This window comes from Triturus cristatus, chromosome 11, assembly GCF_964204655.1.
Source record: "Triturus cristatus chromosome 11, aTriCri1.1, whole genome shotgun sequence".
NCBI lineage: Eukaryota > Metazoa > Chordata > Amphibia > Caudata > Salamandridae > Triturus > Triturus cristatus.
Window position 1 is genome coordinate 474,458,430 of NC_140594.1, and position 72,089 is coordinate 474,530,518.

At 46.8% G+C, this 72,089-nt stretch overlaps 1 long non-coding RNA gene across 1 annotated transcript; it reads left to right on the top strand.

Annotated features, from left to right (window-relative positions):
- Window positions 1-11,699: 11,699 nt before the first annotated feature.
- LOC146784444 (uncharacterized) lies at window positions 11,700-32,041 on the top strand. Its single transcript, XR_014970791.1, has 5 exons — window positions 11,700-11,771; window positions 12,166-12,276; window positions 12,389-12,457; window positions 31,072-31,122; window positions 31,221-32,041. It is a non-coding gene; the product is annotated as an uncharacterized LOC146784444 (long non-coding RNA).
- The last annotated feature ends 40,048 nt before the right edge of the window (window positions 32,042-72,089 follow it).

Sequence of the window (72,089 nt, forward strand, 5' to 3'; positions counted from 1 at the left end):
AATTAATTACATTAAAAAAAAGCAGTGGCTCTCCATTTCAAGCCACAGATCATATTGTGTTATATAGGCAGTCTCACAGAAGGGCTACTTGAGTCCTCCTCAACCCCGTAACCCCATTATCAATACCTAATGGGAACCACGGTACCAGTAGTGTAACCAGGAACGGGGTCAAGACTGCTTTGCATATGGTTGGGTCCAACTGAGGTGGCAAGGTGTGCAAAATAACGAAGAACTGGACTGGGATGTGGCCGTAACTCATTACAAGAGGCTTAGATTAATTCAACAAACAACACAGGGTCTTGGCTCTGATCAGTTAGGCTGAGCCCATACAAGCAAACCAAACAACAATGCCAATACTGATGCACAATTAAAGTAAATACTTGAACTCTTCAATTTATTTCAGAATTCTTTTTTCTTTATTTCTTTGATTTAGTAAGTCTTTTTTACAAATCAGGGCAAACTTTTATCTAAATGCAAACAAATCTCAATCAACTTTCAATCTACAGACACCATATTCACACTTCATCATCTACTTCACATATTCGATAGTCTCCATTCATAAACCATACTACATACCAGCCATTCACAACAATCCCTTCCTGGTTGAACGGACCTATTTGATATTTTGTGCACCAGAGGGAACAACCAAACAACGGCAAAAAATCTACACCAGTCTTTACAGTGCACTATGGAACAAAATTTACATAAAATTCTCAAAGTGACAAAATATTTACAGTGCACAAAAAGCGAAACTATTACGAAATGTTTGTTTGGCACAGAAAACGCAAGGTCGACGCGTTTCGGACCCAATACTTCCAAGGGTTCTCTTTAGGACCACAATAGCTGAAATACAAACAGAGAAACCATCTCTTACTTTCTAGTCCAAAAACCAAAATGTACTTGATATTCACACCATAACAACCCAGCGTATGTCTGCTTACCTTAACTTATCATAGAGGAGCCTATTGCTCATGTCTTTAAGGGCAAGTAGTCTGTAAAGAATATGAAAAAAGAATGAAAATATAAACAAATTGTCCAATCGGACATGTAAAATATTACTGTCACCAGTCATATCCGGAAATACACTTACAATGATTGAGGTGTCCAAGTCTTTGCCTGTCCTCTAGGAGCTCTATGTCTTTACCGGCAGGGCCTAGAGAGAGATGGAACAATGCGTCTAAAGTCAACTAGACTTGTTGGTCCTGTGAGAGCGTGAACTCTCTGTTCTGACAAGATCGTACCTTTTAATATTCAGGCGGAGAAACGGTAACTGCTTTGGTCGTGGATAGCGGTTGTCTCCAGTGTGGATGTTTTTCCATTGGAGATAAGGCAACGCATAAATTCTCAGGCAACAGCGGTTGCTAATTCAATGGCTGGCACTCCACCTTGATGATATATTCCTGTTAGGGAAAAGTAATAATCAAATAAACTGATGGTAGCTTCGATATTCAAACTCTCATTCAAAACGGCAATGGTACCAGATGCGATTACACATAGCTTGTGATGTTTACCTTAAACTATCACAATACTTGTTTGAAGGCATTCTGACTACATAAGCATGTCAATTCAGGCTGTTCTCGCCGTATCTGTTTTGAGAAATAGAAAACAACATTAAGTCCTCGAGGGCGCTGGACGCTCGTGTTGCCACATGAAAAACAATAGTTTGCGGCCGATGGAATAAGCGCTAAATGCTGTCTCCTTCCACCCTTAAAAATCATCATTCATAATCAGTCCGTGGTTACGTTTCCGACATACCTCACAACTATTTTTCTGGTACCATTGCCGTTTTGAATGAGTGTTTGAATTTCGAAGCTACCATCGGTTTATTTGATTATTACTTTTCCCTAACAGGAATATATCATCAAGGTGTAGTGCCAGCCATTGAATTAGCAACCGCTGTTGCCTGTTTCCACTATTCTAAAGGTATGCTTGAGCAAAATAGGGAGGACATTTCTTTTAATAAAAGCTTTGCAAGAGAATTTATGCGTTGCCTTATCTCGAATAGAAAAACATCCACACTGGAGACAACCGCTACCCACGAACAAAGCAGTTACCGTTGCTCCGCCTGAATATTAAAAGGTACGATTTTGTCAGAACAGAGAAGGAGCCCCAAGGGACTTGTGGGAGTGCCGGGCGGATATACAGACGTGGAGGCTGAATATATTGTCTGGCGGTAGATACTTTATTGTCAGTTGTCACAGTTTTAGGCTTTATGGCAGGGATGGGTTGCTCTTCCTCTGGGTCGGTCTTCTCTCTCCCGGTTTGGAAGCATGCAGATGCCTGATCAGCTCCTTCCTCTTCAGGGCCGTGGTACAGGGGTTGTTCTGGATCGTCCGTTGTGCTAGCTTCACCTGGAGGCTCGCCAAGAGGCAGAAAAATGGAGGCCGTCAGTAATACTGTGACAAAGGAAATAACCCGTCACCTACACCCGGTAGTGTCTAGGATCTTTAGCAGTTTGTGAACTTGGGACCATAGATAAGATAAACAAGGGTGGGGGAAGAAGGCAAGAACAGTGGAAAGGTAGTGGCTCTCAGGGTTTTATGTGGGGTTAAAAAAAATACAATGCACGTAATGGCGGTCAGGGGTCGCTCGGCGTTTCCCTGCAAAAGCTCTGTGGTACCCGTGCTCAATCCCCCTTTTCCCCCTGTGATGAGTTTGCCTTGCTGGGAAGGTTCCCCCGCCCCTTCTCTCCCGGATAAAGTAGGGACGTTAGGCCTGCTTGTGGGGAGTCTTATTCTGCTTTATTTGTTAATCGTCAGAGCCCAATAAAGTTTTGGGTAAGCAAAAAAAACAGTGTAGGAACTAAAGAAAAGAAAACACTAAAGTCCTCTTCTTTGGAGGTCTGGTCGTCTCTATCGTTGCTCCTTGGTCCTGGAGTGTTTGGCCGTGGTGAAATGGCTCCGGGAGAAAGCCAGGATGAGGCAAATGGAAGAAAAGAAAGAAAACAAAGACAAAGGGACTTTAGCCACTTGTCTGTTTGTACACTGCAAGGGGGTTAGGGATGTGCACACTACCACCAATGTCCCTAGCTGTGCAGTGCCTAGGGTGAGGGAAGTTTACTGTGCTCCATCTGTTGTGGCCCTCTGTCCCGCCCACACTTCTGAAACGAAAAGGAGGGAGTAAAGGCCACTTGCCTGCCTCCACGACCCTCCAGGGCTGTGGTATGGCGAGAACCCGCCTCCTTCTCCTCTGCTGGAGGGCCGGTCTCGCTCGCTTTTTAGAGGAGGTCTTCCTCTGTTCTCGTGGGTCTTCCCGCTTGGTCGCTTCCTTCCAGCGCGTCCCGCGGTGTGTCCTCCTTCGTGGATGGCGCGTCCGTCATTGTCTCCTCTCGCCCTGTGCTCCACGTCTTCTTCCTGAAGAATCCCCTCTCCGGAGATAGCCGGCCCTTTTCTTCTTCCTCTCACGTGATTCCGGCATCAGACGATCCGACTGCTAGACTGCCACCGCTACTTCCTGCTGCAGGGGACTCTGCGGCCATGTTGGGTTTCTCGGCGTTCTTTTCAGTGTGCTGGGACGGGTTCTCGGAGACCTTATCACACTGTTTCCCCCTAGGAATGGACGTATGGGCCATTCGGACATGGGGTACCTTGAGAGAAAATCCACATTTTCCTGTAGTTTTCCCGGTAAGTCGAGGGTGTTGAAGGAGAAGGGCTGTAGGGCGAGAAACCATCGAAGAACCTTGGGGTTAGTATCTTTATTAAGGGAAAGCCAGGAAAGAGGAGCATGGTCGGTAAGCAAAATGAAGTGACGGCCTAGAAGGTAGTACTGGAGGGACTCCACCGCCCACTTTATGGCCAAGCATTCCTTTTCGATGGAAGCGTACCCTACCTCCCTGGGGAACAGTTTACGGCTTAGGAATAGGACATGATGGAAGTCTCCCAGGTCCTCGGGTTGGGAAAGGACAGCCCCTAGACCCTTACCGGAGGCATCAGTTTGTAAAACGAAGGTGGAATGAAAATTGGGACAGGCCAGCACAGGATAATGGCAGAGGGCATCTTTCAGTAAGAGGAAGCTCTGTTCGTGTGTCTCAGTCCATTGAAATTTGCGATTTGCTTGGGCCTTGGTAAGGAGGTCTGTGAGGGGGCTCGCTAATTCAGAGAAGCCTTGGATGAATCGTTGGTAGTACCTGACAAGGCCAAGAAAGGATCGTACTTACTTCCGAGAACTGGGTCGAGGTACTTGGGTGATGGCTTCTATTTTACCGATTTGGGGCCTTATTTGTCCTGCTCTAATGTCATACCCCAGGTATTCAATATGATTGGCCCCAAAGGTTGTCTTTTTGGGGTTGAGGGTGAGACCTGTGTTTTGTAATGTTTTTAGGATATTTTTAAGGTATACTAGGTGAGTATCCCAGTCTGGGCTATGGACCACGATGTCGTCCAGATAGGCCATGGCATAGGTTTGATGGGAAGAGAGTATGGTGTCCATGAGCCTTTGGAATGTGGCTGGGGCCCCATGGAGGCCAAAGTGAAGCACTTTGAAGTGGAACAAACCGAAGGGTGTGGAGAAAGCGGTCTTGTCTTTGGCAGTAGGTCTTAGTGGTATTTGCCAGTACCCCTTTGTGAGGTCTATGGTGGACATTACCTTGGCGTTTCCTAGCTTTTCAATGAGCTCATCTATCCGTGGCATAGGATAGGCATCTTACTTCGATACCGCGTTAAGTTTTCGGAAGTCGATACAGAAACGTATGCTTCCATCGGGTTTAGGGACTAAAACTATCGGGGATGACCAGGCGCTATGTGAGGGTTCGATTATATCTGCCTCTAACATCGCTTTTATCTCTTGTTCTACAGCCTCTCTTCGGGCTGCAGGGATATGGTATGGTCGTTGTTTGATCAGTTGTGAGGAGGTATCGATGTCATGATCGACCAAGGTCGTCCTTCCCGGAATACCGGACAGAACAGATGGATAGGATAAACAAAGGGCTCTTAATTGGTTCTTTTGTTTTTCTGTGGTTTGGGACCCCCAGTTAGGCTGAGGTGGGTCGGAGGTTTTCTGGGGCATTGGGGTTACATCTAAAGGTTTATTCATAGTCACATGGTAAACGCTAGTGCTCGTAGAAGGGGAAGTTGGGACCAGTCCTTCCCATGCTTTCAGGAGGCTGATATGGTAGATCTGGCTTGTTTTGTTTCTGTGTGGGACGGCCACTTGGTAGGTTACTTGGGTGACTTTACGCAGAACCGAAAAGGGGCCCTGCCAGGTGGCTAACATCTTTTTTTCGGCAGTGGGTAGGAGTTCCAGAACCTGGTCCCCGGCTACAAATTCCCTCAGTTTGGTGTTTCTGTCATACCATCGTGTCTGTTGGCTTTGAGACTTCTCCATGATTGCGTGTACTTCTTCCCATAGGGAAGATAGAGTGTCCCTAAGGGACGCGCTGTACTGTAATAGGGGTTTCGCGCCATCCTCTTCTTCGGTCCATTGTTCCACAGCCATATCCAGGAGCGTACGGGGTCTCCTTCCAAACAGCAACTCAAATGGTGAGAATCCCGTAGACTTCTGTTCATGGGTGCGGATGGCAAAAAGGACCAACGGCAATTGTCCCTCCCAGCTCGATCAATGCTCTTTCTTAACATCGTTTTGATGGTCCTGTTATATCTTTCCACTAGACCATCTGTTTGTGGGTGGTATACCGCCGTTCTGATTTGTTTCATTTTCAATATCTCACACACTTGTTTCATCAACCGGGATACGAAAGGTTTTCCTTGATCTGTTAGCAGTTTGTGTGGGAACCCAACGCGTGAAAATAAGGTAATCATTGCATGGGCTACTGCCTTTGTGGTGGTAGATGTCAGGGGACACTCCTCCGGATACCGGGTGGCGTAGTCCACAAAGACAAGTAAGTACCGGTGGCCTCTGGCAGAAGGAATCAGCGGACCTACCAAGTTCATCCCAACCCTCCTAAAGGGAATGTCAATGATCGGAACGGGTGGGAGCGGAGCCCGGGTGTCACGAGACGCCCCTTCAGGGAGAAGACGACAGACCAATATCCCCTTACCGTTCTCCTGTTTTTTGTTCACAGTCCCCGAGAACAACGCAGTACTGGGAAGCCAGCGGCCCCTTTAATTCCGGTCATCTCTCCGATGACGTGATCTCCCATGTGACCTCGTCACCTGATCGCACCAGGGTGACGTACGAGGAAGAGACGCTTTTTGAGACCGGTACGGGACCTAGGGAAGAGGCTGCTGCTACGCCGGAGGTCCAGACTGAAGAGGACGTCACAGACCTCGACAGCTATAGGAGGAGCTCAGTTGCCGCATAACGAAGAGCGTCCAAGATCGAAGCGCCTGACCAGGAGAGACGCAACAGAGCCTGGAGGCACCATCACAGAGAAGAAGCGTCCGCAAAGCAAGGGAACCAGGGACAGCCATGAGAGAAGGAACCGGACCTTTTCTGGTACCGCGACAACGCCAGCCATGCCCCAGGAGGTGCGTGGCTCCCTGAGGTACGTGCCAGGGTTCGTGGGTGGTTTACTACCAAAAAGCCCATTAGTACCTCGCCAGCCGGCCCATCAAGGGTGGAGGGAGGGCTCCGTTAACTCCAGGATCCCTTACCCTGTTCCACACTCCACATGGTGGCGGTCCGGGTGATTCTTCCTCACTCCCTTTCCCCAGGGTACTGCGGAAACAAAACGAGGTCCCGTTCTAAACATCGTTTTTTTTCTTTCTTTTTTTTCTTCTTTCGTGCTTGGGAGGAAACGGCCTTCACCTGACAGAAGTCAATGTCAATGTCAATGTCAAATGCTTTTTGTAGAGCGCGCATATCACCTGACGGTCTCAGGGCGCTTTGCAACCAAAGACAAAAGGAAAGTACAGTAACTATAATGCTCAGGCCTGAATATAATGGGCAAAGAGCCAAGTCTTAAGTTTTCTACGGAAAAGTAAGTGGTTAGTTATAGACGTTAATTCCAGAGGAAGTTTATTCCACAGTAGAGGGGCAAGATAAGAGAAAGATCGGTCACCGTTACGTACCGTCCGGATACGAGGCTGAGCGAGAAAAAATCTAGAGCTAGACCGCAGAGAGCGTCCCGGAACATACCATTGAAGTTTTTTAGCAAGATACAATGGACCTGCTCCGTGCATTACCTTGTGGGTGAGACTAAGAATTTTAAAACGCCCTCTTTGGCGAACAGAGAGCCAATGCAGGATTTTAAGAGTAGGGGCCGAGGGAGACCGAGGGGGAAAATTAAGAACCAGTCTGGCGGCCGTGTTCTGAAGAATCTGAAGCTTACAAAGCAAGTCTTAATTGAGCCCAGTAAACAGGGCATTGCCATAGTCCAGACGGCTTATTATAAGACCCTGAACCAAAGGTTTCCTAGTTTCCAAAGGTAGCCACTTAAAGATCTTCCGTAGCATACGCATAATCCCAAAACAGGTCCCAAGCACCAGATTTATATGGGTCTTCAGGGACAAAGAATTGTCAATCGTAATGCCCAGATTACGCACTGCTTGCTTAGGCTGGGGACAGATGCCCAACTCTTCCGGCCACCAGTCACTGGACCAAAGCTGTTCTGCTTTTCCGAATAGGATAACCTCCGTCTTACTGCCATTTAGTTGAAGCTTATTCAGGTTCATCCAATCATTGATCCGGATCATAAAGCTTTTAAAACGGACTTGCACATCAGCTTGATCCGACTTACAGGTGACAAGCAGCTGAGTGTCATCGGCGTAAGAAATTGTTTCAAATCCGTAAGTCCTAATAATGTCAGCTAAAGGTGTTAAGTAGACATTAAATAACATAGGGCTAAGAATGGAACCCTGAGGAACCCCGACTGTAACTGGGTATGTGTTGGAAGCAATACCGTTGAGAGATACCGTAGTAAAACGGTCTGCCAGGTAGTTCTCAAACCAATTGAGGGCCTTCCCTCTGATACCCACCTCCCACAGACGAAGTTTAAGAATGCTGTGGGAGATGGTATCGAAAGCTGCAGACAGGTCCAAAAGGACCAGAATTGCAGATTCTTGATGGTCCAATGCTAGCCTGATATTATCCACTACTTCGATAACTGCAGTCTCAGTACTATGAGACGCACGAAAGCCAGATTGTGAGGGATCAAGTAGCCTATTCGTCTCAAGAAAGACAGCCAAACGTTTATTCACTAAAAATTCCAAAACCTTCCCAAAGTAAGGGAGCAGAGAAATGGGACGATAATTAACAGGCAGACTGGGGTCAGCTCGAGGTTTTTTAAGTATAGGCTTAACCAGTGCATGTTTCCATTTACGAGGGAGAGTGGCTTGATTCAGAGATAAATTAAAAACTGTTATAAGAGCATCCACAAATAGAGGTAAAATTTTGGCACAGGTACGAGGGGGAAAAGGATCGGCAGGGGAGCCAGATTTAATCCTTCCTAGACTTTCAGAGACTTCACAACTTGTTATGGGTTCAAATTCAGTAAGGAAGAGAGGACTGTTGGGTTCCATAAGCGAGAGCGATTCACTGGTATTGATAGTAAGGCAACTATGGGTGGTTTCTGCAGACGGAAATGAAGCATAGATAGCTTTAATCTTATTATCAAAAAATAGTGAAATAGAATCAACCCACTCCTGAGTAGGCACACAAAAAGATTGTTCAACCGTAGGAACTGTGAATTCCTTCAATATTTTGAATAATTATTTGCTCGAGTGTGGCGCATTGTTGGTGCGCTGTGTGAGGTAAGCCTTTTTTGCGGATTTAAAATTGTTAATATAAATTGAGTGGAGCTGTTTGTACTTCCTACGGTGTTCATCAGATTTGGATTTCCACCACTGACGTTCGGCTGCCCGACTTTGTTGTTTATAACTTTTTAATGAGGCCGAGAACCAAGGAGAGGCTTTGTTTTTTATTTGTACCTTAGTGGGTGGAAGGACTATATCCAAAGCTTTTAATATAGAGGACTCCAAACTCCAAATTGCAAGCAGCGGATTCTACCGCATCAGCCTTCTTGCCACGTAATAAAGGCTCAAAATGGGACAAAAAGTTTGCGCCAAGGCCGAATCCAAATACTACCTTTAGGGCTCATTTTGCTAGAGGTCTTTATGGGCATGCTAAATTTAAGAGTAGAATGATCAGTCCATAGGACAGGACAAGGAGATTCGATATTAATATTCAGAGAGTTAGTAAATACAAAGTCTAAAGTGTGGCCCGCTAAATGAGTAGGTCCAATCACCTGCTGTATGAGTCCCAAAGTGAGCATTGCATCGAATAGGAGGGCAGAATCTGAATCTGACAATAATTCTGCGTGATAGTTAAAATCACCAAGTAAAATAAATTCAGGCTGTACAATTTTTTTTGGAATCAAGACCTATACAGTATTTGGAACATACAATAATGCTCCTTGAACTTATTGAACTGGTTCTTAAGAATAATATTTTCATATTTTCATACATAATGACAACTGGTATCGTCAAATCAGAGGCGTGGCGATGGGGGCGAAATTTTCGCCCTCCTTTGCCAATCTTTATATGGGATATTTCGAGCTTACCCACCTCTGGAAAAAGGGTCCTAGTCGATTAATGGAAAATGTATTGTTTCTAGGCAGATACATTGACGATATACTAATGTTCTGGGCTGGAACCAAAGAGCTGCTCGAAGAATTTTTTCTCTATCTTAATGACAATCCTTTTAACCCCTTCGCTGCCGCGGACATTCCGCTGCAGCGCTGGGGGGGGCAGGGGGGCAGCGCGGTGGGCCTGTGCTCATGACGGAGCCGCTCCGTCATGAGCCACAGTTGAGCTGTGCTCATGACGGAACGGTTCCGTCATGACTCCGCCCATTTGCGTTATCGCCCCGCACAGGCGGGGAAACAGCGCCGCGCAGGCGGAGCGGCCGCCAACAGGATTGTCATGACGGAACCGTTCCGTCATGAGCACACGGCAACCGTGGCTCATGACGGAACGGTTCCGTCATGAGCGGGGAAGGGGTTAACCTAACCTTCACCAAAACAGAAAGCATTTCACTTATAAACTTTCTAGATATCACAATTATAGTTGAAAAGGACAACCTACAATCAAAACCTTTTAGAAAAGATACGGCATGCAATGCAGTGCTTCATGCCACAAGTGCACATCCTCCCTCACAAATCAAAGCTATTCCTTTGGGGGAAATGATAAGAATAAAAAGAAATTGCAGTGACATGAAAATACTTGATGAGGAACTGAACGCAGTGGAAAGGAGATTTATAGCCAGAGGTTATAATAACGCAATGATTAAAAAGGCACGTAATACTGTGGATAGAATCAATAGAATACACTTACTCACAGGACATGCCAAGAACAAAAAACAGACATGCAAGACAAAAATAATTAGATTCATTACACCATATTCAACTGCCAGCGCTGATCTATTTAAAATACTCAAAAAACATTGGCATCTATTAATAGATGACCACAAAGTATTGGAGGCAGTAGGACACAAACCAAATATTACCTTTGCTAGAGGTAATACACTCAGACAATCATTGTGCCCTAGCTTTATTCCAACAACTCCAGTTAGGACCTGGTTACCGGCTAAACCTAAAGGTTTTTTCTAAATGCGGGACTTGTAACATATGTCCCTTTGCATGAAATAAAACCCAGACTTTTAAATACAATTCAGCAAGAACCTATACAGTTAATAACTTTATTAACTGCAATACCAAATTTGTAATTTATTGCATCATATGTATATGTGGGAAAATTTACATAGGCAGCACCATTAGACCTCTCAAAGAGCGGATACAGGAGCACATAAGGGCAATCAGGAACAATAATGCCCAATATCCGCTAGCCTCCCACTTTAACACCATGCATAACCACACAGATCTGATTAAAATAACCTTCCATGGTATTGAAGTAATTCTTCCAAATCAAAGAGGGGGCAATAGAGTCGCCAAATTACGACAAAATGAATGTAAATGGATTGTTTCCCTTAGAGCAGTGGAACATGGGATCAATATCGACAAAGAGATGTTTGAATACATATAAGGCAATAATGTACTGATTACCAGAAATTTCTGTCTCAGATCTAATGACTTGATACCTGTGCTTGTATATCTTCTGTTCAATCATGTTACACATGTCAAATGCTTATCAGAAATATTTGCTTTAGATCCAAAGACTTACAACCAATGTTTATATAGGCTTTGTACAATCATGTTACATGTGTCAGATGTTAAACATTTGTTCTTACCAACTTTTATAATCAATTTCGCCACAACAATGTGGGCTATTTGATCTTCTTTCCGTTGCATGACCTACGGCTATCTGTCCATTTTCTCTCTTTTTTCTCTCTTTTTTAGCGCGTATGTACAACAATTATCAAAGATGTGGGTAACCCGCCATAGCATTTTTATAGTACATGAGAGAAACTTGCATTGGCAAGCTGGGCTTCTATCTGGATCGCGGAGACAAGATCCATTTATTTTTGAGTTTCCGTTTGAAGGTTAAGTTTTATACGATACATACACGTACACTTGAATGCGCATTTATACGAATCTTTTCTAGTTTGACTTGCGCTTGATGGTAATTACATTTGTTAATATATAATTTAACAGATGTGCTGTAAACTAATTTCACTCATACTACACATTAGACAACTTGTGTTTTCTACCGTTAGTGATACTATTCGATTTAACTAGGATACTTTTTTACCACTTTAACATGGCCGCCACTCGCTATCCGCGAGCCCTGACCTTGGACCTAGAGTCCATTTTCTACGGTTATTACTTGACTGGGTGAGTACTTAGTACACACTGGCGGGAAACTTTCAGCGTGAATACGCCACCGACAGACCGAGGTGCTTAGATAGATGACTAATAGGTGAGCATACAGTCCAGCCAATACCGCATAAAGTTTTTTTGCTGTGTTTCTAATACTTTAGATCATAAAACTATGAATACGTGAACTATTTTGATGTCATCGTTTTTTTGATCGCATCATAATTTGCGCTTATTTGACCATCCGAATACATGGGCTTAGACTTGGAATTCGCCATTCCTCTTATTGATGCCATGGGAACATGCATATTGGAATCAGAATTTAATGTGTTCCTTTTTGTACGCAAATCTAGATCGTATTTTCATTAACATACCTGCCTATGAGATACTTCTCTAGAGACTGGGCACGTTTAATTTTTAGTTGTACATACATGTCTGTTGTTTCTATCGGGCAACCAACTAAAGCATATATACTTTTTTCTGTCATACTCCATTAGTGAGGACGGATACTGGTGCCTATTAGTTTTCGGACATTACTAAAGGAGCGATATTACTCGAATTCTCTGACGTCGAATCAGTTGACCATTCGATGGAAATTTTCATATTAGGTAAGATTCTTTATACCCTAACATTTCTCGAGTATAGGGGTCGTGAATATACGATCATTCTGGCAATCCCAATATACGTATATACATAAACATATACACTGTTCATTTACAGATTTTACCTAATACATTGGACTTTATCAAGAACTACCTATGGCACAATCGATATTTTGAACTACTCTAGGTGAGACAACGGTCCTCTCACTATTATACTTACCTTACACAACTTGGGTTCCTACGGATGCGCCAACGTGTTTCTCTAATACTACTTACAGATTTCTCTTTTACTTTCTAAACGGGTGTTATACCTGGTCACTTTCTTGGCTTAAGATTTCGATTCCCTACGCCACTTGATACAGGTGTTTCCTTTGGTGGCGGTATTGTTTTGGAGCTCTTCCTTTAATCTCATTCTCGCAATGATTTCGAGCACATTTAGTTTTCCCTTTCTTCCTTTCTGACTGACAGTTTTGTGTAGACTATCATGTAATAATGTATACTCATACATGGAGTCTTTTTAATTTGATTTTTCATGTTCTCCTTTCTTTGTATGTATGCAGCCTTGAGAAAGCCCTTGGGGCGAAACGCGCGTCGGCTGCGTCCAGATCAGTGGACATTTATTTGGTTGACAATTAATAAATGCAATACAACAATCTTATCAAGACCGGACAGTGATGCATATCTTTGTTTGAACTCTACAATTGATGGACAATACCCAAGAAAATGGTTATTTCAGGGTACAATTAGACTTTGAGGGTGTGCTACGTGGCCTTCTCTTTACGTAAAATAAAATAGTCTGCTGCTAAAACATAAGGTGCGATAGCTTCTAGCAGCAGATTAGCAAAATCCGCCTTAGGACCAGGGGGTCTATAAATCAGGGCCCCATTCCAGGATTCCGGACCAGGCGTGTCAATAGAAAAAAATTAAAATTTCTAGCTTGATAGAGGATGGGGAATCTAATACGCGAATCTTTAAGGGGCCGCTGTTGCAACCGCAATGCCGCCGCCTCTTCCAGTTTTCCTATTGAGTCGAGTCAAATGATATTGGGAGGGAAACGCAGTGGCTACACTCACTGACGAGGAGTCCTGGAGCCAGGTCTCAGTAATAAAACATATCCCCGGCTTCTCTTCATCTAAAAGACTCCAGAGTTCAGTTGCATCTTTAGGTAAAGATCTTGCATTCAGATATAGGGCAGACACAGAGTTTGTGCGAGAGTTGATATCATTGGGCAGAGATTTACCAACTTTATGAGCACGGGTGCTTAAATCTCCTCTATTAATGAGGCCAGGTTCAGGGTTCTTGAGGCGCACAGATGAATGTAAGCACTTATTGAAGGAAGAAGTTTTATCAGGATTTAAAAGATGGAGTTCCCTGCTAGAGTAGCGCAACATAATGTCGGGCCGAAGTCCACCGCTTACTTCAGAGAGTCAGGCCGTCAGGCGGCAATCAGGCGCGGACGGTCGCAGACGGGCTTGCCTTTGGTGCGCCTTTGGCGCGCCGCTGCGCGCGTCCGCGCCCCGATCTGCGTTATGAAGGCGGGGTGGGCTTGGCAAGCGCAACTGAAACGCTAACCAGATTTAGAAACCGGAAGTCGCTCTATGACCCTGAGCATCCGGAAAAGGCTGATTGTCCCTCCGCAACAACCAGCACAAGCCGTGGCGGAACGGAGACCAGCCAAAGAGGAGAGTGTTGGGAGCAACAGATAAAAGCAACAGCAACAGGTATGAAAAATAAAATAATTCCAATGAGCACAGTCTAAAAACACAGTAAGGCAAAATTACAAAACGTTCATACAATACAATATTCTGTATTCAGGGCAAAGTTAAAAACTTTTAAAAATCGAAATGCGAGGGGAGAGCAGGCTGTAATAGACCAGGAAAGATGTCTGAGGCTGCGCGCGTCCGCGCCCCGATCCGCGTTATGAAGGCGGGGTGGGCGTGGCAAGCGCAACTGAAACGCTAACCAGATTTAGAGACCGAAAGTCGCTCTATGACCCTGAGCGTCCGGAAAAGGCTGATTGTCCCTCCGCAACAACCGGCACAAGCCGTGGCGGAACGGGGACCAGCCAAAGAGGAGAGTGTTGAGAGCAACAGATAAAAGCAACAGCAACAGGTATGAAAAATAAAATAATTCCAATGAGCAGTCTAAAAACACAGTAAGGCAAAATTACACAACGTTCATACAATACAATATTCTGTATTCAGGGCAAAGTTAAAAACTTTTAAAAAGCGAAATGCGAGGGGAGAGCATGCTGTAACAGACCAGGAAGGATGTCTGAGGCTGCGCGCGTCTGTGCCTCGATCCGCGTTATGAAGGCGGGGTGGGCGTGGCAAGCGCAACTGAAACGCTAACCAGATTTAGAGACCGGAAGTCGCTCTATGACCCTGAGCGTCCGGAAAAGGCTGATTGTCCCTCCACAACAACCGGCACAAGCCGTGGCGGAGCAGGGACCAGCCAAAGAGGAGAGTGTTGGGAGCAACAGATAAAAGCAACAGCAACAGGTATGAAAAATAAAATAATTCCAATGAGCACAGTCTAAAAACACAGTAAGGCAAAATTACACAACGTTCATACAATACAATATTCTGTATTCAGGGAAAAGTTAAAAACTTTTAAAAAGCAAAATGCGAGGGGAGAGCAGGCTGTAATAGACCAGGAAGGATGTCTGAGGCTGCGCGCGTCCGCGCCCCGATCCGCGTTATGAAGGCGGGGTGGGCGTGGCAAGCGCAACTGAAACGCTAACCAGATTTAGAGACCGGAAGTCGCTCTATGACCCTGATCGTCCGGAAAAGGCTGATTGTCCCTCCGCAACAACCGGCACAAGCCGTGGCGGAACGGGGACCAGCCAAAGAGGAGAGTGTTGGGAGCAACAGATAAAAGCAACAGCAACAGGTATGAAAAATAAAATAATTCCAATGAGCACAGTCTAAAAACACAGTAAGGCAAAATTACACAACGTTCATACAATACAATATTCTGTATTCAGGGCAAAGTTAAAAACTTTTAAAAAGCGAAATGCGAGGGGAGAGCAGGCTGTAACAGACCAGGAAGGATGTCTGAGGCCAGGAAGATTCACATGTGCAACTTCCCCCTGGGCCCCTGACGTTAAGGAGCTAAAGACATATCGAACTAATGCGCTTTGTGTACCCTTGGGATCCAATAAAAATTATTGTGAACTTGCCTCTCCCTCTCTGGCCTCCTCGTGTTTAGTCCACACGTGGTGTCAGAAGTGGGATTTGGGGTCCATTAGACGCTGCATAATGGAGAACCTTGTCTCCCTGTGTGAGCACTAGGGCTGCGAGCTACCTGAGACCAGTACCTGTCATTGCTGCTTTTAAACGTGACTGCACTCGTTTTTATCATCATTTTTAAATCGTGTTGAAAATCTTTCTGGGGGCATTTTTATTGTATTAGATTAACTGGGAATTAGTCAGAGGCACTCTAACACCCCTCTCCACGCTATCCTACCTTTCCTTCGCTAGCCAGCCGCTTTCATTGATTGCAGGCGGCGGCGGGCGCCATCTTGGGTGAGGGCTGGGGCTGCGCTCTAGTCGCGCTGGCCTCCCGCCCTCCCAGACTACTTAGCTGGCCGTTTTCAGTCGTTCGCTGCCTTTTTGAGCTCTCCCTGTGTGAGCACTAGGGCTGCGAGCTACCTGAGACCAGTACCTGTCAATACTGCTTTTAAACGTGACTGCACTCGTTTTTATCATCATTTTTAAATCGTGCTGAAAATCTTTCTGGGGGCATTTTTATTGTATTAGATTAACTGGGAATTAGTCAGAGGCACTCTAACACCCCTCTCCACGCTATCCTACCTTTCCTTCGCTAGCCAGCCGCTTTCATTGATTGCAGGCGGCGGCGGGCGCCATCTTGGGTGAGGGCTGGGGCTGCGCTCTAGTCGCGCTGGCCTCCCGCCCTCCCAGACTACTTAGCTGTCCGTTTTCAGTCGTTCGCTGCCTTTTTGAGCTCTCCCTGTGTGAGCACTAGGGCTGCGAGCTACCTGAGACCAGTACCTGTCATTGCTGCTTTTAAACGTGACTGCACTCGTTTTTGTCAACATTTTTAAATCGTGCTGAAAATCTTTCTGGGGGCATTTTTATTGTATTAGATTAACTGGGAATTAGTCAGAGGCACTCTAACACCCCTCTCCACGCTATCCTACCTTTCCTTCGCTAGCCAGCCGCTTTCATTGATTGCAGGCGGCGGCGGGCGCCATCTTGGGTGAGGGCTGGAGCTGCGCTCTAGTCGCGCTGGCCTCCCGCCCTCCCAGACTACTTAGCTGGCCGTTTTCAGTCGTTCGCTGCCTTTTTGAGCTCTCCCTGTGTGAGCACTAGGGCTGCGAGCTACCTGAGACCAGTACCTGTCATTGCTGCTTTTAAACGTGACTGCACTCGTTTTTATCATCATTTTTAAATCGTGCTGAAAATCTTTCTGGGGGCATTTTTATTGTATTAGATTAACTGGGAATTAGTCAGAGGCACTCTAACACCCCTCTCCACGCTATCCTACCTTTCCTTCGCTAGCCAGCCGCTTTCATTGATTGCAGGCGGCGGCGGGCGCCATCTTGGGTGAGGGCTGGGGCTGCGCTCTAGTCGCGCTGGCCTCCCACCCTCCTCACAGCCTATAAATGGGCACTAATAACAGACGGCGCAGCGGGCTGGCGCAGCGGGCGCGTGCCGAAGCCGCGCCAAAGCTAAGCCCGTCTGCGCCCGTCCACGGCCGGACACGGCCCAGGGCCATAACCCCTGGTCCCCGACTGCTGTACTCATCTCTGTACTTAAGAGAGCTGAATCCTGGTAAAACTCATAAGGATTGTACCCCGGTCCCTCTCACTGTTGGGAGGGACACTAGCCACCCCCCATGTCCAGGCTGTGGCTACCAACTTCCTCATTCCCACCCTCTAGCCCATCTAGATCCTAATTATATCTCGTCACACGTTCCAGACAATGCTCCTTCGCATGGCTGTCGAGCCGCGCTTATCAACACGCGCTCACTTCCTTGCCACAGTTTTCACATCAAGGAGTTTATCATCGCTCACAACCTAGATGTACTGTTCGCTACTGAGACATGATGCCGGCTCTGGTCCGGATTTTTGCGACGCTATCCCAGATGGATATAGCGTTGCTAGACATGATAGGCCCATAGGAAGAGGCGGTGGCCTTGCAATTATCTACAAGGACAAATACCGGACCACACTCGATCCTATAAACTCTGCTAATTGTGAGTCAGCTGCCTTTGCGATCAGCATTAACCCCAAACAAGCCCTAAAGGGTATAATATTATACCGACCCCCTGGCCCTCATAGCGCCTTCCTCTCCACTCTCTCTGACCTAAATGACAATGTTGTCGGCTCAGAAAATTACACGATACTTGGAGACTTTAATTTTCATTTGGAAGAGAAGGATAATCTTGATACAATTCAACTAACGACTGACCTCGCTAATTTAGGACTTCACCAATTAGTCAAGGGCATTACACATCAAGCTGGACATACCCTTGATGGTCTGTTCACCAATGATCCTGACATCTCTGTGTTGGACATTATTCCCATCACGTGGTCAGACCACAGGGCTATTATATTTCAGCAAAATATACGGGCCCTACATTCTTCTCTTCCGAGACCCCGAACTAGGGTGGGGACACGTGCTTGGAAAAACGCTGACATTCCTCAGATGCTAGACTCCCTTGCCTCCTCCCATCCTCAGGGAGGAAATTCTTCAGCATTATCAGCTATAGACTTCCAAGATTGGATCCGAAGTGCCGCCGATCTAGTGGCCCCAGAAAAACTCACAAGACCTAACAGAGCATCTCCTTCGGCTGCCTGGTATAATGAAGATTTAAGACTCCATCGCCAACACTGTAGGAATCTAGAAAGGCGATGGAGAAAAGCTTACTGCCCTACAGCCAGACAAATTTATAAAGATGCCCTTATGATTTACAAAAAGGCAATTGTGGCCCGAAAAACAGTCTTTTTTTCGGCACAAATTGAGACCGCTGCCAACTCTGCCAGAGAGCTGTTCTCCGTTGTTACGACCCTGTCCACCCCCCCTCTGGCCCTGGGGTAGAGCCCTCACAGACCTTTTGTAATAATTTATCCACCTTCTTCACCACAAAGGTGGCAGATATATATGCTTCATTTGAAGGGGATACCAAAACTGAACACAGAGGCGGTAGTGTGAATGAGGTACCTTCTCATCATAATTATGACTCTTTCTTATGTTTTTCACCTGCCTCACTTGATGACGTTATCACCCTCATCTCATCCACTAAATCGGGTTCTCCTTTGGACCCTTGCCCTCCTTCTGTGATGCAAAAACTCACAGAGGTGATTTCAAGCCCCCTTATGGAGATCTGCAACACTGCATTTCAGACAGGCCAATTTCCTAGTATATGGAAGAAGGCTGTTATAAAACCCCTTCTGAAAAAACCCTCCCTAGACCCCACAGCCGTCGCCAGCTATAGACCCATTGCGTGTCTACCCTTTGCCGCCAAAGTATGCGAATCCATGATGAATAGACAGCTTTCACAGTTCGTCGAGACCCACCAACTTCTCGATGAAACGCAGTTTGGCTTTAGGAAAGGGCATGGGACAGAGACCGCCCTGATTAAGGCCTCTGACGAGATCAGGGCAATCATGGATCAGGGGGGGGCGGCTGTCCTCATTCTTTTGGATTTGTCAGCGGCCTTTGACACGGTCGACCATGCCACCTTAGTCGACCGTGTCACAGCTCTGGGCATAAGCGGTCTGGCCAAGGATTTCATTTCATTTTTCCTGGCAGACCGTACCCAGACTGTAAGGCTGGGAGATTTCTATTCACCCACCTCTGCACTCCCTTGTGGAGTTCCACAAGGTTCCTCGCTAAGTCCCATGCTATTTAACATTTATGTAGCGGACTTAGCGAGGGTAATAAAGGCACATGGAGTACGGCTAACATCCTATGCAGATGACACCCAGCTGGTCCTGGGCATCCATAAGGACGGCTGCACTGTGGCAGCCAACTTCCAGAGAGCTATGCTTGAGGTCAGTACCTGGATGGCCTCTAATTGTCTTAGGCTCAACTCGGACAAGACCGAGGTTATGACCTTTGGAAAACTCTCTCCAGAATGGTCTTCTAACTGGTGGCCGGAAAAGCTCGGCTATCCACCTGTCCCAGTGGAAAAAGCCAGAAACTTGGGAGTCATTTTTGACAGCAAGTTGGTATTTGACCTTCATACAAACAAGGTTGTGTCGTCTTCATTCTTTATTCTGAAAAAGATTAAGAAGCTGCTCCCTTATCTCCCTCCCTCAGCTGGGAAGACTCTGGTCTCTACCTTAGTCTTCTCCAAAATGGATTATGGAAACGCTCTCTTTCTCCATACCCATAAGCGTATCATAACAAAGCTGCAATCCATCCAGAATGCGGCAGCCAGGATTCTCCTGAGCATCCCTCGCCGCAACTCCACCACTCTTGGCATTCGTCAACTCCACTGGCTGAGAGTAGAGAGCCGCATACAATTCAAGGCCCTCTGCATTGCATATAAGGCAGTACACGGCATAGGGCCCAGGTTCCTGACGGAAGCCTTTCAGCCATACACTCCTAGACGGCAATTAAGATCGGCCAATACCAACCTCCTCACTGTTCCACGCACAAGAACGGCAACCTGGGGAGATAGACGTTTCTTGGTGGCCACCCCAAAACTCTGGAATCTTTTGCCACATTCCATCAAAACTGCCCCGAATCTGATGAGCTTCCGCAGGCTCTTAAAAACGTGGTTATTTAACCAGTGAGAGGATGACTGACCCCAGTAGCTCCACAGCGCCGAGACACCCCAGGGTATTTGTTGCGCTATAAAAATTACGTAAATAAATAAATAAATAAATAAACAGCTCATTGCGGGACAGGAGAAACTCGAGTGGGCTTTGGAGAGACATATGTCTTCGGCCCAGGCAGATAGAGAACTATTTAGTATTACCATAAATCAGCAGTTAGAGAGCCTCTATAAAATGTTGGAAAGACAGGACGCTGATGAAAAAGGACTACCTATGAGACAGGGGACTCCCGCTGCTTTCCCTACTGTTCCCCTACAGAAATACCGTGAGGGTGAGGATCCTGACTCATTTCTCCTCAATTTCAAACGGGCAGCCCGTGCCTCGGGTTGGCCAGAAGCCAAATGGCCCTTTTTTTTTAGCCCCATTGTTGACTGGAGAGGCCCAAGAGGCCTATCAGGCGGCCAATCCTATGGGTACTTCCTCATATACCGAGATAAAGGGGATTATTCTAGATCACCTAGGTCTAGATGCAGAGGCATATAGGACACGTTTTAGAAAAGAAAGAGGAAAACCTGGGGACACTCCAAAAACCTTGTTTCATAAATTAAAGTCCACTGCAGATAAATGGCTAAGACCTCAACACCATACCAAAGAGGAAATCATGGCCATGGTTTATCTTGAACAATTTTTGGAAGCCTTGCCTTATGCCACACAAAGGTGGTTAAAACAACATACCAGTCTTACCCTTGAACAAGCTATAGAAATGGCAACCACGTATTCCCGAGCACAACCACGGAGCACAGTCTGGGAGGGGGAAAACAAACCCCGTCCAGGGGCAAGAAAACAGGACAAAAAGATGCCCAGAATTCTACCGGAAATTGCTAAACCCCGACCCTCTAAACTCGAGGGCATGTCTGGGAAGGGACCGCAGTGTTTCTAATGCAGTGCATGGGGTCATATCGCTCGTTTTTGCTCATCAAAGAAGACTACGGAGGAACCAATGGACATAAACTATTTGCCCCGACATGTCCTATATACAGAGGAGTTCGGCATGGGGTATTATGTAAGTTTGGTCCTGGATGGGTCTGTGTGAAAGCACTCCTTGACTCGGGTTGCAGACAGTCAGTCATTCAGAGTACTCTCATCAGGCCAAAAGACATGATCCCCCACCGAATGATACCTATCAAATGTGTGCACGGGGATGTAAAGGCGTATCCGGCTGCACAGGTGAAAGTACGACTGCCCGATGGAAGGGACCTACATGCAGTCGTAGGGGTTCTACGCAATCTCCCCGAGAAACTTATCTTAGGCACCGATCATCCTGAATTCATGGACTTACTCCATAACAAAATCAAAAATACCCCTAATGGGCCAGCTGTACTTATTAGTCAAGCCCCCTGGCAGGACGACAGGAGCTTTCGGTATGCGCAAAAAAATGACTCCACTCTCCAAACCGTGTGGCAACAGGCCTCACAGACCATTATCTCCTATCCTCCATTTGTCATTGAGAATGATCTGTTGTACAGAGTGGGTGCCCAGAATGCCACAAAACAACTGCTTGTCCCCAAAATCTTTAGAGAACAGGTCATGTTTTTTGCACATAGTCACCTAGTTGCCGGTCACGTCGGAGCCCAAAAGACTAGCCAGGCAATCCTTGAACACTTCTATTGGCCAGGGATATATGCACACGTGTCCAAGTATTGTCATGAATGCGAAGTGTGTCAAAAAAGAAATCCCTACCGCCCACCCGCAGTCCCTTTACAGCCTTTGCCTATCATAGGGAAACCATTTTTCCGTGTCGGAATGGACCTCATCGGCCCCTTACCTAAATCACGAAAGGGTAATCAGTACGTACTTGTTGTTATCGACTATGCCACCCGTTATCCCGAGGCTTTTCCCCTAAGAACCCCCAACACAACGTCCATCTGTGAGAAACTGATGGCGTTATTCTCCCGTGTCGGTTTCCCCCACGAGATCCTCACGGACCAAGGCACCCCGTTAGTTTCAAAGCTCATGGCCCAAGTGTGTAAAAGTTTAGATATCTCACAAATCAGGACCTCTGTATATCACCCGCAAACGGACGACGTGTGCGAACGTTACAATGGTACCATCAAGCTCACATTAAAAAAAATGATGACGGCTGAAGGCCCTGACTGGGACGCCCTGTTACCCTTGGTGTTATTTGTTATCCGTTGCCAGAAACAAAGCAGTCTTGGTTGTTCTCCGTTCGAGCTCCTTTACGGTAGGCAACCGCGTACTCTCCTGGAGATGACCAAGGAAGCCTGGGAGAAAGAAACACCTGAGGAGACCCAGGCCCTCCTTAATTATTCAAAAGGATTGAGGTCACGGTTGTCTAAGTTGAGGGAGTTCGCTCACACCAACCTTGAAAAAGCACAACAGCGACAACAAACGTTTTACGACAAAGGGAAAAAATGGCGGCATCTCCAGACACACGACTGGGTCTTGATTCTTCTGCCGTCATCTCTTCCTAAACACCGAGCTGAGTGGAAAGGGCCTTATGAAATCATAAAGAAGATCGGGTTAACTACCTACCGTCTACGCCTGTCCAAAAACAAGACCCAGATTTTTCATATAAACCTGCTAAAAAAATGGATAGGTGACCCCCCTAAAACCAACACACATTGCTGACCACAAAACCTATAACGCTCCTGACCACTCTCCAATCACTTGACATAAACAGCGATCTCCAAAAAGAGCAACTCAAGAAGTTACAGACTCTGTTGACTTCATTCTCTTCCATCTTCTCAGATGCACCCGGTCAGACCCATTTGGTTGAACATACCATACCCTCCGTACCTGGGAAAAGTATAAGACAACGCCCTTACCATATCCCTCCTGCGCGTAGAGCAACCATAGAAACCGAGATACAGAACATGCTTACTGCCGGCATTATAAGACCCTCCAAGAGCAATTGGTCCTCCCCAGTGGTTCTTGTACCCAAGCCCGATGGATCGGTGCGCTTTTGCATAGATTTCAGAGCAGTCAACTCCATCACACAATTTGACTCTTACCCCCTGCCCAGAGTAGATGAATTAATAGAGCGGTTAGGAGAGGCCAAATATATAACAACCTTAGATTTAACCAAGGGGTATTGGCAGGTGCCTCTCTCTCCAAAGAACCATCACAAAACCGCATTCTATCAATCAATCAATCAAAGACATTTATAGAGCGCACTACTTACCCGTAGGGTCTCAAGGCGCTGGGGGGAGGGGGGTGCCGCTACTGCTCGAACAGCCAGGTCTTCAGCTTCTTCCTGAAGGAGAGGTGGTCTTGGGTCAGGCGCAGGTTGGTTGGGAGGGAGTTCCAGGTCTTGGCGGCCAGGTAGGAGAAGGACCTTCCTCCTGTAGTCGCTCTTCGTATGCGGGGGACGGCGGCGAGGGCGTGGTTGGCTGATCGGAGGTGGCGTTTGGGAGCGTAGAAGTTGATTCGGTTGTTGAGGTAGCTCGGGCCTTGGTCGTGTAGGGCTTTGTGTGCGTGGGTGAGGAGGCGGAAGGTGATTCTTTTGTTGACGGGGAGCCAGTGTAGGTCTCTCAGATGTCCGGAGATGTGGCTGGTTCGTGGGATGTCGAGGATGAGTCTGGCTGAGGCGTTCTGGATCCGCTGGAGTCTCTTCTGGAGCTTGGCGGTGGTACCGGCGAGAGGGCGTTGCCGTAGTCCAGTCGACTAGTGACGAGGGCCTGGGTGACGGTCTTCCTGGTCTCGGTGGGGATCCACCAGAAGATCTTCCGTAGCATGCGTGGGATGTTGAAGCACGCCGAGGAGACGTTGTTGACTTGCCTGGTCATGGAGAGGGAGGAGTCTAGGATGAAGCCTAGGTTGCGTGCGTGGTCTGTCGGTTTGGGTGCGGTGCCCAGGGCGGGAGGCCACCAGGAGTCGTCCCAGGCAGAGGGTGAAGAGCCCAGGATGAGGACCTCCGTCTTGTCTGAGTTCAGTTTCAGGCGGCTGGTCGTCATCCACTCTGCTACCTCTTTCATCCCTTCGTGCAGGTTGGCTCTGGCGGCGGCGGGGTCTTTGGTCAGGGAGAGGATCAGCTGGGTGTCGTCGGCGTAGGAGATTATGCTGAGGTTGCGTTGGCGTGCGATGGCCGCGAGGGGGCTCATGTAGACGTTGAAGAGGGTGGGGCTCAGCGAGGATCCTTGCGGGACGCCGCAGATGACTTCGGAGGCCTCTGACTTGTACGGTGGTAGGCGGACTCTCTGTGTTCTTCCGTCGAGGAAGGAGATGATCCATTCCAGAGCCTTCTCCTGGATTCCGACGTTGCTGAGGCGCTGTACTAGGGTGCGGTGGCAGACCGTGTCGAATGCCGCGGAGAGGTCTAGGAGGATGAGGGCCGCTGTTTCTCCGTTGTCCATCAGGGCTCGGATGTCATCGGTGGCGGCGATGAGGGCGGTCTCGGTGCTGTGGTTGGATCGGAAGCTCCACTCCCTCTGGTCTGTACGAGTTCACAGTCCTTCCCTTTGGGCTGCATGGGGCTCCGGCTACATTTCAGCGGTTAATGGACATAGTGTTAAGACAACATCAGAGCTACTTGTCTGCTTACCTAGACGATATCATCATCTATAGTCCAGACTGGGAACAACATCTTCTACAATGCCAGGCAGTATTCAGCGCCCTACTGGACGCAGGATTACATATCAATTCTAAGAAGTTGAGAGTAGCCTATCATAAAGTGCGCTACCTTGGTTATCTTCTGGGAAACGGGGTGATCGAACCCCAACAGGAGAAAATCAAGGCAATCACTAACACCCCATTTCCTACAACCAAAAACGGGGTCAGGGCATTCCTAGGCTTACTGGGATATTACCGAAGATTTATTCCCCACTACTCCCAGATAGCAACCCCCCTGAGAGATCTCCTTCAGAAAGCAGTGAAAGAGAAAGACCTCCTCACACCATCTCCACAGGCTCTCCAGGCTTTCCGGGATCTGAAAACGACCATAATATCTAGTCCTGTATTGATCTCCCCCGACTTCTCGCGTCCTTTCATTCTCCAGACGGATGTATCTGATACGGGGTTGGGAGCTGTCTTGTCCCAAGTGACAATTGATGGTAGTGAGCCTTTAGTGTTGCCTTTATTAGTCGTAAACTCTCCCCACGTGAACAAAACTATGCTATTATTGAGAAGGAGTGTCTGGCGGTGAAATGGGTGGTAGAAAAGATGCGCTACTACCTAGAGGGAGCCCCGTTCCTCCTTTATACAGACCATGCTCCGCTCCAATGGTTGGCTCGTAACAAGGGTAATAACCCCAGAATCCTTCGTTGGTTCCTCTCCCTCCAGCCCTTCTCCTTTGTGGTTAAGCGCCGGAAGGGTAGTTCTCATGCTAATGCTGCCTTCTTGTCCCGGGTCTCTCAGTTCCCCGAACGTGAACTGTCTAGGGGAGGGGTGTGTCACGAGACGCCCCTTCAGGGAGAATACGACGGACAAATATCCCCTTACCTTTCTCCTGTTTTTTGTTCACAGTCCCTGAGAACATCGCAGTACTTAATTCCGGTCATCTCTCCGATGACGTGATCTCCCATGTGACCTCGTCACCTGATCGCACCAGGGTGACGTATGAGGAAGAGCCGCTTTTTGAGACCGGTACAGGACCTAGGGAAGAGGCTGCTGCTACGCCGGAGGTCCAAACTGAATAGGACGTCACAGACCTCAACAGCTATCGGAGGAGCTCAGTTGCCGCACAACGAAGAGCGTCCAAGATCGAAGCGCCCGACCAGGAGAGACTGGTGGCACCATCACGAAGAAGAAGCGGCCGCAAAGCGAGGGAACCAGGGACAGCCACGAGAGAAGGAACCGGACCTTTTCCGGTACCGCGACAACGCCAGCCACGCCCCAGGAGGTGCGTGGCTCCCTGAGGTACGTGCCAGGGTTCGTGGGTGGTTTACTACCAAAAAGCCCATTAGTACCTCGCCAGCCAGCCCATCAAGGGTGGAGGGAGGGCTCCGTTAACTCCAATATCCCTTACCCTGTTCCACACTCCACATGGTGGCGGCCCGGGTGATTCTTCCTCACTCCCTTTCCCCAGTGCACTGCTGAAATAAAACGAGGTCCCGTTCTAAACATCGTTTTTTTTCTTTCTTTTTTTCTTCTTTCGTGCTTGGGAGGAAATGGCCTTCACCTGACAGAAGAACAGGAAGATTCACACGTGCAACTTCCCCCTGGGCCCCTGACGTTAAGGAGCTAAAGACATATTGAACTATTGCGCTTTGTGTACCCTTGGGATCCAATAAAAATTATTGTGAACTTTCCTCTCCCTCTCTGGCCTCCTTGTGTTTAGTCCCCACCAGGGTAGGACGGGATTGTTAATTAACTGACACCTCACACAGGTGGCACAGAATCTAGCTACCTCCTGGTATACCCCTGGCCAATAGAACTTCTCCAGTAAATATTTGAGAGTGTTCTCCTTTCCATAATGGCCTTCCCCGGTTCCGCTATGAGCTAGAGACAACATTTGTTCACGGAATGTTTTGGGGACCACCAATTGCTCTTTCCCATGATCCTTATCTTGTGTGCCTCTGTATAAAAGCCCCTTTCTGATAAAAAAGTAGGGACCTACCTTTCCGGGTTGTTCGTCTTGGGCTTGTCCCCAGGCATGTTGCAAGGTGGTGTCATCCCTCTGGGCCTGACGGAAGTTTTGAGGAGGGTCTTGAGGAGTCTCTGAGGAGGAGGTAAGGATAGGCATAGGCAGGACATTTTTAGATAAACTGTATAACAGCCTCTCCTTCTTTTTTTCACTACGGGTTTGTTCTCTTTTCTTGGTGGTTGGGGCCTGTATGTCGTTTTTGGAAAAGGGGGCGGTCTCTAGCCATTCTACGAAGGGGGTAGGGGAACTCAATGAATGTAGATATTCATGAAACCGAGGCAAATCAGTTCCCAACAGGGCTAGTTCAGGTAGGTCGGGGACCACTCCTACCTTCCTCAACTGGGCCTCCCCATTGATTTCCAGAACGACTTCTGCCAAGGGATATAGTCGTTTCTCCCCATGAACACAAGTGACCTGAACGAACTCCCCTGTCCTTATTTGTGCTTCGGGTATAAGCTCCTTAGAGACAACTGTGTGATGACAACCGGTGTCAAGAAAAGCTGTTATCGCTTTTCAGTTTATGTGGATCTGCATCCTGTATGGGAGGGGGCTACGATTTGTGACCAATACCCGCCCGCGTATATATACCCTACCTCCATAGGTTCGGGCCCGGGGTTACGTGTTGGACAATGACGAGCTATATGCCCCCACTCTGCACAGTGGAAGCATTGAGGTCCCTGTGTTAGTGTTGTACTGGGGGGGGGGGTTTAACTGGGTTATCGGGAACAGGGGTCCCTTTTGGTCTATCTGGTGAGTGGGGTGCTTATTCAGGGGTTTCGGGGAAGAAACAGAGGGTCGATGGGTGTTTAAAGTCCGGGGAGCGATGGTAAGCGCAGGCCAGGTCTACTGCTAAAGTCACGGTTAGGTTGGGATGCTGTTTGATCCATGCCAGAGTATTGTAGGGGAGAGCATCAAGATATTGCTTTAAATATACCTTTTCTGTTATCTCGTCTGGGGTTGCAATTGAGGGTTGCAGCCAGCGATTCCCAAGGTACCTGATACTGAAGTATAAAGCACGGGGGTTGTCCCCTACACTCCACTTCTCCTTCCTGAAGCGGTTACGATAGTATTCTGGATCGCAACCCAGTCGTTCTAATATGGCTTTTTTGATATCATGGTAGCTGGTTGTTCCGTCTGGGTTGGCGGCCTGATAGGCTGCTTGTAATTCCCCGGAGAGCAGGGGGCCTATATATTGACCCCATCTCTCCTGGGGCCAGGAAGCCGTGGTTGCAACACGCTCGAAAATAACAAAAAAATGATCCGGGTCGTCCCCGGTCTGCTATTTCTGTAAAACCGACCCTGGAACATTGGGGTGTATCCTAGAGCTAGCAATAGCATCCATAAGCCTCAGTATAGCGGTATCCTGAACCTGTTAATTAGTGGACAACAGGGTAGCCTGGTCCTTAAGAGCCACCTGAAAGTCCTCCCGGTCCTTTCTTGCCTGTGTGGATTGTTGTTCCATAACTAATTGTAAATGGCGTTGACCCTCCGTCAGCTGTGTAATGATGGCCTCCATAGTCACGGTTTGGGTCATTGTTTCAGGACCTTATCCCCCTTCTGACACCACTGTGATGAGTTTGCCTTGCTGGAAAGTTTCCCCCGCCCCTTCTCTCCCAGATAAAGTAGGGACGTTAGGCCTGCTTGTGGGGCGTCTTGTTCTGCTTTATTTGTTAATCGTAAGAACCCAATAAAGTTTTGGGTAAGTGTTGTGGTCCCTCGGAGGCCTCTCAGGATCGGTTCGTTGCTCAATTGGGATCCACCTATTGACAACCCCAATCTCCGAGTTGCTATAAAAGCACGGACATTAGAGGGGGTCAATCGGGGGAAGGAAAGGAAGGGAGCAGCGGGAGGGAGACCTGTGGAGAAAAACAATAATTAAGACACCATGAGCCTGGCACCAATACAGCGTATCTCATGCCCTCCTTGTGGCACTATGTGGGGATCTACCTGTAAAGAAAAAGAACTCGTCTTTTGTGGCAGCTATAACAAGAAGGGTGATTGTGTCATCATCAGACCTTCTAAGGGCTACCTGGCGTTGTCTGCATTTCGTACCACATACAAGAAATACTCAGCAGAGGAACTGTGAACAAAGAAACATATACAGATAAGCAGCGCTCTTTACATCCCCCTAGGGAAACACTCCTTTACAAGGCATACCTTACCCACCATAAAACGTGTGACTGTGGGCCTCACAAGGGAAGAAGGAATTACGCTCTCTTCTCAGCACCTCTCATATCTCCCCTGCTAAGACGAAACAATACACACAGAAAACACTTATGTTGGTGGAATACGGACATCAATGGTTATTCATCTCTAATCATTTTACTCATCAATACCTATTCAAGGTAACCGTGGAGTGTAAGTTAGATATACCACCTGGTAGGGTATACCAGTCTCTGCACACAATGTCATAAACAAGAGAGCTACGAGTTCCCTCGCTTTTGTAGCCAAGAGATGTAGAGGTTTCTTAGGTTGCGACGCTGCGATAGCATCCGCTAATGCTAATGTATTTAAGTATCGAATTTGACTCTCGGCAGTGTCACCGACACCCGTTTTGTAATGTTTCCGTGGGTTCTGTACAGCGGTATTTTGCCAATAATGCTGTATCAACAAATAACAAGAAATGACTCTAGGCAGTGTCACCGACCCCCTTACCCCCACCCGGGCGGTCTGGAGCCGTATCACGCAGTTCCTTCGGCGTCTGCTATCAAGTCCGGAATAATCTGCCCTGTTCCTGCTACCGGCTCCGGCTTATGTAGCCGGCCGGACCCGCGCTGCGTCACTTCCTGTGCGCACGCATCGCGAAGGATGCTGGGAAGGGTAGTTCGGGTTCTTTGGCCTTCCAATACTCCCGCATCTCGCGGAGACGGACAATGGTCCTCTCCCAAAAGGCTTTGTGTGTCGTGAGTTTCACGGAATGTGCAGCGGGCGGGCGTTGGCACATGACAGTCAGCAAAAAAAACAGTGTAGGAACTAAAGAAAAGAAAACACTAAAGTCCTCTTCTTTGGAGGTCTGGTCACCTCTATTGTTTCTCCTTGGTCCTGGAGTGTTTGGCCGTGGTGAAATGGCTCCGGGAGAAAGCCGGGATGAGGCAAATGGAAGAAAAGAAAGAAAACAAAGACAAAGGGACTTTAGTCACTTGTCTGTTTGTACACTGCAAGGGGGTTAGGGATGTGCCCACCACCACCAATGTCCCTAGCAGTGCAGTGCCTAGGGTGAGGGAAGTTTACTGTTCTCCGTCTGTTGTGGCCCTCCGTCCCACCCACCACTTCTTAAATGAAAAGGAGGGAGTAAAGGCCACTTGCCTGCCTCCACGACCCTCCAGGGCCGTGGTATGGGGAGAACCCGCCTCCTTCTCCTCTGCTGGAGGGCCGGTCTTGCTCGCTTTTAAGAGGAGGTCTTCCTCTGTTCTTGTGGTTCTTCCTGCTTGGTCGCCTCCTTCCAGCACGTCCCCAGGGGTGTCCTCCTTCGTGGATGGCGCGTCCCTCGTTGTCTCCTCTCGCCCCGTGCTCCGCGTCTCCTCCCTGAAGAATCCCCTCTCCGGAGATAGCCGGCCCTTTTCTTCTTCCTGTCCCGTGATTCCGGCATCAGACGATCCGACTGCTAGACCGTCACCGCTACTTCCTGCTGCGGGGGACTCGGCGGCCATGTTGGGTTTCTCAGCGTTCTTTTCAGTGTGCTGGAACGGGTTCTCGGAGACCTTATCACACCCCCCTCCGCCAACCTCCCTCGTTGCTACCAACCCGCTTTCCCCAGAACCAGCGTCACTCACCGGCTCCGCCGCAACTCTCCTGAGTTGCGGCCGTTCTTTAGCCTCCTCTGGTGGACGCCACCACTCTTCCGTCCAGTGGTTGTCTGTCTCCTCCTCCTCTTCTCCACACCGGTCTCCGTCCTCTCACCCGGCGTTCCACTCCGCGTCCTCTCGCCTGGCATTCCGCTCTGCGTCCTGCTTCACTTTCGGACTCGTCTCCTCGTACTGCTTTTCCCTTCCGCCGGTCGACGACCACTCCTCCTGGGTTTGCCTCTCTTTCACTGTTGGAGACGTAGTGTTTCCGGGGTCAACTCCTCCCCTCTCCGCCTTCTCGTCGTGCTGTGGGGAAACAGGAAAGGTGGATGTGTCTTTTCCCCGGGTCGAATCTTGCTTGCATCTGCCCTTACTGTTCAGTTTCCTATGTGTGAGGGATTCTGGTCGTTGTAGTTCTGTGTGTGTTAGAACCCCGGAGTTCACCCTCTCACAGGACCAAAAAGTCTAGTTGACTTTAGACGCATTGTTCCATCTCTCTCTAGGCCCTGCCGGTAAAGACATAGAGCTCCTAGAGGACAGTCAAAGACTTGGACACCTCAATTATTGTAAGTGTATTTCCGGATGTGACTGGTGACAGTAATATTTTACATGTCCCGATTGGACAATTTGTTTATATTTTCATTCTTTTTTCATATTCTTTACAGACTACTTGGCCTTAAAGACATGAGCAGCAGGCTCTTCTATGATAAGTTAAGGTAAGCAGACATACGCTGGGTTGTTATGGTGTGAATATCAAGTACATTTTGGTTTTTGGACTAGAAAGTAAGAGATGGTCTCTCTATTTGTATTTCAGCTCTTGTGGTCCTGAAGAGAACCCTTGAAAGTATTGGGTTCGAAACGCGTCGACCTTGCGTTTTCTGTGCCAAACAAACATTTAGTAATAGTTTTGCTTTTTGTGCACTGTAAATGTTTTGTCACTTTGAGAATTTTATGTAAATTGTGATCCATAGTGCACTGTAAAGACTGGTGTAGAATGTTTTCCGTTGTTTGGTTGTTCCCTCTGGTGTACAAAATATCAAATAGGTCCGTTCAACCAGTAAGGGATTGTTGTGTATGGCTGGTATGTAGTATGGCTTATGAATGGAGACTATCGAATATGTGAAGTAGATGATGAAGTGTGAATATGGTGTCTGTAGATTGAAAGTTGATTGAGATTTGTTTGCATTTAGATAAAAGTTTGCCCTGAATTGTAAAAAAGTCTTACTAAATCAAAGAAAAAAAGAATTCTGAAATAAATTGAAGAGTTCAAGTATTTACTTGAGGCTGTCATAGATTCATTTCTGTGGGCTGTTATAAATAACAACTAATTGTTCATCAGTATTGGCATTGTTGTTTGGTTTGCTTGAGATTAATTCAAGCATTCCATCCAGCACTTTTTTTATACTTCAATGGTGCAAACAATGATAAAGCATGAACACCGCATGAAAGCCAACTGCTGAAAAGCTCAGTCTTGCACTTCTTGCTTTTTTTCTAGAGCAGTGGTTCTTATCCCATGGTCCGACGACCCCTGGGGGCCACGAGTCCTATTCAGGGGGTCAAAATTGAATAACATGAAATATAAAAAACTGTAATTAATAAAGTATATACAAATAAAGAAGCAAAATTGCATATTTGAAAACCTTTTCTCTGTTTGACTGTGAATGAGATCAAATCTTTCAATATTTGAGCATTTGTTTGGTGGGTACTTGTTTCTATATTATTCTGTATTGTTTTGAGGTTCAAATCATAGAAAATGTATAGGCCTGGGATCATCAGCTTCCAATAATGACTCAGTGGGGTCCCCGGATTCCAGTAATTGTCTATGGGGGTACACTGAATCAAAAGGTTAAGAACCGCTCATTTAAAGAACTGTGGAAATGCAGTCTAACAAACAGCTAAAGCTGTCTGTAGCCATACCAAAAAACTATAAATGGCAGGCTGTGGAGGAGTATAAAAAATCTAATTTTAAAAGCGGGTGAAAGGAGAATAATTAGGTAGGGGAGGCTGGTGCTCAAGGGCATGAGGTGAGTTTTCCTTCCATCATTGAGATGGGGAAGAAGGAAATTCAAGTATCTTAACATTAAGGGCTACAAGTCGCTTGTTATTAATCAGCCTCGATTGTAGTGTTTTTTTGGGGGTGGTGAGGGACTGGTTCTAGGACTGGAGTGTGCGGTAACCATTGTCAGAAAGTGCCTCCACTTTCAGCCCGGTTCTGATGTGACTTCAACTGTATTGCACAGAGTCCATGCCAACCAGGTGCCCTGTGCCAGTGCTCTTTCCCTAAAACAAACTCCCAATTGGTACTTCTGCACCCTGTAAGTCCCTAGTAACTGGTACCCTGGGTACCCATGGCCTGAGAGCTGAAGAGGGTCCCTTGTGGCCACCCTCACTGGAACCATGCCACTGCCCATGCCCCTGTGAGGGAGAAAACTACAAAGTGAACATGGCACCCTGTCTGGGTATCAAAGGTGGTACATGCACACCAATATTCAGAAAGTAAGGATTAAGTTCACTAAATTAAAACGTTCTTCGTGCAGTTTGGGTATCGCTCTCTGGTCCACGAGCGTCCTAATGTATCATAAAAGCGTCCCCCTAGGGGAGATGTCCCCTCAGTGCGCAGCTTGTTCTCCAGATGAGTGGAGTGATCCCATTCAAAACGCTATAAACCATATGTGATCAGGCGATTGAATTTATTCTTTTTTCTTTATAAATTATTTTTTCAATAGTGGACAAGTGAATTTCATATTAGTTCCACAAAAACAAAGACTTGGCATGAAAGTTGGGGTCCCAATTGGTCAGTCCCAATGCATTTCAGGTTCTATGGGCCCTTCGTCAGGGGATTATTCAAAATCTTGTGGTTAATCACCACCGTTTCCTAAAGAATCCATAGTCGGAAAAACCCTGTCTGGGTGCCAAGCCAGCTAGCACTGCCTGGCAGCATAGGTAAGTCACCCCTCTAGCAGGCCTCACAGGCCTAAGGCAGGGTGCACTATGCTACAGGTGAGGGCAATCGCGGACAGATATGTTCCTACAATATTGGGCACCATTTCCTAACATTGTAAGTGCCAGTGAAGCCATAGAGAGTATATGGGTACTCCAGTACAACTCGAGTTCCATAGCATCATGATGGCCTTACTGAATACAGGAGTGTTTGTATCAAAATACTCCTTTCAATAAAGCTACACTGATGCCACTGTGGGATTTATTGTACCATGTACCCAGACAGCACCTCAGAGGTGCCCCCTGAATCCCTATCAACCCTGGTGTGGTCTCAGACTGGCTGTAGGCAGCCAACCACCACCAGACATGTTTCTAGACCCCTGGGTAGCGAGCCTCTGCTCTCTGGGACCAGAAGCAATGCACATCCTAATACCCAAAGCTTGACTCCTGCTACCGATTTACTTACCTGCAAGCAGTGTGTCTACATTGGAAAGCATTGGGTCGAACTCAAATTGTGACCTCTGCACCCGGCCTCTCCCGTGCCTCTGGTGGTGCACTTTTGTTACTTACCTGACCCCTGGCTCTTGCTGACCGTGATATTGTTTTTCCCATAGGATAACATTGGACAGTGTAAAAATGTGTCAGTTTTTGAAAGTGAAAACTATTTTTGATTAAAAACGTACTTACCTTATTCCAAAGACCTGCATCTTAAACTAAAAATACAAACATAGTATAATTTTATCAAATTAGGTCGATCTCCTTCAGTTGTGTGTCCATTATTAATGATGTGTGTGCAATAAATGTCATAATCTCCTCTGTGTTAGGCCTAAGGCTGCTCGCCCACACTACTACTAACAGAGCACTTTGGGTTTTACATTGAGCCCTGTACACTTTTGGGGAACCCCTGGACTCTGTGCATGGTATTACCACCTAGTGATAATATCATATACAGAGCCAGATTCCTACAACCATCTAAGTGTGGGCTCCGCCTCTTCCACTCTCATTCACTGCTGGTTTGCTTTTCAGTGCTAAGGGGCAAGCTGGAGAAGGCATCTGGTATTCTGATTTCAGTCTCAGATACTTCAGAAATGTTGAACAAGCACCTTGTCTTGCTTAGGAGGAGCTGTGGGAAGACCTCTTCATCCTCAGTCAGCTCAGCAGACTCACTAGTGAGTGCTATTATAACTATTTGCTACAATGCCCTAGCAATAGATAAATAATTCCTTTGAACACATTAATCAGTGCAGTCAATTATAACGAGCAGAACAATTTCATATGATGTGGCTGGTTTCTTTTTCATTCCAGTTGCTCCCGCCAACACGTGTTTCGTCGCTGTGGGTATGTGACCCGCGACTTCCTCAGGGCTGCGTCACTGTAGTAGAGTAAGTATCGCCTTCCTGCCGGTTATACTTCCGTCCCGGCCAAATGGCGGCCTGAGATAATAGTTATATCTTGTATATCACGTGGTTCATCGAGTAGTTTAATCTGACACACGTGTCTCTTCGGTGGCGTGTCAGTCGTAGTGTTGTTTAAGGCGCTCTGTTTAGCAACTCGTAAAACGGCGCTGATGTGCGTCCTGCTAATTCGGATCTGAACTCTCCCGGCTAAGCTAATGTCTTCATCCTGCACCATTTGTTCAATAATGGTGAACCACCTGTCACTGCAGCAAACAATCAAACCACCCCTTGGTTAACATTTTATGATTGCTGCAGCTGCCTAAATAGTATGAAAAATATGCACATCTCTCTCGGTTAGTCTGTTTTCACTTTCCAGCTCTCAGATTAATGACTGAAAAATAGTGTGAAACTGTTTTACAACCAAATTTGTGAAACCGAAAGGGCAGCTGACACTGTTTATAAATTCTTTATGGAAATCTGAGCACAGTTGGAACTAACACAGAATAACGTATAGCTATGCCTGTTGTGTTTATTGCCAATAGAGTGGCCGACTAGGAGATTTAATACCGACCACATCTGGTGTACGAGTGTTAGTTTCTTTTATTAACTATAAATCCCATATCTAGCTTTTATTTAACCCCTCCCACATGTCACAGTCAAGCCACGCAGAGGATACGTCCAGAGGTGGATCACTTCTGAGTAGCCTAATAATACCTTGGTCCTACTCAATATTCCACTAAAAAATGCAAAACAAAAAACAAAGAGAACTCCACGGAGTAGCCCCACTACATGCATTCCTCTCAAACGCACCCAGCAATTAGTATTTCACATATTCTTGGTGCATAGTCAAAGGATGGGGATGCACCCTCATGTGGTGCTGGTGGCGCTCTTCATCTCTCACCGCCTTGGAGAGGCCAGAATCATCACCTGTCCGGCCAGCTGTCGGTGGCCCTGGTTCAGATGGGACTTCCTCAGGGTTAGACATTACAACAGGTCCAGGGGTCAGTTCTCCTACTGGAACCCAGGGTACCACATCATCAGCCCAGGCAGGGCCCCACTCTGAGGATGACTCCAGACTCAGTCTCATCCGTTTTTCGAACTGGGAGATGTGTCATGTTATTTCATCAGACCCACGGCATGCACTGATCATTTTGCCTTGGATCCGGGTGCCCCTCTGGGGGCAGTCTGAATTTGCTCGCAGGTTTATGATCTTTGACAAACACCAAGACCTCAATCTGCAGTCAACTCATCACATCATTATGCTGCTTTCTCTGATTAGTTAATACCACCCCATCCATGTTACGTAGAGATCACGAGGAGTGGTGAGGGACTGTGTCTTGCACAGAGTGACCCACACGTAACTGGCTGGTAGTAGTGTAGGTTGTCTGCAAGTACTACCTATCAAAAGAGTACATCGCCTGTTCCAGATGCTGATGTTGGGCATGGGCGCTGCGAACCACCTTATTAAGTGTCCGCAATAAACTACTCCACCTTACCATTGGGCTGTGACCACCTGGGAGTGATGCTCACGTGCTTGACCCCCCGCCCCCTCTGCAAACTTCAGGTACTTAGCTATTTCCTGGCATTGGAAAGTGAGACCATTATATTTACAGAGTTCTCGCACAATCCTGTTGGTGGCTAAGATTTGCACTAATAGTACTAGTCACAACCTCCACTTTCGAGTACTTGGAAAAATTGTCTATGCCTACTAACTCATACCAGCCATCAGAGAGGTTTCCAAAGTCACCACGGTCTTGTACCCTTGGCTGTCGGGGAATCTCTTGGGTGATCTCGGGAGTGGGTGGATCAACTACCTAAGTGATCTTCCACATTTTGTAGTTTCAGACTACATGTTTTAGCCCTTCATTTAACAGGGGGGACCACATGTTGTTGTGCAAACAGCTGTTTGTCTTCAGCATCCCCTGATACACACAGAAGATCAATCTCAGGAGAATTACCAATTGATGCCCTCACAACTGCCAATCTTCTACTGATGAAACCAGGTTGCCCTGTACACTGTGGAGCGATGTAAAAGTTTTCTGAGCTTTATGGGTGCAGAGGGACAAGTTCTGCTTCAGAGGGCTTCAGTTCCCAGATCTCACTGCTTCAAGAGCTAAGTGGAGACAGTCATCTTGAGCTGTGGCATGTGCAATTTCCACAGGAAGGGTTTGAGACCTCTCAATGACTAACCATACATACTCCTCCATCTCCAGAGCTTGGGTTTCTTCTTCGGTGTCGCTGGCCAGGTATGACGACACAAGTAGCTGGCAAGATTTTGAATCAGAGGTTTATACTTCAGTGTGAAAGAGTATGCCTGCAACAGCAGTATCCATTATCCAATGCGGGGCAAAATAACCCACAGTAATTTCCCATCCCCAAGAAACATCAGCGCCTCAGTGACCAAGGATGGAGGGATGGCAGCTTTGCTAAATCTCACATTCTCAGGGTCACTTTTTCAGCTGGGAATCTGTACCCAAGAAAGCTGAGGTACACCTTTGGGTGATTAGCACCCTGATCTTTTCATTTTCATCTCTGTATATGCAGATAGTGGCTAACTCCTTGAGTCGGGCATAAAACGAGTCAGTGCATCTCTCTGGGTCTTATCTTCTCCGCCCGAATCATTCATAAACAAGGTTTGCCATTGGTGTAAAATGTGTATTGACCACAGTGACTATTGTGGCATACGTATGGAGTGGACCCGCCATGCAACATTTATCAACATATGTGGCTGCAAAGAATATGGCCAGGCCCTCAACCCAGAGCTTCCACTTTGAGTACTGAGCTGAAGAAGGGCCAGCTATGTTGAATGGTTCGGGTGCAGGTATGTTGGCCATCATGGTGCTGTTGGGTTAGGGCAGTGACCCCTCATTATGAGAGTGCTGGAAAACAGGGACTCCCAATTCTCTCATGCTTAATGGCCAGGCAGGTGTGGCAGCTCTGCATCTCTATGGCTCTGCACTGTCTCCCGAGGTTTTGACTCTGGATGAGTTAAATAATGTTCTTATATATTCTGGCCCCAAATTCACACTGATAATCTGCACATTTTAGTATGCTTATATGGTGGCATTCTTTGTTGTCCCCCAATGTGAGGTGGCAGGAGGCTACCCTCTGGCAACTTTTCTTTTTTCTTTTGTTTCCATTTTTTAGGGTCGAGCCTGCAAGAGCATGCACTAGCACATTTGCCTCGCTTGCGAGACACTGTTGTTAACAAAAACAGCTTGGAGCCTGCCCATTGTAAACCAGCCCATTGCATACCATTTGTTGGCTTGTGTGGCACTCTACTTCACAGCCTCATCATTCGTCAAGGCAGGCCTAACATCATTTCCTTTCCTCTCTGTGGAGCAGGGACCAAGTACTGATGAATTCTACTTAATCAGTGCCCGTCCTCTGCTCCCCCATCGTGATTGAGGTTCTATTTTGTTCTATTTAACGTTTGCTGCCCTGCAGTGACTGGTAAAAACATGGCCAACAGGACATACAAAATTGCAAAGATTTATTTTCAATAGTTAACTTTCTTTTATTTTGCCAAGTCTTCTTTTCTCACTTTGCAGTCATGAATTCTTTTGTTTTTGCTCATAAGTGCTGTTCTTAAAAGAGGAGGATTATTTTATGGAAAGCGGCATTGTTTCTTTCCTATGTGTAATCTGACCCACTTCAATCCAAAACAATCTTCCCACTCCAATCTGGCACTCCAATCTGCCCCACTTCAATCAAAACAATCGGCCCCACTCCATTCTATTCCATTCAAATCCAAAACAATCTTCCCCACTCCAATCCAAAACAATCTGCCCCACTCCAATCTGCTGCACTTCAATATGCCCCCCTCCACTCCATACCGCCCCACTCCAATCCAATCCACCTCTCCCCAATCCACCCACTCCATCCCAATTCACCCCACTCCAGTCCACCACAATACACCCCACTCCAATCCAATCTATCCCAATCAAGCCCAGTCCACTCTACCCCACTCAAATCCAATCCACCTCACCCTAATCCAAACTACCCCACTACCTCCCCAATCCACGCACTGTAACCCTATCCACTCTAATCCAAAACAATCTGCCCCACTTCAATCTGCCAGACTCCAATCCAAAGCAATCGATCCCACTCAGTCCAAAACAATCTGCCCCACTCCAATCTGCCAGACTCCAATCCAAAACAATCAATCCCACTCAGTCCAAAACAATCTGCCCCACACAAACTAAAACAATCTGCCCCACTCCAATCCAAAACAATCTAGCCCACTCCAATCTGCCCAATTCCAATCCAAAACAATCTGCCCTACTCCAAGCCAAAACAATCTGCCCAATACAATCCAATGCAGTCCACCCCACACCAATCCAATCTATCCCAATCAGCCCAGTCCACTCTACCCCACTCAAATCCAATCCACCCACTCCAATCCAGTCCACCCCACCCAAAACAATCTTCCCCACTCCAATTTGCCCCACACCAATCTGCCCCACTCCAATCCAAAACAATCTATCCCACTCAATCCAAAACAATCTGCCCCACTACAATCCAAAACAATCAACCCCACTCCAATACAAAACAATCCGCCCCACTTGAATGTGCCCCACTCTAATCCAAAACAATCTACCCCACTCCAACCTAAAACAATCTGCCCCACTCCAATCCACAACAATCTGCCCCACTCCAATCCAAATCAATCTGCCCCACTTCAATACAAAACAATCTGCCAACTCTAATCTGCTCCACTACAATCCAAAACAATCTGCCCCACTCCAATCTTCCCCATTCCAGTCTGTCTCACTCCAATCCACCCCTCTCCAATCCAAAACAGTCTGCCCTGCTCTAATCCACCCCACCCCAATCTAGCCCACTTCAATCCAAAACAATCGTCCCACTCCAATCTGGCCACTCTAATCTGTCCCACTCACAACACAACAATTGGCCCCACTCTATTCTATCCCACTCCAATCCAAAACAATCTGCCCCACTCTAATCCAAAACAATCTGCCCCACTCCAATCCAAAACAGTCAGCCCGCTCCAATCTGCCCCATTACAATCTGCCCCATTCCAACCCAATCCATTTTGCCACAATCGAGCCACTCTATCCCAATTCACCCCACTCCTATTCACCACAATAGACCCCACTCCAATCCAATGCAGTCCTCCCCACACCAATCTAATCTACCCCACTCAAATCCAATCCACCTCATCCCAATCCAATCCAATCCACCATACTACCTCCCCAATCCACCCATTCCAATCCAGTCCACCCCACTCAATTTAAAACAATCTGTCCCATTCAGTCCAAAACAATCTGCCCCACTCCAATCCAAAACAATCTGCTCCACTCCAATCCAAAACAATCCACCCCACCCCAACATGCCCCTCTCCAATCCACCTCACCCAATCCAGTCCACCCCATCCCACCCCACCTCAATCGAATCCACCCAAATCCAATCTATTCCAGTCCACCCCACCACAATCCCATCCACCCACCCCAATCCAGTTCATCCCACCTCAGTTCAATGAACCTCAATCCAGTCCAACCCAAGCTAATCCACCTCAGCCAATCCAGTCCTCCTAACTCCAATCCAATCCACCTCACTGCAATTCAATCTGCTCCACTCCAATCCACCCCGTGCCAGTCCAATTAACCCCACTCCATTCCACCCCACTATAGTCCACCCCATTCCAGTCCTATCCACCCCTCTCCAATCAACCCCACTCCAGTCCACCCCACCCCAATCTACCCAATTTCAAGCCACCCCACTCCACTGCAGTCCAATCCAATCCACCCCACTCAACTCCAATCCACTCCACTTTACCCCAATCCAATCCATCCTACCACACTCCAATCCAATCCACCCCACTCTAGTCCAATCAACCCCATCCCACTCCAGTCTAAACCAATCCACCCCACTCCATTTCAATCCAATCCAATACACCCCACTCCAACCTCCCTCTTCAGTCCTGCCGAATCCACCCCTCCACTCCACTCTGATTCACCCCACTCCAAACCACCCTACTTTAATCCAATCCTCCCCACCCCAAACCAATCTAATCCACCCCACTCCAATCCGCCCCAATCCAATTCACCTCACCCCATTTCAATCCACCCCACTCCAATACAATCCACCACATCCAGATCACCCACTTCAATCCACCCCACTCCACTCAATCCAAGCTACTCTGCCCCAATCCAATCCACTCCAATCTACTCCAATCCAATCCACCCCACTACCTCAATCCACTTCAACCCTCTCCATCCTATTCCACCTCAGTCCACTCTATGCCATTCTATTCTACCCCGCTCCACTCTAAACTACTCAACTCTATGACACTGCAATCTATGACACTGTACTCTATGACACTATCTGCCACTGAACCACTGAACTCTACCCTACTCCCCTCTTCTCAATTCTACTCCTCCTACTACACTTTACTACACTCTACTCCAACAAATCCAGTCTATGATACTCTACTCCCCCAACTCTACTCTAGGACATTCCACACCACTAATTTTCGCCATGCTGAACTGCAGCCACACTAGTGTACAACATGGCAAAAAGCACATTGCCAAAGCCAATAGCGCTTTTACAGGTGATGCCTATATGTAGACCCATAGGAAGCCAGGTACATTATCACCTAGACTTCCCATTTTCCCTGTTTTTAGTCATTGAAGGATTCACCAACCAACTAGACAGGTAGTTTTAACCTTCTACTCAAGACACTACCGCTCATATTCATCTCCATTATCTTATTTTACTATTCAGTGCTCCCATGTAACTCCTAGGTTGCACCACACCTGTTCCGCAGCGGAATGGAAAGAACCCGATGAAGAATCATGCCGCCAAGGTGCAACCCTGGTGGGTGAGGGTTATCTTTAAAAAAACATAGGTTTTTCCTCATCATCCTTTGGAGGGTTAATCTAAGCCAACACAGACAGGCCTTCTTTTGTTTGTTGGAACTTAATCAGTAGGAGGATGGACCTTTTCATTAAATTTACCTCTTACCTCCCCCTGTTTTTTAATATATGTATGCAGCGTACAGCTGTACGAGCCAAAATGAACACAGTAGCTAATAGGTCAACAACACCCCTTCTTAAAAACCTTTAGAGCATTCCTAACACTCAAATCAAAACCATGATCGAGATCACAGGCCTAACTTTCTTGATGGAGGAAGTAGAAAGGATTCTGGCATCAAGTTCCCCTTTCAAGGGAAGCAGTAACTCGTACACCAGTCCTGATGGTAAGGATTGGAATGAATTATAAACCTTAAAGAGGACCCAGATCAAAACAATGATCCGTGGGATCATGATAAGGGAGTATTGGAGAGCCAATGCAGCACCGCAGGGCCTCATTGTGAGAAAAGAAACATTCATTTTCCAACAAGACAAAATCTTTAAGAAAGATTGGTCATTACTCTCATGGCACTGCACACGATATTGGCTAAATCTCATTAAAAAGACAGCAACTCGCCTGGCTTAGGAACTGAATACAGGGATCCACACCATAGAGGTTCGGCTAAATCATATCAGTCCGTTACCAGCCTAAAGAAAAGACTAGCAGAAAATAATCAGACACTGAATGAGTTTGAGGCTACACTCAAACATACAAAATACAATAAACTCTAAAAAGAAACAGCAAACTTTGCTCACAAACGTATGTACCCCTACTAAAGGGATGTCATTATGGGCTACAATACAGATAGTGACTTCTTAGAAACAAAATCGAACAGCTCAGATTCCAGCTCTGGCAATAGTGATGAATACCAAGGTAGGAGAGGCAAGAGGAAGGAACATGGTCTGGCTTCGGACAGGAAAGAGCGCCGGGCCCATACAATCGTCCACCGATGCATCTGATGCCCGACTACCATGGCCCACCACCTACACCCCATATGCATCCACTGACTCACACAATGGAATCCACAAGGGGCCCCTTTCAAATCAATCAAAGATTACCTTTTTCAGGGGGAGGCCAAGGCCACACCGGAGACAGGATGAAAAGGAGGGCCCAGGTACAATGGGCATGACAAGGGACCCACAACCAGGCCTGAACAATCAACTAGCCTAGTCATCAACCTAATGGAACATTTTCTTACACACCCACTGATGCAGGTTCTAAAGAAAGGCCTGGGTTTTGTACAAATGGCAACAGTGGATAAATTCAAACTGAACTGCGAAATCAATGAGTTCCTGGATTATACTAAAGGCCTATTTTGCAGAAAACCATATGAATCAGACACATAGGGTGATTGATACAGGTCTTAAAATCAAATCCACCTTCACACCACCCCACACAGCAATTCCCATTGAAATTTTGGCTTTGGAAAAGGCCTCCCTAAATGACATAGCAGCAATTGACCCCAGCCTGATCAAACCTTTCCACAACACAACAAAGGAAGAAAATGCAGCTATTAGGGAACTGGCCAACAACAAAGACTTGGTGATTTAACCCTTTAACCGTGGCGTAAAATCCGCCGCAGTGCGGGCGTTTCCGTGCGCGGGCGGGGCCGCGTCGTCCAACGGACGTGCACAGCACTACGGAGGTTGTGCTCACGACGGCCGTTGGCCGACAAAAGCAGCGAACGGGTTAAGCTACCTACAAAGGGTTAGCAATGGTCATTCAATCAAGTGAGGCATATCATCACAAGTGCTTACGACTCCTCAACGATGAGAGAAATTGCGAACGACTACCCACGACCAACCGATTTCCTTAGAACAAAAATTGGCAGTATGGTTGTGCAGGCCCTAACCAATGACTGGATATCACAGAAGGAGGGAGAGTTCCTGATCAATAAGAATCCAATCAAGCCTTATTGTTGCACAATACCTAAAATCCATAAGAACCAGGAAAATCCACCAGACCAGCCAATAGTGTCAGGGATAGGCTCCATTTTGGAACCCTTGTCCAGGTTTGCTGATGCCTTCCTCAGACCCATAATCCAGAAATCAAACATGTATCTAAAAGATTCCAAAGATGTACTATGCCTCCTGAAGGATATTACTTTCAACCCTGATACTCACCTCCTTAAGGGTCTCAATATAGAAAGTCTTTACATGAGCCTCTCATACATGGAGACCCTGAACATCATTGAGAAGATCCTGTTTGAGGAGGATTGGAATTACCAAACACCCAGGAATGTGTGTTATGGAATACTGCAAATGGGCCCTCATCCAGAACTTTTTTAGATTTAAGGGGCCCGTCTATTTATAAAAATAAAGGACCAGTATGGGCAGCAGATTTGCACCTAGTATAGTTGGCCTATATATCCACTATTTGGAAAGACAGAGAATCCGCAATCTAGGGAATCCTTTTCTTAAACAATAAAGTTTCTTAAACAGTAAAGCTGCCATCAAATCTCTTTAGATATTTAATCTGTAGAATTCCTTTTTTCCTTTTTTGGCAGGAGGAATAACTCTCCCCAGTTTTTACATTTATTCCTTTTTTGGTCTGGTTTCCCCAAATTGTCCTAGCCAAAGTATCTATAAGACGAGAAGAACCAGGAAGGGGTTCCCCTTGCCACCACCATGTTGGAAAGTTGGCAGTCTAGTCTTTTTCTCGTGGGATGCGGTGCAGCAAGAACATGCTGCCGGCGTCTCTCGAGAACATCCTTTAAATTTATTTCTACACCAGGCACAGAACGGCACGGTAATATCCGGGTACCGGATTCACCTAGGCTAACATGCCGAGGTGCCACTTTAGTGTTGTGAGTATGGCATAGCCATCATTGTACCTTTTTATTGCTACCTTACCAAATCATATTAATGCTTACGATGTAATTGGACAATTTTTCTTTTACTCTGTAGAGTGTGACTACAAGTGTACCTTACCTCCGGAGGACCCATGAGGGAAATTTTTCCCCACTTATATGCATGCCATTGTTTCTGTGTCACGTGTTCATGTGTCTAGTATGCTCTAAGCTGCTAGTTCAAAGTGGATAATAACTACACTAGATGTGCTCACCTTGACATATGTTACAGTTGAATCCACTTGATCACTTTGAGTTTTTTTTGCTAATTAGCATGAATTTACAAAGCACGCAAAAAGAGATTTTATTTAATAACTTTATTGACAAGAAGTGTGTGATTTGACTTGCACATCCTGCCATGTCTCATGGTAGTTAACTCTCCCATTATATATTACAGGTATTAAGCAATATGCCATGCAGGCATTAAGCAACAAAACAGGTGCAATCAATTGCTTTTTACTATTTTAGCATGCATAGTGTGTGCTGGAGTCAAATTCGAGCACCACCTTAGGGTGGAATCAGGGAGCTAATTTCCTTGGTCCGGATGAAAAACCATGAGAATGGCTTGAAACATGTAGACTCATAGGAAGGCAGGTACTTTATCACCTAGACTTCCCAATTTCCCCGTTTTTTATTCATACTGCCAGGAGGATTCACCAACCTACAAGGCAAATATTTTTAACCTTCTTCACAAGACCCCTTCCACTACTCTTCAACTACATCATCTTATATTATTCAGCCCTACTGCATACCTCGTAGGTCAAAGCATGCCCTGTTCCGCAGCGGAATGGGAAGAACCCAATGATAAAGCGTGCCACCAATGGACAACCCTCTGGGGTGAGGGTTATCTAAAAGAAATCATAGGATTTTCCCCATCATCCTGTGGAGGGTTAATGTATGCCAACACGGTGAGGCCTTTTTTTTATTTGCAGTGTCATTAGGCTTAATCGAGAAGGAGTATATATGGGAGAGGAGCCATTTATCATCTGATTTAGAGATCAGTCATTTTTCAAATTTGATGAGAGGACTGCTGGTTATGAGGCGGATATGGTGAGGAACTTCGATTTCTGATCGCGATCGAATCGACCCGCCATTTTGTGCTCCGCCACCATTTTATGTTGCCATCACTCAGGCAGCATGGCGAACAAAGTCTATTCTGCTTTTTCTGCAGCCTGGTGTCGAAATACGCTTTCTGCCTCTATTTACAAAGCTGGTGTTAGGACTAGCCGAGTACACTAATCCCTGTCTGGCTTTCCTAATCCCCGTCTCAACTATCTGTTGGTTCACACTATTCTTTCCTGACCTTATCTTATCGTCTGGCCTTCACTGTCTTCTGCTAGCATTCTCTCGTTTCACAACTGTCCTCCAACACACACAAACGTATCTCGCCACCTGCAAGTTAGTTATGAATCTGTTAATGAATTAGCTTGAGGGAGGGGTGACAAACATAGTTGGAGGAGAGCTTTCTTCGAGTCATCTGACACTTTTGTTTTCCAATTTCTCCTATTGGTTCTATCCTGTTTTCCAGCTTTCCTTATTGGCTCTTTCTTGTGTGTTCTGGGAGTGCTTTTGGTTAATATATATGAACCCTATATAGTATAAAACCCTGTGCGCCACAGAGTGAAGTGGCAGTCTCCTGAGAACCTACTTTGTGTACTTCTAGGATTACTGTACTAGCTGCAGCTAAATAAATCTGATCTTCTAACGCCGACAGAGTGTCCCGTGTCTCTGTGTAGCTAAGCAGGAGAACTCCGGAGACTTGGGTGTACCCTGCGCCGCCAGGCCCAAAAGGTTCTGGTTCTTCAACGGGGTTAGGTGATTCAGAGTTGGATGGCAGTAAAACGCCTGTGCTCCTTCATCAGGAGACTGTAGATTTCCTCATAGTCTGAGGGAATCTAGATAGTCAGAGTGGTCAAAGAGGCCTCCTGTCCTCTTGCAATTGCCTTCTTGCCAATTGTGGAATGTAGTGCCGCTCAGGGCAGGCAAAATGCTGGGTTGCCAACTATAAGCCTGAAGGGACAGGTGTGGGTCAAGAGACCTTTCGAGATTTTGACCCTGTCCCATGCAGCAACTGTGGCAGTAGCTGGGGAGATGTAAACCCCTGGGGGTGGTGTCGTTAGGGAGTCATTGTATCTTCCAAATGTGGAGGCCGGCTATAGCTTTGCCCATTAAGCACCAACTCTTTTTGGTGAGTGGCCTATCTGAAATTAGAGTGTAGTGCACTTGGCTGCAATAAAGTCATATTTGAGATGTGGGATGCCCAGGTTTCCCTCGCCTACAGAGAGGTAACCTCGCTTCTTAGCCATGAGTGGTTTCTAACACTCCCAAATGTAAAGCTCTATCATGTGCTGCAGTTTGCTAGGCAGTGTGGGAGATAGAGTAGCAGGATCTGCATGATATAGTATTTTGGGGAGGATGAACATTTTCATCTCTGCTATTCAACCCAACCAAGAGAGACCTCCCGCCTTCCACCTCTGCAAGTTCAGTTGAGCTATATCTAGGAGGTCAGTATAGTTATGGACCACCATCTTCTCTAGGGAGGGGCAAACATTAGGGCCCAGATATGGGAGCCAGCTATTTGTCTATGGTACAGGGAACCGCTGTTCGAAGATGAGTCGGTCCTGATGCGGCACTGTAAGGTTGAGGGCTTGCGATTTTTGGATATTATCCTTAAAGCCAGAGATTGCCCGAAGTCCATTAGTGCTTGTAGCAGGGGTGTTAGGGTTGGAAGTGTTTATGTGAGTGCAATTATCACATCGTCCACATAGAGAGCTATTTTGTGTTCTTGGCAGCCTAGGGTAATGCCTCCATCTGGACAGCTGATTGGTGGCCTGAGCAGTTGGGAGTGGCCCCCAACCTAACTCATTCAGTAAAAAATCTTGGACTAAAATTGGACCACACCCTTATGATGAAGGATCACATCGCAACCACCATTAGTTCCTGTTACTACAGTTTACGCCTTCTTCGCAAGATTCCCCCCTACTTGCCATTGAAACATCGACGATCCGTGGTCCAGGCGATGGTGATGAGTCGTCTAGACTACGGAAAACGTACTTTTAGCGGAAGTGGGCGAGACACTGCTAGCCAAGCTGCAAGTTCTCCAAAACACTGCGGCAAGGATGATATTAAACCACCCTCCTGGCTGCCCTTCGCTCCCTTTACTGAGAGAGCTTCACTGGTTGCCAGTGAAAAAACTATCCTTTTTCAAGATCTGCTGCCTTACCTTTAATGCGTTGAATGGGAAGGGTCCTCTCTACTTACAAAAGAAACTCACAAAACAGATTTCGGGTTGTAATCTCAGATCCAACTCACTAGCTCTACTAAACGTCCCCTGTATACGTCTCAGCCGTACCGGGGGTAGAGCCTTTTCGTACATTGCCCCTAGGTACTGGAATCAGCTCCCAATGGCCCTACGTAAATGCACTTCCTACCTGGTTTTTAGGAAACAGTTAAAAACTTTGTTGTTCTAACTCATACCCATTAACTGATACCGACTTCTTTGTCTCTCTTTTCGCTAGGTAAGCGCCGAGATGCCCCCGGGTGAGTCGTGTGCCATAGAAGTGCTGCAAAGAAAGAAGAAAGAAAGAAAGATATGGGCATTTACTCGGATCGTTTCAGCTAGTTGTTCTATATATAGAGTAAAAGAAGAGGGAGAGAGAACATCCATATCGAGTGCCACTAGCTATAGGAAATGTAGGTGACATGTGGCTATTCACTTGTACTCGGGCCAGTGGGCCCGCATAGGTACACTGCATCCATGCTTGAAACAAAGTGCCCAGGCCCACCCTGTCCAGATTATGCCTGCAGATGCGGTTGAATGCTTTTTTTCGCATTGATCGACATGAGCAGTGCTGTGGTGCATGAGCCATTCGCTTTATCTATGAGGTGCATCAATCTTTTGATGTTATCACTACAGCCCCATTTCGGAAGGAATTCAATTTGGTTCAGGTCAATAAAGCCTTGCATATATGGAATGAGGTGTGTGGCCAAGATGCTTGGAAAAAGTTTTGCATCAGTGGTGAGCAGGAATAGGGGACCATTGGAGAGACATTTGGCTGGATCCTTTCCAGGTTTGGAAATGACATAGATCAGTGCTTTCCCCATTGTATCTGTAAGTGTCCACATCTCCCTGAAGAATTATTGAGGTGGGTGAGGATGTGGGCTAGCTGGGCGCTGAAGAGCTTGTAGAAATTTGCAGTGAACCCATCTGTCCCAGAGGCTTTACCTGGCTATAGTCAAGCAATGGCTGAGAAGACTTCTTCTATTTGGATATCTCCTTCCAGAGAGTCTGCCTCCGGTTTGAGAAGTGTTATGCATGTGGAGGATAGGTAGGTGTCAGACTCTAATGTGTCTGTTGCCTCTGCAGTGTGTAGGTCAGTGTAGAAATACTTGAACGCTTGTGCTATGCCAAAGTCACTGTGTGCTTTGTGCCTTGAGTGTGTATGACTCTCCTTTGTTCTATGCTTGTGTTCTTGAGCTCTATGTTTATATTCCATAAGGCGTCCTGCCTTGTTACCGCCAGCACAGTATTTATGCTTTGTACAGTGAAGAGCAAATTCAGCTTTCTCCGTATCTAGTGCCTTAAGCTGCTTTTGGGCCAGTCTTAGCTGTCTCCTCATTTTATGTACACCAGTTTGTTTAGGTGTCTCCTCTAGGTTCCTCACTTGGCTCTCTAGGGTGATGCACTTGTCCCTCTTCGTGTTATTAAGTCTGGCCGATACGGCTATAAATGTTTCTCGTATTACTGCTTTAAAAGTGTCCCACAGCAATGAAATTGGGGTGTCTGGGGAGTCGTTCAATTGGAGGAAGCAGGAAATCACCTCTATCTCCTCCTGTATAGTGGAAGAATGTGATAGGAGGTTGTGTTTGAGGTGCCACCTTTTATAGGGAGGCATAATCCCAAGGAGTTGTAATGAGAGTGTGAGGAAGGCATGATCCAAGAAAGCAGAGACACCTATGTCGGTTGAGGTGGTGGCCGTGGTGCTGAGGGAAGAGACGGATATAGTCTATACGAGCGTATGTCTGGTGAGATGCAGAGAAAAATGAGTATTCCCTAGTAGGGGTGTCTTGAGTCTGTCAGACATCTATCAGTCCTACTTCCCCAGCCACTACAGGCCCTCTGCAGTAAATGCCCCGTCAGCCCTACTCTGAGTCTATCTGTCGAGGTCAATATGGGGTTAGTATGTAGAACAAGGTTAAAGTCTCAAGTCACAATTATGTCTGTGTCTATCAAGGAGTTGTCTATGCTTAAAGCTTGCCAGATAAAACGTTCCTGGTGGTCATTTGGCACATAAAGTAAAGCAAGTGTGAAGGTGTAGGTTAGCAGTGACATCCTCACGGATAGCAGCTTCGCCGTCATTTCTGCTTGAATCTGCACTACTTGCCCTGGAAATTTGGTGGCCAGGAGAATTACCACTCTGGTCATCTTATGGAGACTCGATGAGAAGTATTGCCTGTCAAACTAATGGGATTTTATCCATCCCCAATCCTTATTCAAGAGGTGTGTTTCTTGTAAGAGGCATATGCCACAGTTCGAGTCTCTTAGCATATATAGCAGTGCTAATTGCTTATTATCAGCATTGAGATCCTGGACATTAAATTTTATGATCTTATCCATTGGAGAGATGTTGTGTGATCAGCATTATTGAATAAAGGTATGTATTGGTCAGAGCCATGGGGTTTCGCATTAGATTTAAATTGCAAACAGCTAGTGTCTGCTGGGGAGAATCGATGTGGGCATGGGGTGAACAAGGAGTGCAATTGGGAGAAGGAAACTGGTAAACTCCCTCCATGGGGGCCAGGGTTGTAGCTTGCGGGGGGTATGTGTCCTTGGGTATAGAGGTGGAGCTAGTCTTAACAGGGTATGGGCTCCCTTCCCTACATCAAAATGAATGTTATGTGCATTTCCGGTCATTTGTGTGTGTGGTGAACTGCCTGCATCGTGAGGACCAATGGTGAGTCAAATAGGGTTAGAGCGAGCCAAGGCACCAGAGGCTGGAAGCGCCAATGGTAAATTTCAGTGATGCTCCTGGTCATTGTCGTGGCATTGAAGATGATGGAGAAATGGCAACGTTGCAATTTTCAGTGGCTGATGGGTTAAGCAGTTTATTACGAAGGTGAAGAAAATCTTTGGTGCTGTGCATTCACATGTGAGAGTCATGAGAGTGGGTAGGATGATGCGATGTGTCTGGAACATTGCCCAGACCTCGAACAGTGCGGCTTTTTCCAAGGATCTGACCTCGCTCTCCCAGATGAAAATCAGGTGGAACAGGTGGCCCCATCTGTATTTGACTTCTTTCTCATGGAGGAACACCCTAAGTGAGCATCGGCATTCAGTAGTGGTGGGCGACAGATCTAGATACAGCAACACCTTTACACCCTTGAGCAAGATGGGTCCCGGGTCGCCGCCATGATGGCCTCTTTTTGGTGGAAATGGATGACATAGGATGTCTTGTGAAACATTCAGTGGGATGGAGGGCCTGCTTGCTCTGTGTGTCCGGTCCAGCACAATGTCTTTTCTGACCAGATCTGGGAGAATATGACTGAAGAAATGAGTGGCATAGCCCTCTAAGTCAACCAAGTCTGCTGCAAGGGGAACCCCCTGGATTCGAATATTTGAGCGGTGAGAACGATTTTCGAAGTCTTCCAAGTCAATTTGTAAGTTATTGGTATGGTCACGGAGTTCAATCAGTTCATGTCTGAAAAAATCAAATTCCTCCCCCGTAGCATTGCTGCTGTGTTCCATGGTGACCACTCATTGGCAGATCTCTGTTAAGTCCTTTTTAACATCTTTGAGATTGATGGCGATGTCCTCCCGAAGGGCCTCAATATCTTCTCTCAGCTTTCCAAACAGCAATTCCATATAGGAGAGGGTGATACGGGCATGCACATCTTGGTGGTCTATAATTGCAAGCCATGAGTCAGGAGTCTCCGGGCTGGGCGGGAAAGAGTCTCGCAGCTGATCTGTTTTCGTGGCCTGCTGTTTAGTGAACATGTTTTTTAAAGTAGAGTCTTTCTTAGCTCTATCGGCCGCCATTGCATTGGGGGATTGGAGCCCAAGTTATAGGTGTGCGCCCCATATGAGTAGGAGGGGTTCCCAGTTGTAGAATGTTGGGGCCAATTGTGAAAAGCCCTCTATATTTATGTGCACACTATGAGTACTGCAGGACAAGTGTTATGGGAGAGCAGGCACAGAGGCCACATCAATCTGGGGCCACCAACAGTGAGGAGTGGATCGAGTTTCTTTGCATGTGCTGTGTCCTCAAGTGTACAGTGTCTGGGCAGCGAGCTCACCTCACAGTTGTAGTCCGCATGGCTGGATTGTTTGCCAGTGAGTGGAGGTGTTGTTATTTTTCAGCCCGGTGGTGAGCAGGCCAGTTGGCGCCTCCTTCTTTTCAAGGACGCTGTTGCCGATGAGGCAGTAGTTTGAGGCAAGGTAGTAACGTGCTCCCAGCCTCTGTAGGAATCGGCGGGACCCCTAAGACTCAACCAGGCCCCACCGCTGCAGGCAAATCGCTGGTGTAGAGCAGCAGCTCCAGACTGCCTCAGGCATGCTCCGACAAAGCTCCTGGTCTTCACTTGGTCAGGGGACTGTCTGTAGCGTCAGGTCGCTCAAGGTCTTGCAACGGCTGCAGCTTTGCAGGTGTGCGGCCTCAGCTCAGGCCATGCATCAGGACACAGAGCTGCAAGTTTGTTGTTGACACTGTCGGTGAGGTGCCAGACACCGCTGGGTGCATCTCGCGGGCCTGGGCCACATCCCTCAAGGATGGTGCAGAGCTAAGGGGCGGTTGGGACTGCAGAAAGCTAACGACGGGTGGAGGAGCTCCTGTGTTTGGCTAGTACTTGGCCACCATCTTGGTCACGACCCAGACCTCAGTTATCTAATTGCTGCTTCACTCAATCGTTCGGTGCACATATGGAAATTTCATGCCTTATCACTTTCAAATTTCACCAGCTACTACTGGAATATGAGGCGTGCCCCCTCGAGGAAAGGGGTGGGAGATGAAGGAGTGGAAAGAGAGAAGGAAAAGAGAAAACAGTCAAAAGAGGCAACAGTAGTTCCTCCCTTGGAACAGCCTAATCCAGTGACTCACCTTGGTAAGAGTAGGGAATGATGGGAAAAAGGAAAGTCCCCAGAGAGAACAAGTTTTCAAGATTTCGAAAACATCTTCTATTAATTAGTTTCCACCAAACTGTAAATATCACTCATATTGAAAGTTGTAATTTAACAGTGTAGGTAAAATTGCTTCTCAGCATTGGTATTCTATGAATTAGTTTTTATGTGAAAACACATGAAGCTGAAAGACAGCACTGAGCCCTGCAGGACCACACAAAGAGTGAAGTGTTCAGCCCTATGAAACGGGAGAAGTGCCACCACCTGGATCCAACCAGTGAGAAAAGATCTAAATTAACTCAGCAGTTAGCTCTGCTGCACCTAGATGGCCAAAAATTCAAATGCAGTCAAAATGTTCCTAAATTGCAGCCCGTCTAATTACACAAATATTTAACCAGACCCTGTTCAATAGAATGTTTTCAAGAATGCCAACAATATGTCAAGAATAGACTACTATTATACCAGGGATAGCACGAATGATATCCAGCCTTTCCTTCATACAATTGGTTGCTTTTCTGCAAGGGATAGTCAAAATGTTGTCAAGAACGCCCATAATATGCGTATAATGGTGAACTGATCTGCCTCAGATGGCCAGAATGTCATGAAGAATGGCAACAGTATATCATGGGGCAGGTCGCCATAATGTCAGGGATAGCGAGAATGTCTCTGTGATTGGAGCCCCAAGCTTGCTGGATTCGTAAGGACCCTATAATTCGAGGACTGAGATGGGCAGAGGGATGGGAGGATCGCATATCTTTATATGCCGATGATATCTTGTTATACCTGGCTTTGCCAAGGAGATCCCTACCTAAGGTCCTTAACATATTTACTAACTTTGGTACCTATTCTGGATATTCTATTAATTGGACAAAATCGGTAATATTTGTATTGCATGACAACCCCTGCGCCTTTCCCAGAGATTGCCAGGTGACAATAGGTAGGGATGGGTTCAAGTATCTAGGGATGTATATCACTAAGGATCCTGAGCTCTATTATACTTCATACTTGCTGCCACCACTTCAGCGATTAAGGCGTTACGTGGAACATTGGAAGGCGCTGCCGCTATCATTGTTGGGTAGGGCGGCGCTTTTCAAGATGATGTCATTAACGCATTTCTTATACGTTCTTCATAACTCACTGGATATAGTCCCAGCCTCTTATTTTGCAGCACTGGAAAGTACACAGAGAGCGCTGCTTTGGGGAAACAGTCCACCACGAATATCATTTCGGAAAAGTGGTACAAAGCTGGTATGATGGGGGAATTGGATTGCCAAATATAAAAATATACTACCTCCCAGTGATCCAGGATATGCAATAGATAGGTGGCTTTTGCCGGGGAGTAATAACACGCGAGCACTGTATTCCAACCTCAAGAAGCTAGGGCTGACAGGTCCTAAATTCCACTGGCATATGGCACAGAGAAGCATGAGATGGGCAAAGGCCATAACCCTAGCTACCCCACTATGAGATTTGGAAAAACTAGGATCCCTTTGGAGAGCGAAAGGTTTTGATAAATGGGACACCATAGGGATATCACGGGTGGGAGATCTCTGGAAAAAAAGAAGACGCTGTGACATTTGAGACATTGCAGCGAGATCATGAACTAGCGGAGACCGAGAGGTTCTGATACCTGCAAGTGCGTCATGCGTTAAAAACAGCAACCCCGGGGGATGTGACCCCTCCAGAAGCCTCGCCTCTTGAGGATAGACTCCTGGGTGGATATATGCCGCACAAGGTAATCTCTCTGACTTATTCAAAACTGATTTACTACGCACCTGATTCCCTTCCGCAGCTCCGTGAAAAGTTGGAGAGAGATTTGAAGGAATTGGAGGAAGAGGAATGTTGGGAGGCATTGGCATCGCCTAGAGAGGTAGCGATAATGTAAAAACTGAAACTTGTAGAATTGAAAGTTTTGCACAGAGCATACTTTACAGGACCCACTTTAGTCAAGATATATGTACACCGCCCAGAAAGCTGACGCACACCTCCCCAGAAGAACTAGAGGTATAAAAGTCTAGAATGACCAATTATGTATGGAGACCCTTTGCTGTAAATGAATTGTTTTTGAGATACTGATGTCACAGGAAATTCGAACACTGCCATAATCGTGAATCTTTACTGTTTTTCTTTCTGTTTGTATTCAATGAAAAGACATTTTTTGAAAAAAGAGAATGTCTCTGTGAATGGCCCAAAATTTCAAGGATAGGTCGCTCTTGTGGTAAGGTTAGCCAGCGTTGTGAAGAATGCCTGTGATATGTCGGGATGGGCCACTATTACTCCATGGTTAGCCAGAATTGTGTCCTTAATGTAGATTACATGTGAAGGAGGTGAAACATATATGTCAAGAATGGCTAGGATACTGTCATGAAGGCCTATTATATGTTAAAGTTGGACCGTAATTGTGCTGGGGCTAACCAATATCTTAACATGGTGTCCCACAATATGCCACGTGGAGGCTACAAAGCCTGTCTGGGACAGCCATTATGTCACCAAGAATGGGCACAATATGTCAAATTCCACCAACCATTAATCCAGTCCTCTAATCTCATGCTGAACCAGCCCTACAAAAGCAATACATTATGCTTCATATTGATGATGCATTTGACAGCTATGACGAAAGCTGTTTATTTTCAGCATCGCCTTTGGAGAATGCGACCAGCACTCCATGGCAAAGTAATACTGGGAGATGGCAGCTTTCAGTTGCCTGTTTGCCTTTATCACTTTAAAAAACGTTGTAAGGCTCTTCTGGAAAACTAGCAACGTGTGATCAGCTCACAGAGATAATAATAGGTAACATGAACTTACCTGATAGTGTTGGGTTATCTCTACTAAATGATCATCCCATGAAGATCTAGAGAAGGACATTAGTGCAGAGCAAAGGTTAATTACTGACATGTTTTATGCCATTGAAGAGCATCATGTCAAGCTTTCTCTGCGCAAGTTCCAATTCTCCCATTCCATCATCAACTATGTCAGCCACATATTTTCCGAGAGCAGTGTGGGGAGCTCACGTAACGTAGAAAATTAGAGGCTCTCCTAACACAGAATCAGCCATATAATTTGTGAGGGTTTCACAGTTTTCTGAGGTTGTGCAAAGTTTTCTGACACTTTATACCATTATATGCCAAACTCTTCCAGCTGTTTACTGAGTTGAGTAAGGGGTATAGAAATAAACAGAACACTGCTCCACTAGCAAAACCCTTCGGCAAAGTAGGAATTCGTTTTGGGAGCAAAGTGGGCAGCAGACTGCAAAGAGTACTTCTTCGTTGCAGACAAGATATTGACCTCATTAGGTCTGGTGTTCTCAACCGGAATAAAAGCTACCTCGTGCATATCTATGCCAGGTCTTTGGAGATGGGAGCTGTGCTGTAGCTAGGAGATAGCAAATTGCAAGGCATACCATCTGTGGCATTTTATTATCTATGGAAAAGAGCTTTGTGGCACACAAACTGTAATTAGTTGCTTTGAAGTGGGATGTTGCACAGAAATTTTATAACGAGAAGTGTCACAGCCAGAGGTTTGGTGCCAATTACAATTTAACGACAAACATGCACCCCTCACAGCCTAGCTGCCACACAATACAAAGGCAACATGATACACATATGCCCCCCAGTCTCAGTACACACACACATATCCCATTTGTGGAACAACCAACTACCCCAGTTAAGGTCCTTGGAATCACCTGCCATCAACCATCATTTTCACCATTTTCTTGTATTAAGCAGCAGACACCATCCTAAAACTATCACTGTGGGTACACTGTGGGTGTCCTTCTGGCCAGCAGATGTCAAACATCGGCAAAAAGTATGTAGTGCTTTAAGTGGACTCACCAATTTCCCATCTATCAGTGGAAAATCGCAGTGCAAGCCTGACAACTTAGAACTGGGCAAGGTTTCACAGTATTTTTAACCATGCAGGTACTTTTGTCCTTACAGCGCAACCCTCTCAGATTAGACATACCATGTCTATTCCTGTCCAGGTGAGTTCCAGCATCTCATGTGATTAAAAAAAAAGCCCATCCTTAGCTTCTGATTAACATGCCTACCATGCACTGTACAATGAAGTACAAATACATTAAACAAATAGGGCAGGGGTCGTACTAATAAAGTACCCACCTAACTTAAGTAAAAAAACACTAACTCCATGTCAAAAATAATCAACGAAACCCAACAAAGCGTCCATTAATTATTTAAATAGTCCTTAGGTACCTTAACAATAAAAATCAAAACACATGAATGCCTCAATATAATCTAGTTATCTCAGAAGAAATCCACAAAATATAGTCTTCAATTCATGATCGACTACCTATGCCTACAGTGTATAGAATTTCAAATTTATTTATAAAAGGATACAGACATCAAAATAAATAACCTAGTAGTTCACATATTAAAAACAGGGTCCCAGTGGCAAGGTCCTGGTCTTTCAACAAAATCGGGAGATAGTCACTGAGAAGCCAAGTCACCATGGACAGTGAAAACGTCAACACACATTTCAGTGGGCAACTTCTAATCCTCCATCCACCTTCATCAGGACCAATAGTCGATAAACATGAATAATAGTCATTCCCTCAATTGGCAATCACAGGAGTCTTAACCAGTGACTGACAACTATGGGCCAGATTTAGATCTTGGAGGATGGGTTACTTGTCACAACGGTGTTGGATATCCCATCTGCCGAAATATAAATCCCATTTTATCTGTCACTGTTGTGACGGAGTAACCCATCAGCAAAGATCTAAATCAAGCTCTGTGTCTGTTATTAAATTCAGTAGGTGATGGCCAGCAGGATTTGCGACTGAAAAACGGCACAATGCCAAAGAAGGCCTTTATTGATGCCCGACATCTATATCTTATTTATTTAGAGATGGCAGGCAGAATTCTCGGGTAACAAAGAAAGGCAAGCGTCCTAGGTCGAGCAAATAGCAAACCAGTATTCCTGTCTTAAGATATCAGCATAGTCTGATGTCTCTATCTGAAGTCCAACCTTTCCAAAGAAATGAACCACATGGTAGCTTGGGGTTTCTTTAAGAGAATACAGCTCCAAGTTTCTAGATGCTTTGGCTAGGACACTTGAACTACTTCAGCGGGTACACTTTTACCGGTGCAATACTCCATCCACCAACTGGACACCAAGCAAGGGAATTTTAGTGCCACGTTCTCCTTAAAGAATGAGCCAGAAATGACCATCCAGGAGTGGAAGAAAACACCTTTTTAGTGGGTTGTCTGGCCAGTCCAAATTTAGGAGAGGCATTTGGAACTACTTATTGATTTTTTGGGTTATTGTATTTGGGAAGCATGTCATGCTGTTGAAAGTGCAACAGGGTGACAAGACATTTTCTCTCATATAAGTAGATCAGGGAAGCAGTACAAAAAGCAACACTATTGCCACATAATTGTGAGTCCCGAATAAAACACTGTAAGGATGGAGACACCTTGAAAAATATCCCAATGGTCATGCTCTAATAATGGAGTGGCTACAAGGTAGACCTGGTCTTAAGAATCTGACCAGAATGAGGTGCCTTGAAGAGTCTCAGTGTAAATGGAATCTTGGTCATAGCATGAGTGAGAGATGGGTCTTCAGGCCTTTCTGAAACTTCACAAAACAACATAAATTCATTTTTAGTCTTAGCTATACCAGTAGGCTGTTCTCTGGTGATGTTTCATGAGCATGTAGTGATCTACATTCACATTGTTTGCATCTGTATGGCTGGGCTAAGGGTAGTTATAGTTGGATGCCCTCAGACTCCCATAGAGATGGTAAGACTTAAAGTTTTTGAAAGAATAACCTGCGCAGGACCAAACGACACATTTTACACAAGGCACAGTGTCTTGACCTGTGGCATTTCTTTAACCCGATGCCAGTGCAGACTCTAAGTGTGTGCTTTATGTGTTTGATTGGAAGAAGACCACAGAGGACATTAGGATTTTTTTAAAGAAGTATTAACAGAGAAAAATGCAGGAAAGATGCCACGGGTAGTGGAATGCATTTCTTGTAACTACATAAATGCAGGTCAGGAGGAAGGGGCCCAAATAATCTGGCCAAATGAAAGGAAGCATTAAACAAACCATGCCCAGGAGCAGGATCTCTCCTTTCAGGCTGTTGAGGCAGAGTCTTTTGAAATCCATCAATCGCTAGACAATGTCCTTCTCTGTGAGGATGCACAGAATCTTCCTTTAACTTGAGGTAAGTTGTGGTATTGTTTGATACATATGGAAGCCAGATGATTGGTCTGACGGGATGAGTTAGTTGCAGGGCTGGCTTTAGCGCTGATGGCGCCCTGTGCGACAATCACTTTTGGTGCCCCCACATCCCATGACCACCTCTTCGGATTCTCTCCCTACCACCTGCAAAAGTGCCCTTTATCTCTCCCATCATAAGATATTTCTAAACACAGCGCCCCCTCCACAGGTCAGCGCCCAGTGCGACCGCACCAGTTGCACTGCCCTAAAGGCGGCCCTGGTTAGTTGTACCATGCAGATGTAAAAATGCTCTGACAGATCATTGTAGCAGAGCAAAGGCAGTGGTAATGATGTCAGAAAAGAAGGGGCATAGTTTCACTTGCAGCTTGGAATCTCTCAGGATGGAGTGAGCTAGGCTTGTGAAGGTAACACGATTAAGCATCACACTGTTCAATGCACAATTGTTTACTAGCCTTTAAAAACTGTAGGCCTTGGACAATCAGAACACAAATCAGACCTGGTCTCAGATGGCTGGGAGGACCTCTCTGATGTTTAGAATGTCTTTTTCACTTGCTGCTCGGAATCGCTCAGAATGGAGGTAAGCCAGGCTTGTGAAGATAACACTATTGAACAACACAATGTTCAATCCACAATTGTTCACGAGTGTTCAAAAACAGTAGGTCTTGGGGAATCAGAACACAAATCAGACCTGGACCTCTCTGATGTATAGAATTGTTTCTATTTCAGAGTTTATGCACACTGCTGATAGCTTAGTAGGTTGTTGGTATCCAGTGAATCAAGGGTTTTAATGTCTAAGCTAATTTCATTGAAGACAGAAACTAAAGAGCAGTTGGCCGAAATTCGTCTGCCAAATTTAGAGGAAGGGGAGAGGCAGGCGTTGGAGGTAGACCTCGCATCGGATGAAATAGCACAGGCCATTCGCTCTCTCCAGACCAGAAATGAGATGGGCCCAAATGGCCTCCCTATAGAACTTTACAAATTAAGACTTGATAAGATGGCTCCCTACCTAAGGGCAATGTTCATGGAGAGTTTTGAGAAGGGACTCCTTCCACTGGACCAGAGACTTGCCACTCTGGTGGTGATACCTAAGGGATGGAAACCGAGAGACAGTTGCATGTCATATTGACCCATATCGCTGCTGAATGCAGAGGCTAAAATATTGGCAAAAGTACTAGCCACCTGTCTGATTCGACTCCTTCCTGAGCTGGTCCATCCAGACCAGTCGGGATTTATGTCATCGAGGAACACATTCCTGAATTTAAGAAGGTTGGACGGGGTTTTGAGGAGGGCAGATACCATCATGGAGAACGCAGTTGTGGTGTCGCTGGACGCCACCATGGCGTTTGACACCATTGAGTGGTCAAACCTTTTTGCTATCCTAGAGCGGTTGGGCTTTGGTTCTAAATTTAGCAGTTGGGTCCGACTTTTATACACTGACTCACTAGCATAAGTGGTGGTCAACAATAAGAAATCAGCCATATTCCATCTCCACAAGGGGACGAGGCAGTGGTGTCCACTGTCCCCACTGCTGTTTGCGCTCACTCTGGAGCCTCTGGCCTGTTGGATTTGTGGAGACTAGATCATTACTAATTATGAACATTTATTGGAGTAATTTCAGATCCAGTGTGGCAGGCCTGAAAATATGTGTTTGCCTTTTGTGCAGGCAGTCGTGTCATCCCAAAAGAAAATATGGAAGGAGACTGGGATATCATTCATTGCCTTTACAGGTCTCAGTTCAGCATTCTGCAGAGATGAAATCCCAGAAGAGGGAATAGGAGAGAACAGAGAAGGAAAGGAACTTGATCCTCAAGAAAAACAACATTTCCAATGGCATTCTGTTTAGAGATGGAGACAGTGAAGGAAACATTTGCCAACATTGCAGCTTCAGCTGCAGATAATGCTGGGACAAGGCTGCGTCATCTGTGGTGGAGTTGGGGTGCTTCATCTCCCCATGTCATACTGTTCGCTGAATCAGCTAGATTGGCTGCACCTATTTATTCTGGCACTTCCTGGCCTTGGGTCTTCCATTACATACTTTCTTACCCACTCCAATAATGGATAAGTCATCATATGGAGGCATAATGAGGCTGTAAGTGGGCAGCTATGTGTTGAGAAATGAAGGCCTACAGAGCACCTCGTTGCAGCTTCCTTTACAGTGGCGTGGTCTGAAAGGTAAGAGGATAGTTGTAGATGATGAGTGTTTCACTATGGGCCTGATTATGATGATGATGGATTGAGTGCTACCGACAGGCTGTCGGTGGCGGCCCATCCGATATCGGAGGCTGCGGTCAGAGCACAGTGGGCGGAGGGACCAACTGGCACCTTCGACAGACTCAAGGAGCCAGTCGGAGCGTCGGTCGCAGCATAATCCCTATATTGGGGGTGATACCTGCAGAGGCTCCGCTGTAGGGATTGCAATGTCCCTTTTCCCTCTGCCTTTACATGGTGGTCCGACCGCCATGTAAAGGCAGAGGCTTTGCCTCTGCCTTATCAGAGCACTACAGCAGGCTACTCCATATGCTGGGATTAGACCTTTATTTGGCCCTGTGGCTTCACTGAGGAATGCTATCTTTAATACCTATCTGTTATACTCCGTGGCTGAATTTGTTGCTTCATTAGAAACAGCCATGTTTATGATAGGTACCAGTGCCCTGCAAATGACAAAAACTTCCCAACAACGCATGTTTCTGATTTGTTGTACCATTCCTCTGTTAGAATCTAGGAAATTAGTAATAATTAACACACTTTCACCATTATACATTCTAATGTCAAATTCTTGATATTCCAAAAAAAATCCAACTGAAAGTCAAACATTTCTTAGGACTAGTATTTGTGTCCACCTGGCCAATACTTAACTGAACATGAGTGAAAAATTGAGCCAACATTCAGTAGCTTAGGCTGATTCCAAATCATACTTAATGTTATCATTCGACAGAATGCACAGCAGTCAAATTAGTGGGTTCCCATAATGTTGGGGTCTAAGCTGACTTTCTAGGTCACCACTAGGTGAAAATGAATTCCAAACCTGTAACCACGTTACCACGTTACCACTGAGATGCAATTGAGGAAACACGCCAATGCCAAAATAGTGATTATCCAAAACATGGCCAATCCCATTCACCTAGCTTCCTTTTGAAAGTGCTATGCTAACTTTCCCTATCCCATCACATTGAGAAACAGTAAATCCAAACCACAAAAACTCCTAGAACAATCAGAAACCTTCGTAGCTGATACTCAAAACTCACCAGTCAGAGGAATCTCAAACACGGACCTACTTTTCTTCACACACAATCTTCTGAAAAAAATTGCATAAAACATATTTTGGGTCACAAATATCGGGTCAAAAATATCATGTTGTCAAAAATATCGAGGGACAGAGAATTTATTTATTTATTTATAGAGAGCTTATAGAGCGCTCAGTAACGCCATCTCGGCGTGTCCCCGCGCTAAAGCTACCAGCGATCACCATGAGAGCCTGTGACCTACACAGTGTATAGATGTGTTTTAAGCTTGGCCCTGCACAGCGCTTCACTGCTCTCCAGTCTCAGAGCAGGAGGAAGTTTGTTCCATTGTTGAGCTGCTTGGAACGCAAAAGATCGTCCACCCATTCTAGCCTTCCTTATCCTGGGGACTGTCAGCAGCCCGGCACCCTCCGACCGGAGGGTCCTTGTTGGTTCGTAGCGGCTGACTAGATCCCTAAGGTAGGCGGGCGACCTGCCCCAGACAATTCGGTGACAGACGAGGAGGCACTTAAACAGCACACGTTTCTTCACAGGCAGCCAGTGAAGCGCATCCAGCGCCTTTTGAGAATTAGCCCTCCTAGGTCTTCTTAGCACCAATCTAGCGGCGGAATTCTGGATAACTTGCAGGCGGCCCAGGCAGCCCTCGGTGGCCCCTAGGAACAAGATGTTTCCATAGTCCATCCGAGAGGTCACCAGTGCCTGCGTCAGTGTCCTTCTGGCCGCTATGGGTAGGAGGTCTAAGGTTTTGTTTAGGGTCTTTAGTACTCCAAAACATTTGCCCACAAGACGCCTTATGTGGCCATCATAGGAGAGAGAGGAATTCATCCAGACTCCTAGATTCTTAGCCTCCTCACAAGGTATGGGGGTAGGGCCAAGGCATGGAGGCCACCACTCGGCTGACCAGTTTTTGCTTTTTCCCCCCACCACCAACACCTCTGTCTTAGAGCCATTGAGTTTTAGGCAGTGGGAGTCCATCCACTCAGCTAGTGCCTGCATACAGGACTTAAAGTTGGTGGGGGTGTTGGCGGTGTTCTGCGATAGGGAAATCAGCAGCTGGGTGTCGTCGGCGTAAGACACCAATTCCACCCCAAATGATTGTACAACCTTCGCCAGGGAGGCCATGTAGAGATTAAAAAGAGTAGGGCTCAATGCTGAGCCCTGAGGCACTCCCTGATCTAGTGGCATCTCGACCGAACGACATGTCCCTTGCTGTACCTGGAAACATCTTTCAGTGAGAAACGACTGTAACCAGTACAGCGCAGGACCCACGACCCCAGCTTCGCTCAGACACCGTAGCAGGATGGAATGCGCTACGGTGTCAAAAGCCGCGCTGAGGTCGAGCATGATCAGGGCCATTGTATGTCCTGCATCCGCCCCTGCTCTTAAAGTCTCAGTGGCCCGTAGGAGAGCTGTCTCCGTAGAGTAGCCCGCCCTAAATCCTGATTGTGAGGGATGTAGTGAGTTCCCTCTCTCCAGGTGCTCAGTAAGCTGAGCATTGACCACCTTCTCAGCCACTTTCGCCACATACGGCAATAAGGAGATAGGTCTGAGGTTTTCCAGCACTTCCATGCTTACATTCGGTTTTTTCCTTATTGGCAGTACTATGGCCTTCTTCCACTCCTCAGGGACTCGTTGCGTGGAAAAGGAGGTCTGTAAGACGTGTCTGATGTATGGTTCCAGGGCTACCAGGCCCTCTGAGATGACCCAGGCCGGTGCCGGGTCGTTAGGGGAACCGGACTTCACACTGCGACAGATCTTTATTAGCCTGTCAGCGGCAGGTACCTCGAAAGTTTGCAACGAGGAGTCAGGGGCCACAGGCGAGCTGCCTGCTATAAAATCTATGCCCTTATCTGGTTGTTGGGTGAAGGAGGCATAAATAGCTTTAACTTTGTTGGAAAAAAAGTTAGCGACTCTATTGCATCCCTCCACGGTGGCCCTTAGGGGGGTGTTAGAGCTGGAGACTAAAGATATTTCTTTGTATATTTTAAACAGTTCGCGTGAGGAGCTCTCGGCCGCCTCAATGCATGTCTGGAAATATTTAGCTTTAGCTCTACGCACCGCATACTGGTAGCTTTTGTGTGCTAAGCTATAACTGTTTTTACCTTGTTCGCTCGGGTTCCTTCTCCAGCTCCTTTCAAGTTTTTTACAATTAGACTTGATTTGCTGGAGTTCTGGAGTGAACCATGGGGCAGTACGTTGTCTGCCTTCTCTTGCTTTACCCTTACTCATGGGGGCTAGCTCATCCAGGGTGGCAGTCACAAGCTGATTAAATTCATTATTCGCCTGATCACTGTCCATAGCAAGCGGTAGTTGCGCTTTCTGGATGGCGCATATGAAGTTTTCTTGAGAATATTGTCTCCATTTACGTCTCATAATATTTCCCATCCCATTCTCAATGGCCCTAACTGGCTGGTAAAAACATTGGAAAGGGACCAAGAAGTGGTCTGCCCAAGGGAGCTGACAGGGTGTAAGTGCCTTTATCAAGTCCCAACTAGCGAAGATAGGGTCCAAACAGTGACCCCTCTGATGTGTAGCTGCAACACTTAGCAAGTCCAGTTGTAGTTCTTGTAGGACTAGACGAACGTCCTCTGCCTCCTTTTGTAGGGGATCCTCTAGATGTAAGTTCAGATCACCCAACACCAACACTTTATTGTGTTTGATCGCAGTCTGAGTAACCCCTTCCAGTAAACTACTTCGGAAGTTGCCCAGAGAGCCAGGAGGTCTGTAAATTAGGATGCCCGAAATTGCCTCGTGTTGGGTCAGTTTGATGTTAAATTCACCAGCTTCGCAGTTATCAATTTTTACTGGTTTTAGAACACACTCAAAAGGGTGTTTGACAATGATGGCAATGCCACCTCCCCTTCCCTTTTCTCTATCAAGTCTATGGAGGGTATAACCTGGCGGAATGGTATCCACTATATCTGGATCAGAATGTTCTCCTAACCAGGTTTCAGTTAAAAATAATATATGCAGGTCCTCATCTAGTAAGAGATCCCACAGCTGAAGGGAATGTTTGCTGAAGGATCTACAATTTAAGAGCCCCCCTTTAGCAATAATCGCTTCAGGGTCAGGGACGGCAGGCGATAGACACCTCCCTCTGAATGTACAATGAGGACATGGACCCAGGTCAAGTGGCTCCATCAAGTGGCGACAGATCGTGAGTGAAGCGGGGCAAAGGTCTCGCAGCCTCTTACTTGTGTAGGACTGCCCGCGGCACGCCCGAGATGTAGGGGTCTGGGCCCCTGGCCACGGTCGGCCGCGGACGGGCGCAGACGGGCTTGGCTTAGGCGCGGCTTCGGCGCGCGTCCGGCGCGCCCGCTGCGCCAGCCCGCTGCGCCGTCTGAACCCTACACACATATTATAGGTGATGAGGAGGGTAGGAGGCCGGCGCGACTAGAGCGCAGCCCCTGCCCACACCCAAGATGGCGCCCGCCGCCGCCTCAACCGGGAGTAAAAAACGGCTGGGCGAGGCTGTCAGCGAAGAGAGTAGCGTGTGTAGGGGTGTCAGAGTACCTCAAAAACAATTCCCACTTAATTCTAGGAATAAAAGCCCCCCTCAGAATAAAATTGCATCAGTCACAAAACACGATCTAAAATCACAGTTAATAGCGCTGGTAAAGCAGAGACTCAATGCTGCTCGTGTGGTAGCTCGCAGCCCTAGTCCTCCCTCTAGGGAGAGCTCTAACAGGCCTGAATGGAGGTTAAGGATACTGATTTTTAGTTATGTAATATTGTTTTTCCAATATAGCTGTATATAATATCATTTTATATAATATAGTTGTGTACGTAATCGTTTTTTAATTTGTTTGATAAATATTAGCTACTTTAGTATTTAAAATTATTAGTATTTTAATTATATTTGTGTTTAAAAAAATATAATTCAAAATTGTTAATTTAATAGCGAGAGTTGGTTTTGTAGGGAAATAGGGAGAGAATATCTTTTTTAATGTACATTAATGTTTTAATTGATAATTCATTTTATGTAATTTAATATTTTAATTGATAATTAGCCACATTAATTTTTTGTTGATTTTTTAAATAATTCATTGGTTGATCAATTTATTTAATTATTAAATTGTGTTATTAATGTAACATTTACTAATTGTTGTAATTGTTTTAATTAATACTTCTTTCAGTATGAATATGTGTTCAATTTTTATATTTTTATGAATTGTAATTGTTTGTCAGTGATTGTTTTTAGGGTTGAATGAAAAGAAGTGTTTTAATGTAAAATATATGTAATATTTTCTGCAATTTCTTTTTTTTATTGGTGCTATAAACTTGAATTTTTTTTTAAATTATTTGTTTTTGTTTTAAATGTTATAAATACATGTATTCCTTTAAATATGCTTTCACTTTTTGTCTGTATTTACATGTTTTATTTTTTAAACAGTATGAGCGGGAATAGTAAATCTGACCCCTCCTAAGTCCAGTGCTTTCCCTTCTGTTGCTTATGTTGAAGTGGGAATATTAAATTTAACACCTCCAAACTTCAACCAGCTTACTACTGTTCCTAGGATTAGAGTGGGAAAAGTAAATGTCACTGTTAGAAATGGGGGTTTATAGTTGGCAAGGGTTTGCACCTTTGTGCAAGTAGAGACCCTTCTTCCTAGTCAGGGTAAGGGGGATACTGTCACGGCGTCCCGATTCTCCTCAGGATCTGGGCGATGCTCAAAGGGGCCCCCCTCCTGACATCCCCAAACTCTGATTCAAGAAGCTACAGAGTGTTGAGGCGATCAGGCAAGGGAAAGGATAGGGTAGGAACTGCGTGGGAAGGGACACCTGCAAAACAAAGACAGGCAATTAATAAACACTCACAGGCTACCTACTCTCATAAGGTCTCACTAGTTATTCCTCCCACCTGCCAAGTATCTCTCTGACGTAGTCACTCTGACCGTACCAGTCTTCTCTCAGAGATGGCAGGGCAATTCTATATACTGGAAACAGAAAAGGCAAACAGTTTAACACTGAAATCCCTAACGATTCATTCCTATAACCAGTTCACACTCCTTCGTCCCCATACCTACCAAACTACACCTCCCCACACTCTTTGTACTCGGGAACCGAAGAATGCAACGAAAAGTAGCTTAAAGAACCCTTTCAGTCAGGGCTTCTCTCTCCCACCAATTGTCTCGGATCCTCCAAGGTTGAACCCAGCTTCCACTCAGTGGTTTTCCACGGGCTCCGGACCTCAGCCCAACAAAAGAAAGTGATTGGCCGGCTCCACCCACATGGCTGCCAGATGGCCACTAACGAGTATCAAAGCTATAACATAAACATTATCAAAACGGAAGCCTTGCCTCCTGCAAGGTTTTGGCCGCCGTGCGAACCTCCACGGCTTACCTGCCACTGACGGCTGGCTTCTCCGGCAACGCGGTTGCCCTGATACGAAATCCCCGTCTCCTTTGCTTCAACCGGCGCCGTTCAGCGAGTCCCAAATTGAACCGGAAATTCTCTGAAAAAGCGTCCTGTGAATGCCTGCCGATAACCCACAGCAGGTTTCAGGGATGGTTACACGAGTCTCTCCTCCTACGTCGGAAGAGTGGAAAGTCGAGCCGCAGCAGCGTGAACGCCCTCTGCTGCTCCCAGGTTCCAGAATCACGAACAACGCCCTGACGCGTTGTTCGTGTCTATAAAGTCTTTAGCCCCTCCCCTCATCTGGGGTTGCTGGGACTTGTAGTTCCTCCTGAATGGTAATCGGAACCATGTAGGCGCCCTGGCCCTCAAACCCTGACAGTATGTCCCCCTCCCCAGCGCCTCCTGGATCCTGGTTTCTCAGGATTGCGGGCATGAAACCGCCTTACCGCCTGAGGGGCGTGAATGTTTGAGCTTGGTTCCCAGGAGTCGTCTTCGGACGGGTACCCCTTCCAGGAGATCAGATACCACAATCGCCCTTGCCTGAATTTCGAGTCCAGAATGCGACGCACTTCGTACTCCAGTTGGCCGTCCCTTACTATCGGCGGAGTCGTTCGGCTCCTGACGTTCCTTGCCGGTTTCAGAAGGCCACAGTGAAACACTGGATGTATCCTTAAGGAGGTAGGCAGTTTCAACTGATACGCCACAGGGTTGATTTTCCGTACCACCGTGTAAGGCCCGATGTATCGGGGATGAAAGACACTGCGCCACCAAAAGCTGATGTTTTTCGTGGAGAGCCACACTCGGTCCTCCACTCGATAATCCGGTCCTTCTTGCCTGTTGCGATCGGCCCACCTCTTGTACTGTAGCTTGGCTCACCTCAGGGTGGTCTGTAGCCTTTTATGGAGTTGTAAGAGGCGGTCCACTTGTTCCTTCACCGCGGGCTGATTTTGTACTTCGCGGGGTATAACCAAAGGCAGCGTTGAGGCATGAAAACCATGATTGGCTCTGAACGGAGTTTCTTGAATAGAGCTGTGCCAGGTGTTGTTGTACGACAGCTCAGCCAACCACAACAACGAAACCCACGATTCTGTCGCTTCTTCAGAAAAACAGCGCAAGTATTTCTTGAGAGTTTGATTTAGTCGCTCGGTCTGCCCATCAGTTTGCGGGTGAAAACTGGTGGACAGAGCGGCCTTCACTTGAAGTGCCTTGCACCACATGCTCCAGAAGTGTGCCACAAATTGGGGGCCCCTGTCTGAAACGATGACCCGCGGTAGGCCATGTAAACGCACCACCTGTGCCAAGAGCATCTGTGCCGTTTGCCCTGCCGTGGGAAGGTTCTTGCACGGAAGAAAATGCCCCATCTTCGTCAGGCTATCCACCACCACCAAGATGGCGGTAAATCCTTGATCCGGGGGTAGGCCGAGAACAAAATCCACACTGATCGTGTGCCATGGTTGGGGCGGCGTTGGCAACGGCATCAGTTTCCCGCTAGCCTTGCTGTGTTCTCCCTTAGCCCGGGCACAGGTCTCGCAGAGAGACACCCAGCGTTTGACATCTGCAACCATACCATCCCACCAGAAATGTCTTCGCACCAGATGTAGCGTTTTCTGGTTTCCCAGGTGCCCGGCCAGCACCGTATTGTGACACCAATTGAAAGCCTGTATCCTTAGCTCCTGTGTGGGTAGAAACAACCTGTCTTTGTGGAGTGGTACTCCGTGTTTCAGGACCCTACAGGGTTCTTGTTCCACCCAGCGCTGCCACCGCATAGTGGATCGACTGTCTTTGACCTGATCCACGAACTTCTCCGCTGTGATAACACACAGGACCTTCTCAGGAGGTACTATGGCTTCCAGAGGTTGTTGCGGTGCTACCTCGCTCTCTCCAATCCTCGACAAGGTGTCTGCCTTACCGTTATCTGAGCCCGGACGAAAAGTCACCACAAACTCATATTCCGCAAAGAACAACATCCATCGGAGCTGTCTCTGCGATAGAAGCCTTGCCGTATTCATATACTGCAGGTTCTTGTGATCGGTGTATACGGTGATAGGATGATGAGCCCCCCATAAATAGTGTCTCCACTCCTGGAAGGCTTTCTTGATAGCCGACAGTTCTTTTTCTGCGACTGAGTAATTGAGTTCCGCAGGACCTAATTTTTTCGACAAGAACGCCATCGGATGTAACTGTCCTGTATGCTTGTCTCGTTGAGACAACACTGCCCCCACAGCGATGTTGGAGGCATCGGCCTCTACAATGAATGGGGCGTCGATTTGAGGGTGTCGCAAGATGGGAGCTGTACAGAAGGCTTCTTTCAGGTGGTGGAAGGCTTCCATGGCTTCGGGTGTCCAAAGGAATACGGCCCCCTTTCTCAACAACCTTGTGATGGGAGAAGCTAGTTGAGAAAAATGAGAGATGAACCTCTGATAATAATTGGAGAACCCAAGGAAGCACTGCACTTCTCTCACGCTGCTAGGCACCGGCCACTCCTGTACCGCTTTCACCTTTCTCTCAGCCATCCTAAACCCCCATGGACTCAGAACCACTCCCAGGAACTCAACTTCCTTGACTCCAAACTCGCACTTGCTAATCTTGCAATATAACCGCTGTTCTTGCAACCTTTGGAGAACCAGTAGGACATGACTCACGTGTTGTACGGGTGAGACTGAGAAAACCAGGATGTCATCGATATATACGATGACAAACCTGTCGATGTACTCCTTCAACACATCGTTCACGAAATATTGGAATGCCGCCGGGGCATTACAAAGCCCGAACGGCATCACAAGATATTCGAAAAGACCAAATCTGATCTTGAACGCGGTTTTCCATTCATCCCCCTGGCGGACTCGGACCAGATGGTAGGCCCTCGTAGATCGAGCCGGGTGTAAATGGTGGCCTCCTTCACCTGGTCCAGCAACACAGGGATGAGCGGCAATGGGTACCGATTCCTGACAGTGTTCTTATTCAACATGCGGTAATCTATGCACGTTCGAAGCGCGCCGTTCGCCTTCGCTATAAAGAAAAGGGGAGACGCTGCGGGCGAGCGGGAGGGGCGAATAAACCCCAAGGCACAGAACTTGTCTAAATATTCCCGCAGGTGTTGGTTCTCGGGCTCGGATAAGGCATATACCCTACAAGAGGGCATAGTCGCCCCATCCACCAGGTCTATCCTGCAATCATATTCGCGATATGGCGGCAGGGTCGCCGCTTCTCTTTCGCAAAAGACACTCTGATACCTGGCATATTCCGGGGGTAGCTCGGTCTCTTTTTTGACTGCCGTGGCCACCTGCCAAATCGGTGCCAGGGCGAGCGTGTGAGAGACTGACACCCTATCCTTCATACACTGCTCTAGGCAATCTCTGGAGTTGAAACAAATGGTTTTGTTTCTCCAATCCATGGTTGGATTATGTCGCCATAACCACGGCATTCCCAAAATGATCTCATATTGAGGGGCTTCGATGATATTCAACCGGATGTCTTCCACGTGATCCTGCATCTCACCGTGGAGAACCAATTCTACCTTCTCTGTCTGTTCGGTGATGGGACCGGAGGTCAATGGTGTCCCATCCACCGCTAACACCGTCTCAGGTTTGAGAACTGGGACCCTACCCAAACCCAACCGGTGTGCCAATCCGTCATCCATAAAATTGCCCGTGGCTCCTGAATCGATCATTGCAAGATCCGGATGCGTGGCTGAACCGTTCTTCAGGAGCATGGGCAGAACAATATGGGTTTCTGTCGTCTTACTCTCACCCCCCGCCAGCGAAGGCAATCTCCACTCAGGCGTGACTACTTCGCTCTCTGGGGTTTCTGTCGGAATGTCTCCCCCACTGGCAGTGACGGCCACCCTTTTTCCCACGAAACCGGTCGTTCGTTTCTTAGGCTTCTGGGGACACTCCCTTACATAGTGGCCTTTCTTCCCACAGTACATGCAGAGTCCCAGGACTCTGCGACTTTCTCTCTCGGTTTTTGACAGCGGGGGTCGAAGTGCTTCCACTTCCATAGGTTCAGAGCCATTATCCCGGCCTACGTGCGGGGCACGACTGTCATGATCCCATCCGACTGCGGACTCCTTTTCTCCTATCCCCCCCCCCCTCTCTCTGTTAGCCTATGATCGAGGCGTAGCGTTAGATTGATTAAATCCATGCAGGTCTTGGGTTGGGGATCTATCTGCGCCAGCACGTGTTTAAGATCGTCCTTCAACCCTTGATAGTACAACGCCATTCTTTTCTCCTCGGGCCACGCTGTCTCCCCCACTAGTCTATTGAACGTCGTCATATACGTTACCAAGTCTTGCTTGCCCTGGCGTAATTCTAACAGCTCTCTATCTGCACTTAGAGTGGTAGCCCTGCGGTCGAACACCCGTTCAAACTCAGTGTGGAAAGCGTTCCAGTCGTTCAGTAACGGATCATCGTTTCTAACCAAAGGAACCGCCCAATTGGCGGCGTCCCCAGTTAGATACGATACTGCAAACGCCACCCTAGAATGATTAGTAGGGAATGACGACGGACGACAGGAGAAGTGAAGCGTGATTTGTGTGAGGAACGTCTGTATCTTTAACGGATCTCCCGCATACCTCTCGGGACTAGCCAAAGGAATGGGCGGGGGTACGGTTACCTGAATTTGTGGCTGACCAGCCACCACATCAAACGGGTTCCTAGCCTGTCTATCCACCCTCTCTCGCAAGGCTGCTGTCTCAGCTCGAGACGCTA